This window comes from Anabrus simplex, chromosome 3 (assembly GCF_040414725.1).
Source record: "Anabrus simplex isolate iqAnaSimp1 chromosome 3, ASM4041472v1, whole genome shotgun sequence".
Lineage (NCBI taxonomy): Eukaryota > Metazoa > Arthropoda > Insecta > Orthoptera > Tettigoniidae > Anabrus > Anabrus simplex.
This window is the reverse complement of record NC_090267.1, coordinates 441996987-442069075: the sequence shown is the minus strand read 5'-3', so window position 1 is coordinate 442069075 and position 72089 is coordinate 441996987. Positions and strand designations below refer to the sequence as shown.

Here is a 72089-nt window from a genome sequence, read left to right as displayed (position 1 = left end):
TACTGGACTTCATCAATTTGGCTGAAGATGAGCCAATGTATGTGGGGTCGACACTAGTCCCAGTTATATAGGTCACTATACAAGCTAATGGTATTGAATAGGAGGACCCTTCTCTACCCTTTGATATTTATATATTTCCTGCTTAAAACCTGCTTATATAACGGTATGTCTTTATGCTCCTCAATCAATAACTGCATTAATTTCAACATTTTATAAATATTTCTTATTCGCTAGGAGCATACCAGAGCTGTTAATGCATCAGGTGAATGTTGTGCTCACTAGCTCATGGCATCATACATACAAGTAATCTAACCTTTCCAAGTAAAGTACTTAATTTATTATTATTATTATTATTATTATTATTATTATTATTATTATTATTATGGGAGGGTAGGGCACATATAGACAACAAAAAGTATTTTTTGATAATTTTTGAATTTTTAAGAACATACAACATTTTTCCACTCACAAATGTTTCTTTCACTTAAATGACAACTAACTCACGGAATTTGAATGTAACATTTTTATTAGATATAAACATAAGGTTACCACATTTCTGCATCATGAAATCGGGATGACAACACACTTTTCAATAATGAAATCAGGACATCAGTCAAGCAAAGAGAAGAGCGCGTATTGAGAGGGAAGGAAGAATATATATTATTGTATCAATAATGCCAATGCCACAGCGAATTTCCATATGTTATGCCAGTATGATAAATGTTATATACTTCAGTATGATAAATGTTATATACTTATTTCTGTGGAGCAGAGAGGGGAAAGAAGCATGAGGGGAGAAGGGTTAGACAAGGATTAACCAGAAGTTAAAGTATAGTAAACAAATCACTTTGGAATTTTTTTTCTTTAATTTTGTAATTTGGAACAATTAACAAATATCACAGATGGGAGGGTACGTTCAATTATTTACCAAAATTATTTACATAGATTAATTCCACAATTTTACAACATGTGGAGCTCGATGGCTTAAAATACAGTACCGTAATTACAACTGTATGATGAATTAAATGCAACTCGCTTTGTGTAGCAATCTTGACCCACAAATCCTACTGTATAATGTTCCAGCCAGAGGGAGGTAATCCCTTCTGGAATTTACACAGTCAAAGGAAGGTGAACCCTTAGCTTCCATAGTATTACCCGAATTACCCGAAAAGAAAAGGTTTTTTCTTTTCGGGTAATTCGTACGTTAAAATCGGTGATACTTATACTGAGGCCTCTCTAACTTTTTCAAGTTTACCACACTGAGTAGCTCTAACGAAGTACCGTCTACGGGTCCAACTCATGGCATGCTGGATCTCTAAGGCATTTGATAGGGTAGATCATGGAAGACTACTGGCAAAAATGAGTGCTATTGGACTAGAAAAAAAGAGTGACTGAATGGGTGGCTATATTTCTAGAAAATAGAACTCAGAGAATTAGAGTAGGCGAAGCTTTATCTGACCCTGTAATAATTAAGAGGGGAATTCCTCAAGGCAGTAATATTGGACCTTTATGTTTTCTTATATATATCAATGATATGTGTAAAGAAGTGGAATCAGAGATAAGACTGTTTGCAGATGATGTTTCTGTACAGAGTAATAAATAAGTTACAAGATTGTGAGCGGCAAAGGGTGACCTCCATAGTGTTGTGAGATGGACGGTAGGAAATGGTATGATGAAAAACGGGGTTAAAAGTCAGGTTGTGAGTTTTACAAATAGGAAAAGTCCTCTCAATTTTAATTACTGCGTTGATGGGGTGAAAGTTCCTTTTAGGGGTCATTGTAAGTACCTAGGTGTTAATATAAGAAAAGACCTTCATTGGGGTAATCACATAAATATGATAATAAAGGGTACAGATCTCTGCACAAGGTTACGAGGGTACTTAGGGGTTGTAGTATAGCGATGGGACATTCGATTCATTTTATTGAATCGATTCATTTGATTCCGTTCACTTTACTGAATCGATACAGTGATCCGATTCACGGCACATTAGTCACCGCTCCTACTGCATCTGTGTAGTATGTGCTGGTAAGACAGCAGCAACAGCATTCAGTGCTCGCAGCTGCCATCTGGTCTTCATACTATGAAGTCCTTTCTTAGGAAAAAATGCTAGTCACTATAATACATCGACGGTTTCCGACAACGCAGGGTGGGAAAGGTTAGGATTAGGAAGGTAGCAGCCATGGCCTGAATTAAGGTACAGTCCCAGCATTTCCTGGTGTGAAAATGGGGAAACTATGGAAAATCATCTTAACGGCTGCCGACGGTGGGATTCGAACCCACCATCCCCCGAATGCAAGCGCATAGCTACGCAATACTAACCACACGACAACTCGCTCAGTCATTTTTGAAAATATATATTTTTCTATCAGCTGAGGATTTTTTAAACCGTCATATTTTGTATAGGCTGCCCGAGATGTACAGTAACCCGCTGGTTTTCTTATTCAACATACTGTTAGTTAAGTTATTGCATCTGTCCACATATAATTGAAGTCTTGTGAATACTGAGCCGTTCTTCCCAATATAAAGCAGGTACTTTTGAGTGGTCATGAGCATGACTCATAGTCATAGGGCAGGCTAGAGTCGAGTTTAATTGTCAAATTTCAACTAAGTTATAATTCTAAGATTCATTAAACTAATAAATAGTATATCCTAATAGCCTACCTACTTACTAGCTACTTCACAATTATGTTTTGACTACCTTTTTAACATTGCAAATAAATCCATCTATTATTTAAACCTCCCTGTAAGAAGAGGACAGTGAATGCAAATAGGTATTATTTTCAAATGAGCTGAGCTCGAGAGTCCATTGTAGCATACGATTCAGTGTACCATGGCTCACTGTATGTCTCGCTACAGCGGAAGCTCGGCTCTCTGCCAGTGTCCAGTGAGCCGATAAGGAGCCGTGTGTATCTTGTGTCTCACTGAGCCGTGCTCGTTCACGATTCTTTTTGTATGCCATGGCTCACTGTATGTCTTGCTGCAGCGGAAGCTCAGCTCTCCGCCAGTGTCCAGTGAGCCGATAAGGAGCCGTGTGTATCTTGTATCTCACTGAGCCGCGCTCGTTCACAATTCTTTCGATGTGCCATGATTACTCTCTCGCTGCAGGGGACGCTCGGCTCCCCGTCAATGTCCAGTGAGTGCACCACTCAGCACTGTCCGCTGGGAGTAAGCTGAATCGTGTGCCGTGAGCTTGACGTTCCTGTGAATCGATTCACACGGACACTTGAATGAATCGATACACTGCTTCAAATCATACATTCAGTAGCCAACACTATTGTATTAAGAATGTAAAGGAGAGGGCATATAAGTCTCTGGTAAGACCCCAACTAGAGTATGGTTCCAGTGTATGGGACCCTCACCAGGATTACTTGATTCAAGAACTGGAAAAAATCCAAAGAAAAGCAACTTGATTTGTTCTGGGTGATTTCCGATAAAAGAGTAGCGTTACAAAAATTTTGCACAGGTTGGTCTGGGAAGACTTGGGAGAAAGGAGACGAGCTGCTCGATTAAGTGGTATGTTCCAAGCTGTCAGTGGAGAGATGGCGTGGGAGGACATCATTAGACGAATAAGTTTGAGGGGTGTCTTTAAAAGTAGGAAAGATCACAATATGAAGATAAAGTTGGAATTCAAGAGGACAAATTGGGGCAAATATTCGTTTATAGGAAGGGGAGTTAGGCATTGGAATCACTTACCAAGGGAGATGTTCAATAATTTTCCAATTTCTTTGCGATCATTTAAGAAAAGGCTAGGAAAACAACAGATACGGAATCTGTCACCTGAGCGACTGCCCTAAATGCAGATCAGTAGTGACTGATTGATTGATTGTATTTACAATGCGTAGGGTTTCTAACCCCGAGAGATCATTTTACATCATAATATAATTTGCTCCTTGTGGGCTATGAATTTACACCCACGACAGCGTCGGTCATCATCACAGCATTTTAATTTCGTGTGGCTATTTCGAGCCGAGTGCAGCCCTTGTAAGGCAGACCCTCTGACGAGGGTGGGTGGCATCTGCCATGTGTAGGTAACTGCATGTTATTGTGGTGTAGGATAATGCTATGTGTGGTGTGCGAGTTGCAGGGATGTTGGGGACAGCATAATAACCCAGCCCCCAAGCCACTGGAATTACCCAATGAAAGTTAAAATTCCCGACCCGGCCAGGAATCGAACCCGGGACCTCTCTGAACTGAAGGCCAGTACGCTGACCATTCAGTCAACAAGTCGGACATCATCACAGTATAAAGGAGAAGTACACAGATGTGCAAACACCACTACACAACTAATATTAATGTTACCCTCGAAAATAGAAATGATTTACAGAGGCATATGGCCCATACTACTCGGCCAAAGACAGAGAAAATAAAGTTTAAATGTACAAGGCTGAAAGTATGCAGTGAAATGGAGACAGAAATCCAAGCGCTCTGATTTAATTTTAAAAGGAGGATCCCTAAGCAGGCGTCCAGCTCAATGACACAGAGTCTAATCCCATACTACTAGGTGACTAAATATTAGAAAGTTTAAAGCTTGATAAGGAAAAGAAATTTAAGATGTTGAAAAAAAAACTTAGTCACCTTACATAAATTTAGAGGGACATTAATGAGCGTAAACACTCATTCTTCCTTACATTTCAACTAACTCCACAGGGGAAATGATAATATAAAAATCTAAAGATGAAAAATTACATTTTTTCTTGAAAGAGAAAGTCCTACATATAATTTGAGAATGGAGCTGGCAACCTAGCATTTACATACTAAAGGGGACATCGAAATCTTCCCTAGCTTCACACGCAATAGTTCACTTAATAAAATTGACTGCCATACCTTGTTTAGTATGATGTGATGATTTCAAAACCCCCCTCATGACACCTGAAGGAGACAGCCTTCGTCTGTAGAGCACTCGATAAAGCTACCGCAAGATCAGACAGACTATCCTCAAAGCTCACTTCTTATATAGGGGTCTTGGCAGAACCATCTAGACGTTTTAGTGAAAACTCTTTTGACTGGGTTAAATGAACTTCATATGAGTTATTCTGACAGGTGAATTAGCTTGATATCAAGCCTCTAGAGGGGTGGATTAAATAAATTGCAGTTTAGATAACTTCAGAGAATTAAAATAAACAATGGAAGGTCTACAGTATGTACAACATCTAAATACAAACATTCTCCCTGACTAGTAATAGGATCTGGACTCTAGATTGCGCTAATATTTTGATGTCAGAGACATCTAGGCCTCGAAGGGAAATACTACTATAATTTCAACAAGTTCACAGTTTTTTCTAGAGATGGATGCACAGTCGGAGAACACACAATTTAAAATTCACCAGGAGGCCTTACTCATGGCCCAATAAATATCATTAATTCGAAACGTGAAGCATTTCATCATTAATTCTAAGTGTAAGTGTCTAGAAGGTTCCACTAAATACATAGCGGGGATGTAATATAATATATATATATAAAAAACAATTTGATACATTATTCAAAACATTTAACATATTAAAATTATTACTTAATATTGCCAAATAATAACTTTACAAGTCTGAATATGGTATGCTGAATATTTTTCATTGTCCCATTGCAGATTATGAAGAGAGGATTCACAACTAAAGACATGTTGAATTATATATTCAATATTAGTACCATCCTGAATTTTCTCACTATTGACAGCCTCTGGGGTTAAAAGGACATCTCTTTCTTATATTTAGCACAATGATATGAAAGACAGAAAAATTCCACTAATGGCATAAAAGAGGGAAAGTGATATTGAATTCTGTTGTGAATGTGTTGCAATTCCCTCAACAATGAGACTCTACCAGCAACCGGATGAACTATGTATATGCAAACTTTGTGATAACCCATGTGACAGATATCACGTAATGACATGTAAGCGCAGAGAAATATCTCTGACAAAATTCTGTGCAAAATTAAATTAAATTAAAAAATATTGTAATTAGTGCTTTTCAATCTAGCAGTTAAACTTAAAATTGAAGTTCTATGGGGTAGAAATTTATGTCAGAGTCATGCACGGCTAAGAGATGTGATGGGCGATAGAGCTTTGCCGTATCAAACTGATGAGGTCTTCGAACATAGACACACAGCAAATGTACAACTGTTGCAGACTGGATGACCCATGTCCGCTTATACCAAGCTGCCGGAGATCATTATTGAAGAGTGCTTAACAGAAGAAAGGTGCGGACTGAGTAAGAATTATGTAAATATCCAGGTATTTCTGTGTTGACAGTGTTTCGAATTTTACAATAGGAGCTCCAGATGCATAATATTTGTGTTAATTTTTGTCCATAATAAAACAATGACTTCTATTTACTTATATTTCGATTGTCTCTTGCCATTAACTCTGCTACCTGGACCCAATTTGATGCTAGTATTGAGAAGCACATTCCAGCCCGCCTGGTGGCCATGATCATTAAGGCGTTGAAGTCTATACAGTCTAACACCGTGGTTAGCTGGTTTGAGTCCTGCTGGTCGAAAAAAGTTTCACCATCAGAATGTTGGCTGGCAGGGTAGGGGAGGTGGTGGTATACAATTTAAAATCACTAGATTGCGTGCCAAAAGCCTGGATTAAATTCCAAACCTCTCCACAGTGCTCATATGTAGTGAGGGCATACAATGCTGTTGATGGTGATTCGTCAGTCGTATGGAGACGTTAAGCCTTGAGCAAACCCCTATTCCACAAGAGTAGGCTATGTGCCAGCACCAGGTTTCACCCTCTCTCTTCCTATTATCATATATCACGGCATTCATTTCATCTCGTAAATTACTCTGATGAGGTTGACGTCAGAAAGGGTATCCAGCCATAAAAACCCGTCATGACAGATTCATTTCACCTCATACCCGACCCCGTAGAGAAACGTGACAAGGGTTGGACAAACAAACATTGAGAAGCACTTTCCAGTGGCTTTCAAATGCATAAAGTTGATTTACATTGCTGCATCCTTTATTGGAATATCTTACAAGGTAAAACTGAAGGAAGGAGAAGTAAGGGAAGAAGGAGAATATCTTGGCTATAGAATCTACAAGAATGGTATGGGCTCAGTACCCCCAATCTTTTCAGAGTTGCTGAGAACGAGAAACAGATCGCCCTGATGACAGCCGACATTCAATGAGGATATGGTACGAGAAGAAACAGAAGAAGAAGAAGATTCTTCATTGGAGGATGTAACACAGTTGCCATGACTTATGAAATGACCTTTGTCGAGACCTGGTTCCGCAGAGATGGAAATTCTTGAAACAGTATAAGGATATTTTGAAAATGAAGATATAGGCCTATGTTTTTCATTCATTCATTCATTCATTTATTCATTCCTGTGATTTCCCCAATGAAGATCTTTCCTTATATTAACACCTAGGTACTTACAATGATCCCCAAAAAGAACTTTCACCCCCTCAACGTGGTAATTAAAACTGAGAGGACTTTTCCTATTTGTGAAACTCACAACCTGAATTTTAACCCCATTTATCATCATACCATCGCCTACTGTCCATCTCACAACATTATCGAGGTCATGTTGCAGTTGCTTACAATCTTGTAATAACTTATTTATTACTCTGTACAGATTAACATCATCTGCAAAAAGCCTCATCTCTGATTCCACTTCTTTACTGATATCATTTATATATAAAAGAAAACATAAAGGTCCAATAATACTGCCTTGAGATAGTAATATAAATATGGTAATATGCAGTGAGAACTATATTGGAAATTTACTTAATTAATAAATCATCATCATCATCATCATCATCATCATCATTATCTTCCTTGCAAGTATTGGGCCATGTGTCCCGTTAGGGTCTTGTGTTTTCCCTCCATCTCTTCATCGGACGTCCTACAGATCCTTTTCCTCTGGGTTGGTATTGAAGAATCTCTTTTGGCAATCTACCAGTTCCATCCTTTGTATATGACGTTTTCAGCTTTCCTGATAACTGAAGATGTAGTCAGTTATCGGTTGTACTTTCAGTTCTTTTAGCACTCCTTTATTCCTTTTATGGTCCCATTTTGTATACCCTGCTGTACGACGCATTAACGTCATTTCTCGTGATGTTATTCGAGACACATCTTGAGATCTCAATGTCCATGCCTCATATCCATAGCAAAGTGTTGGTTTAGCGAGGGTATTATAAAGGCGCAATCGAGTATGTTTCTGAACGAGTGATGGTTTCATGATGTTGTTTATTATTCCTGTAGTTTCTGTGAATTTATTAATTTTTTGCTGGTATATCTAATTCTGTTTGGTATGATAATTTGTACCCAAGATAATTGAACACATTTACTCTTTCCAATGTTGTATTACCTGTCTAAACATATTTTACTAGGAATCAGTTTCTTCCCTTGAGGGCCATTATTTTTGTCTTTTCTGTTGAAATAATCATATTAAATCTGAGGAAATATTTCTTAGATTGAAAACTGATCTTTGTAGGTCATCTTCTGTTGTAGCCAGCAATGCAACATTATCAGTATATAATATGGCATCTAGGTGTTCGAGGCGTCTATTTATTGATATTGATCCATGGCATCCTTGTTTCCAAGTTTCCATTATTGCATTCATATATATTACAAAAAGTAGAGGGAAGAGTTCGCAGCCTTGTCTTACACCACCATTTATTGATTTCCACTCAGTCTGGTTCTTGTTCAGTTTTACAGAAATGAGATTGGATTTGTAGATATTGTTAATAATCTGTTAAGAGACACTGTCTTGTTTTAGAATTTCAAGCAATTTGTTTCTATTTACTCGGTCAAAATCCTTTTTAAAGTCCACAAATGCAATGTGTGTTTCCAAATTGAATTCTCTGCGTTTTTCTATTAATATCTTCATAGTGAAATATGCGTTGGTTCAGGAGTGCCCTTTACGGAAACATTGTTTTTTTATTTTTTAATAATTTGTTTTACGTTGCACTGACACAGATAGGTCTTATGGCGACGATGGGATAGAAAAGGGCTAGGAGTGGGAAGCGTCCATGGCCTTAATTAAGGTACAGCCCCAGCGTTTGGCTGGTGTGAAAATGGAAAACCATGAAAAACCATCTTCAGGACTGCCGACAGTGGGGCTCAAACCCACTATCTGCCGGATCCAAGTTCACAGCTGCGCGCCCCTAACTGCATAGCCAACTTGCCCGGTGGAAACCTTGTTGTTCATTCCCCAATTTATCTTCATAATGTTGCTGCAACTTATCTTAAATGATATTTGCATATATTTTATAACCTGAGTTAACAATGCTCATTCCTCTGTAATTTTCACAGTTTTTTAAGTCACCTTTTTTATGAAGAGGGATAACTATTGCTTTCTGCCAACTTTCTGGTGGATTGTCTCCATTCCAAATTTGATTTTAAAAGCGGAGGAATCTTTGTTTGAAAGTTTTACTTGAATACAGTTCAGCATGTATTGCATCCTCTCCAGGTGCTTTACCATTCCTTTTTTCTTCAAAGTTTGGTCTACCTCTTCTAATGTTATAGATTCCAATATATTATTGTTAGATATTGGCAAAGTTAACATTTCATTTTTTGAACTTGTCCAGAGTGTTTGAAAATAATTAAGCCAGTCATTTGGTGGTATTGTTTCAAGTTTTACTTCTTCCTTAACTTCCCTGTTTGATTTCTTCAAAATTTTATAAGTTTGTGGTAGTGGTCTTGTTAAGTCTGTTTCCAATGTAGATACAAAATTTTCCCAACTTTCCCTATGTTTTTGTTGAACTTCTCATGTAGCTGTTGCTGTCTTATAATTGTACTTTAGTTTATCTTCTATTTTACCAGTTGACAGAAATTTCTTGTAAGCATCTCTTTTTTTCTGATATGACCATTTTTATATCTTCATCCCAGATTCTGAAGCCCTTTTTTCTCTTCCATTTTATTTTTATTCCTAAACTTTCAAAAGCTGCCTGTTTCAAAGCTAAGCAAATATTTGACCATTCTTCCTCTACATTGGTACTCACTAGTTTTGCTTGAATTAGATTATTAAGTCTATTTTGATATAGCCATTTTATGCTTCGATCTCTTAAAAGACCAATTTTATGTTGTTTCTTTTTGTTCTATGCAGGATTTTTTTTTTTTTTCCATCCATCTTGGCTTAATGCGGACTGGTGAAAGTACTAAGAAATGATCTATTTCCATTTCAGGACCTAGATATACTCTTAACATATAAAATTAATTCTGCTAGCTTTTGGTTGCAGATGACATAATCAATGATAGGTCGCTGATTCCTATCTGACCATGTGAACCTATGACTGTCTATGTAAAAACAAGGTGTTCATTATTTTTAACTGATTGAAGAGAACAAAGTCAGTAAGTTTCCTTCCATTACTATTGCAGGTTTTCTCCTCATTTATTCCTATATTGTTCTGAATTTTGCGATTTCCTACTCTGGCGTTAAAATCTCCCAGTAAAAATATCATATCTTTCTTATTAATTTTGTTAATTACTTTCTTTAAATTGTTATAGAAACTATCATTGTCTTGTAATCATCCCTCTACTGGGGCATAAACACCAATGACCGTCAGACAGCCTCTGGATAGCTTTAGCCTTATCAAAATAATTCTTTCATTCCAGAAAGTGTAGTTATCTATTCTCGATCTTAGTCTTATACGTATCATGATCATAACTCCCGCTTGGCCTCTATCCTCTTGTTTGACCCCACTATAGAATTGTAGGTAATTTACCGTTTCTTTTGAGCCTTGTAGTTTCAGAGATTGAAGCAATTGAGATGTCTTATTTTTTGAGAGAATGTCATCTAGTTGATCGTCTTTGTGTGCTATTCCCTGTACACTCCATGTAGCACACTTAAATATATTATTTTTCTTCCACTTATTATCCTTATCATTAACCTTTTCTCCTCATCTGTGGAAACAGGTTTGTTCACCCCGGAAAGGTGAAGTTGGCATTTGGACAGGAGAAGTTATGTATTGCACATCACTGCCTCTTGAACGACTCATAAATTATCATCAATATCACTTACTGTGATTAATATTTCAGTTTAAAATTCATTTAAGGAATCAAAAGATGAATTAGGAAAATATTCTTTACCAGAAGATTCAAAATCATTACTCATTTTCGTTAACTACTCGATTGTTGTAATTACCAAGCAAGTGACTATTCGGTTCGGGTCACGTAACTATCAGCTTGCATTTGGGAGATAGTGGGTTCGAACTCCTCTGTCGGCAGGCCGGAAGATGGTTTTCTGTGGTTTCCTCATTTTTATACCAGGCAAATTTTGGGGATATACCTTAATTAAGGCCAAGGTTGCTTCCTTCCCACTCCTAGCCCTTTCCTATCCTATCATTGCCATAAGACCTATCTGTGTTGGTGCGACGTAAAGCAAATTGAAAAAATTATTGTTGTAATTATGTAATGACAACTACTATAACAAGGTGGAGGGAAATCGACTGTCTTCACTTGTTCTTTACAAAGATGTCAGCTATGGGACAGCAAATGAACTAACGACTGATTGACTATGACAGTGAATAGAATAGAGTTTCCAATAACTTTTACGCCAGCTATATCAAAGTATTAAAAAGTAGACTTGGTTTACTATGGCTGTGAACCCCTTACATAGTAGTCTACTGTGCTGTGATCATGTAACAAAACCTGAAGTCAATGTCTTATTAATATTCTTGTTTGTTAGCTAATAAAACATAATTCACAATTATTATAATCAACAGCAATGCAGTGTTGAAATCCATCAGTCGAATCATTTTCTATTACCTGACGGAACAAGTACAGCACATAAAATACATGATATAACTTTTCTTTTGCCTTATCTTTGCATTCTTTTGTGATGAAGGTCCAAAAATAATTTTGCAGTATAAGGGTTAATATGTTCATTCTTTATTTTTTTAAGGCTACTATTCATCCTTTACTATTCAGGACCATCCCAGTTTCACTGCAGTTGGAGGGAGTTGGGAGAGTTATTTGTCCCAAATTTTTATTTAGGTTATTATTTTTCATTGGTGATACAGCACTTTCATACCCGGGATGCAGGGCCTCTGCTATAATGCTTACAATAAGTTCTGCTGGATTTTGTTAAAATTGGTGCAGGAATGGAAAGATATTGAAGTATGCATTCCTATGTTTGAATTTTCTTTTTAAACCAATAGACTTCATAGTTCTTTTTTGGTGAATTCTTTCTCTCTTTTGAAGGGAACTCTTCAAGTTCTCGTGAATGAATGGGAAGAGGGAATGATAATGGAAGAAATATGGAATATCATACGAAATAGTGTCAAAAAAAGGAATCAAGTTGTACCTTGAAAGTGTTCCCTTTGTTTGTTGAATTATCATTTTCATTACTAGCATCTAATGTTGTCACTGAGAAGCTGTTTACAAACACGAATCATTCCTGGTCTTCACAAAAGAGTAACATGTCAGTGTCAACTGTTGCCACTGCAGTGAATCTCAAGTTCATTGTGAATTATTCGTGCATGGAAATGGATGATAAACTCCTTGAAAACAAGTATTTTCTCAAAACAGTCCATAGCAGTGAAAAATATTTTTGAAAGAATGATGTACTGTAGCCTAGTGTTTTAAGATAGTACAATACTGATAGTTAAAATAAGTAATAATTTGTTAAATTAATGAGAACATTTTTACACTATGGGTTAATACTAAAATGTTCTTAAATGACAGATATTTAGCCTATGATATAAACTATAAAGTATATTGGTTATGCAAGTGATTGCACACCACGTGGCATTGTGCATCCCAGTTTGCAACCTGAGAAATCTGGTAGATTTATTTATTTTTTTCTCTGATTTTAAGAACTATGTGTGTCTGGGTGCATCCTTTCTTTATTACATGGACTCTGTAAGCCAGTAACCTGTAGCCTAAATAGGATTGAAAAAAGGGTACAGATCTATGCAGATGGCTATGAGGGTATTTAGGGTTTGTAGTAAGGATTTAAAGGAGAAAGCATATAAGTCTCTCGTAAGACCCCAATTAGAGTATGGTTCCAGTGTATGCGACCCTCACCAGGATTACTTGATTCAAGAACTGGAAAAAATCCAAAGAAAAACAGCTTGATTTGTTCTGGGTAATTTCTGACAGAAGAATAGCGTAACAAAAATGTTGCAAAGTTTGGGTTGGGAAGACTTGGAAGAAAAGAGATGACCTGCTCGACTAAGTGGTATGTTACATGTTACAAATTTCATGTTTGGTCCGTATTGAAATGTACATCAGTTTAAGATATTACCAAAATTTAATAGGATCAACCTATTCAATTGAATAGGTTGATCCTAAACTAAGTGGTATGTTCCAAGTTGTCAGTGGAGAGAGGGCATGGAATGACATCAGTAGACAAATAAGTTTGAGTGGTGTCTTTAAAAGTAGGAAAGATCACAATATGAAGATAAAGCTGGAATTCAAGAGGACAAATTGGGGCAAATATTCTTTTATAGGAAGGGGAATTAGCGATTGGAATAACTTACCAAGAGAGATGTTCAATACATTTCCAATTTCTTTGCAATCATTTAAGAAAAGGCTAGGAAAACAACAGATAGAGAATCTGCTAGCTGGGCGACCGACCTAAATGCAAATCAGTAGTGATTGATTGATTGATTGACTGATTGATTGATTGATTGATTGATTGATTGATTGATTGATTGATTGATTGATTGATCAGTAGAACTTCTAAGCTTCATTTCTTCAAATATTGTTGGATGGACTTAGTCCGCTATGGTTCTGAGCCCCTCATATAGTGTACAAGTTGGTAACACCGTGACTCCAAAACAGTGTTGTTGCTGGGCAGAGTGGCTCAGACGGTAGCGTGCTGGCCTTCTAAGCCCAACTTGGCAGATTCAATCCTGGCTCTGTCCGCTAGTATTTGAAGATGCTCAAATATGTCAGCCTCGTGTTGGTCAATTTACTGCATGTAAAAGTACTCCTGCAAGAGAAAATTCCAGCACCTCAGTGTCTCCAAAAATGGTAAGTAGTTAAGAGGGGCATAAAACCAATATTATTAATATTATTCTAACTGAAGACAGAGTGCTTTTAGTTCAAGGACTAAGGAGAGCAACACAGCAAACTGTGACATTCCTACTTGTAAATGGACTTAAGTTGTACACTGCAGTGAATGGAAAAAATATTGCATTCGTCTCTACCCAAACGTCATAGCTTAAGTGTTAATGATGCAGTAAGGATGTAATTGAGTAACTTGAGTAATCAAATTCAGTGTTTAGGGTGACTGTTGCTCATTATTTTCTTCTCTAGGTGGACTTCCATCGTGATGTCGCAACTGGTGACGTCTCAGATTCCCCTTTTGAGAGAAGGCCCGAGGACATATAGTACATTTAAAGGGGCGCTCTCCTGTGTGGACCAAGAGATGCTGTTTAACTTCATGTGAAGCACAGAATCGTTTAGAACAGATTTTGCACTCATATGGGCGTTCATTTGTGTGGAAGCGACGCAAGTGGTCTCTTAGTTCAGATGGCTTCCGAAATCCTTTCTTACAAAAGTGACAGAGTCGAGGGCGCCCACCACCGTGAACAGCTTGGTGGAGTTCCATTTCCTTGCGATCAGAATATTTACGGTGACATACGGCACAAGTGAAAGGTTTTGTTCCACCGGCATGTGTTTTCTCATGGCGCTGCTTATTAGCCCATTGGTTGAAGGTAGCAGGACAGAAGGCACAAGCATACGGACGTTCACCGGTATGAATACGTTCATGCACAAGGAGACCACTCAACTGATGAAATGTCTTTGAACAAACACTGCACATATAAGGACGTTCACCTGTGTGAGAACGGACATGTTTTTCAAGATCAGATGGTCTAAAGAAACCCTTGCCACATATTTTGCAAGGATGTGTCGATGTTCCACTGTGCTTCATTTCATGATTACGTAATGCACCTAACTGACGAAAGGAACGAGAACACAAGCTACACAAGAATGGACGCTCTCCTGTATGTATTTTAATGTGATTCTTAAGAACAGCAGTTGTCTTAAATACCTTACCACATGTAGGGCAAAGATACGAGCGTTTCTCTCCCCATCTTGATCTAGAGTCAACATCCTCTGAATCCAGCTTACATTTTTCCGAGTCCAGTATTGACTCAAAATCTTCTGAATCTTCTTCTTGAGATACTGATGTATTTAAGTGATTCAAAGAGTTTGGACAAATGTTTATGTGTTTATTTAAAGCCTTTATGGATGGGAATACTTTCACACAGTCAGAACATTTGTAGCATTTGAGATGTCCCACGCCTGACACAGCAATTGATGGCATTTTAATCTTATCAGACAACGTTACCGGTACATGTTCCACACTCTTATCATTTTCCTTCTCTTTTTTAACAGGACTTCTTTCTTCTTCAAAGGACACACTCCCCGCAAAATGGTCTTTTCGTGCAAAGGGAAAATTATAATCATGATCTTCAACTATTTCTAAATCATAGTGAGGTTCTTGCTCTATTACACTTTTGTCATCGTTATCATTTAGAAACTTTTCTTCTGCTTTCAATGAAGTTCTTGCAGGTTCCAAGCAAACAGTTTCATCACCAGTCTTCTGTTTGGAATTTGAGCAGTCATTTACAGAAAACTGACCCTGCACTTCAGCTTCCTTAAGATTTACAGTTGAACTAGGGTCAAAAACCTGCTAAAAGAAAACAAAAAATTAGTTTTTGAATGAAACAGTTCAATAGTTCAATCATTTAGGATTTTAATACATTCACGATAGCATGTACGACTGGTGGTACATATGTTAGTCTCAGAAGCCACCATGTAACACTGGTGGTACATGCTAATACAAACAAACAAACAAACAAACAAACAAACAAACAAACAAACAAACAAACAAACAAACAAACAAACAAACAAACAAACCCACCCTATGGCGCAACACCCTTAAAGGACCTTGGCCTACCAAGGACCGCTGCTCAGCCTGAAGGCCTACAAAGTACAAGGTGATGTGTGGTCAGAATGGCAAATCCTCTCGGCAATTATTCTTGGCTTTCTAGACTGGGGCCAAACTATCTCACTGTCAGATACCTCCTCAATGAGGCCTCTGAGTAAGAAGGAGGCATGCTACTCCTACACTACTAGAATGGCATGTGTGTGTATCACTGGTGGTATATTCCAACTTTCTTGAGAACAGCTGTGTTACAGGGTAATTTGTGAAAAAATGGTGGAAAAGTACTGAAAATACACTGGTGGAAGGGCATACCTTTCTTATGTCTCCTACAACGATATGAAAGAAGGTAAAATTTCACTAATGGCAGGGAAGAGGAAAAGCAATATTGAATTCCTTCACAAACATGTTAAAACACCATAAAAGTATTCATAATGAGTTGATTCAAGATAAATGTAGCCTATATTTAAAATGTTCAAAATTATAGTCTGATTCACTTGGGAATTAAAGTGACATTTGGACAGAAAAGGTATAGTTAATATATGTTTTAATGGAATATTACCTAGCCAATATGATTTGGAACTGGGATTCCAGAATAACACAGCCTCTCATAATACAGTGTAACAGTGTATAGCTCGCATTACCAGCACTGGAGGAGTAATTATGACGCACTTAATATTTAGTAAAAATTTCATGAACAACTTCACTGCAGCTTTTATGGTAAACAAGTTATTGTTTTCTTTAAATCAGGTAAATTAAAGAAAGTGGAAATAATTTCTTAATTTAGTCCCAGGTTTATTACGAACTATGAATCTCATTGTTAAATCTGTACTGACAGTTGAACTTCTTACAAAATTGTAACAAAACTAGTTTAATCCTCCTAGTCAATACTATATATTTTTTATGTCTAATTACGATGAAAATTCACACATAAATAGACATGTTTCGACTCGGCATTGGGTCATCCTCAGTAAGACATGCATGATGAATTAAAAAAATAGGAAACACACAAAATGAAATGTTAGTTTTAAATCTTTTTTAAAAGTATGATGAAGGTTAAAAAACTGTGAAATGTTGATCTTTAAAACAGTCTTGAGCTGGAAGTCTTTCTGTTTCAATGTTTTTTGTTGTCCTTTGGTGTGGTTCAACTGGTATCTGTATACTGTTGGCTCAGTTGTTGTGTTCCGACATGGGCTGATATACATATGGATTACTGAAGTTGAACTGTCTGATTTTAGTGTTACATGGCCTGCTTTTTAAGCCAGCACCTTTGATATGAAGCAACAGTCTGATACTAACAATTTGTTGATGTATTATTATTTTTATATATCTCAATTTACGTTCCATACACCCTTTTTTTGGGGGGGTTAAAATTACTGTAATACTATTCATTTGGAAATCCTCTCATTTGTTCTGCATTATTCTCAAATATAAGTAATTCCCAGAAAGAAAAATTGTAACTGCTTTCGTAAGGAGGGAGCGGGGGAGGGCATGGGATTTACAGAGCTTACAATGGAAAAGTTTTGGAACTACTGTTCTATTATACTAAGGCTGTGTCCCTTAAAGCTGATGTGAAAAACTTTCATGCTTGTGTTGATGTCTTCATACCTGCATCCTGTGTTTTGTTCTACGAAACAAGTAATACTACTGAAAGACAATTCTTCATAACTACAAATGTCAATCAACTTCTTAAAAGAATCAAACTGTGTAGAACTCACCTCTGAATGCTTCTCCATAGACTTCCTGAACTGCATCATATGCATATGTGAATTCCAACATGTCTCTCTGAAGGTGAAGAAATCATTTACTAATTTAGTGCATTTAAAACATATAAACTTTGGTAAGTTGTCGGAAGGTGATATCTATGAAAGAAAAGTAATAAAATTACTCAAATATTTACTGGTCAACATTTGGTTTAATTTGATGTTTATTGCTACGGAAATTAATCAAAACAAAAGTCAAGAAACAAAGTTAATAAACCCACTTGAGCCCAGTAACAATATTATCTAACCATGATAAATGAATTGGTAGAATTTTGATTTCCAAATGAACAAAAAATTAGTAATGGCAAGAGCAGATAATGAAACAGTAACATCCAATTGATTATCATAAAAAGAGTTCAATCAGATAATTGAATCCCTATAATACCCCTGTAATTTGGATTCTAAATCAGACAATGATGGAAGAATATAAGTCTCAGTTACACCAAAACTAATCACTAGTAACATTAAACTTGTACTGTTGAAATATCATAAAATGAAAGTCATGATTATTGACGGACGGAGCAACAACCATTGGGATGTACTGCAAGTAGTAGGCTGTCACAGTATTGAAAATAACATTTATTTTTGGTTCTTTTCAATACATAGGGAGGCTGTTCAACAGAAAATAAGTGAAAAAGGGCTTTGAATAGTCCAATAGTTTCAAATGAGGAAGGCTGTCCACTGGAAATAAGGTAAAAACAGATTTGAATTTTCTGACAAAGATATGGAAGAACAATGGTGTTACAAAGTCAACACAGAAAAAGGAAAAAAAACAGGGGTTTCCTCTGTATTTATGTCATCATCATCATCATTTTCCCTTTTCCAGGTAACACCGGGTATGGGCAAATATGGTTCCTCTCCACTTCCTCATGTCTCTCCATCATTTGTCATCTTAACACTGTGTTGCAGTCCAGGTTTCATTGTCCTATTCTGTTCTTTAGAGAGTCCATCCATCGTCATCTTTGTCTTCCTCCTCCTCCTCTCTTCCCAGTCATCTGCCTTTCCAGTGCTTTGTCTTAGCAGTCTCTCATCTTTAAACTGCTTGACATGTCCAAACCATCTCAACCTGTTCTGTTCCAGTTTGTCATTTAGTTTTTGCACATTTAGCTCTTTTCATATGTCTTCATTTCTCACTCTATCCCTCCTTGTCTTCTGTACCATACTCCTCAAGAATTTCATGTCAGCTGCCTGTACTTACTTTCATCTGTCTAAGTCACTGTCCAGTTTTCTGCTCTGCATGTCATTATAGGTAAGTAATATCCTTTGTACATTATTTCTTTAGCCTTCATTGGTACATCTTTATTCCATATTAATCTCTCTACCTGGTGGTAAGACAATCCCCAGTTATATCCTACTAATTTCCATATCCAGTCTTCCATTTTCTATCCGTTTACATCTCTCCATTTTTATATACATAAAATAATTCTGGAACGAAATGGAATGGCCACTCACAATTCCACAGAAATGTTATTGAGCACTCTTCATTATTGTTGAGTTGTCTCCCCAAATTCCTGCACAGTTCATTTGTTGACCTACTACAATAGCGACCAGTTGTGTACTCAGTGGCGGCTGGTGCAGAAAATCAGTTGTGTGCTGTAACCCATCCCCACTCCAAAAAATAAAAATATTTAGAAACATACCGGTATGTGGTTTTCAAGAGGCTTTCCACTGAGTTTTCCACACTGAACAAACACGCAAACAACCCCAACACATATACACATTCCTCATAAAAAAACTATAAAACTATATAATTAAACACACAATAACACATGCAATGGCAAAATATTCACGATCTCAAACACTTGGTGTGAGCGCGCAAAAACAGAACTTCCCAATGTTACCAACATCATTGAAATAAAACCAGCAACGTCGTAATGCAAAATTATATGTTATGTTTTTATAGTGTCATTTATAAACTAGACATATTAATTAAAGAAAATCACAATATCATGTCCTTATTTTGACAACATAAAAAGTACAATTTTTATAGTTCATCGATTTACAAATGTGACTATGGAATAGGCAAGTTGGTAGTATTCTATCCTCTTTGGTATTAAAAGACCTGGCGCGAACAGCTCTATAGTATTTCGTTTCCCCGTTTGCTTTGAGCGATCCTCTCTTAAATACTACCGCTGTGTCAAGAGGGTGCGAGCTGCCACGTTCTCAAATCGTTCGTAATGCAAGTGTGCCTAGTGCAAGTGCTGCCTGTCAGTGGTTGAACGAAGAATCGCTGTGAAGTGATGTCTTGGCTGTTGTTTCCACAGCCTGTCGGAACCGATCGGAACACATTCTCTTTGTATCGGAAAAGTTCGGCATGCATCCGCTAAAGGCAGAGTTTCTGGTTTCTGTGAGCTGAGATCGCACAGCACCCGGCGTGGAGCACACCAGTAGTTACCTGGTTGTGAGGGGAGTTGAATAATGTCCTATTCTTTGGCTGACGTTTTTTTCAATGCACTGTAGAGTACAGTATTTGATTGTAGATAATATTTTAAAACTAATTTAATTTTCCCAATAGGCAATGTGCTGCAGCACTTCAGCACATAAGGTACGGCCGCCCCTTTGTGTACTATGTCAAGCTTTGGTTCAGAGGAAGGAAATCCTACTGAAAATCAACAGATTTTTGTTGAAATCATAAAGCACTGTCCCATCTTGTTTGAAAAATCTAACCTACCAGATGTTCAAAGTAAAGAAACACAATGCTATGGAAAAGAGAAATTAAAAGCACAAGTAGGAGTTTATTATGGGTGATATATGGAAGCAGATACAGAATATGAAAGCAAAGCTAAAGAAGAAGACAGATATGAAAGATACCGGTACTGGAAATAAACCAATTAAACAGAAACTCTGGGAAAAATAATTTATTAACTTCATGCAGGAAGATTCAAATCTGCCAACTTTCCAATGTGTGGAGTCACTGGCTGTATGATCTACTCCATTACCATAGCATGATGACCTAGCCACTTAAATATCAAATTTGCTTTTGCCACTTCATCTGCTCCTGTAGCCATATTGGTTACCTTCATTTTGGCTTCACAGTACGGTCCTCTTCTTTTCCATTATCGAACACATATTTTCAATCTTGTAAATGTTCCAATGCATGTTACTTTGAGCAGAATATAGATCATTTAGAAAGCATTTCTTGAATGTAAAAGAATGTAAATAGAGTGAAGATTATTCTGAGCATAGATTTTTTTTTTGCAAGTTGCTTTATGTCGCACCGACACGGGCAGGTCATATGGTGACCATGGGGCAGGAAAGGTCTAGAAGTGGGAAGGAAGCGGCCGCGGCCTTATTTAAGGTACAGCCCGAGCATTTGCCTGGTGTGAAAATGGGAAACCATGGAAAACCATCTTCAGGGCTGCCGACAGTGGGGCTCGAACCCACCATCTCCCGAATACTGGATACTATGTCAAAAACATATCAGGTGTAAGACTTTTCAGGCGTTTGCTCTATTAACCAGCGTTTCGTCTTAGGTCTGACACTAGACTCATCAGAGTGGGATGTGTCAGACCCTACCCACTGACGCTGGGGTGTATGCAGGTGAACTTATCAGAAGCCCTTATAAGAGGCACAGTCTGATAACTGCATACGGGAGATAAATCTCCACAATGGAATTATTGCCCGCCTACAATTCCGAATGGAAAACTCTAAATTCCCATGGAAGGAATTAGATATTTTTCACCAGTAGCCACACTTAAGTGACTGCACCTATCGTGCTTGGTGAGCATAGATTTAGACTGTCAAAAAATATATATTTTTTATTAGCCTATGTTAATGTGATAAATTGCTTCACGAATATTTCATTGGCATCCATTCACTTTCTGCAGGACATAGCCTATCCTGCTTTCTTTTTCACGACATCTGGTAGATATTTCAGTTACGCTTGAATTGTCTGGCATTTAAAAATATTCATATTTATTTGTATTCTTTTGTTTAAAGGAAATACTGAACAAAAATTCTTGTCTAGATCATCTTACATGACCGAGTCAGACCCTAATAAGTTTAATACACAAGGTCTTATTCCCAGGAGTTCCCATTCAAGAGATTACACATATTCCTTTCCTTACTGGTCCTAGTTTACAAAGAAATTTAATTAGTCCTCCTATTCAATACATATCTCCATCTTTAGATGGAGTAATATTAATCAAACAAGTTTCAGCTCATTTGAGCCATCTTCAGTGAAAAAGTTAATAACTACACAATTAATGTTAAAAGATTATGTTAAAACACAATGAAAAAGAGTGTGAGAACAAGTGAGACATGATGAAATTACAACAATAAGTGGTTATGGCGAGGTTGAGAACCTCTTAATCTAGAAGTGCAGTGTGTTACATTAAAAACGAGGATGAAATCACAATACTAAAATTTATGATGACAATCTGTCTTCATTGAGTCACAATCTCAAATAGTCTAGTGGGAAGAGAAAATTGAGAACATATTTAAGAGGAAAACACATGCCAAGTATAATGTGTGTGACTTGTAGTGGAAACCGTCAATGAAGTTCAAATCTGTAATGGAAAAAATGAGTATGTATGAGAAGCTTGGGCTAATAAATAAAAGATAAGCATGAGGGCAAGACCAGAATGGATAGAATTAGAAATGAAGAGATAAGGAAAAGGACAGGAATCTTGAAACTTCAAGACAGGATAGAAACAACAAAGCTAAAGTGGTATGGACATATGATGAAAGTGGGAGAGGAGAGAGTGCCAAAAAAACTTTTTCAGAGAAGTTAACAGGAAAGAGACCATGAAGAAAACCCCAAAAGAGGTGGACAGATTCAGTGTGGGAGTGCATAGAGAAGAGGGGAGGAAAACCAGAAGATGTAATTAAAAAAGAAGAAGAGTGGTGGAGAGACAGGGAGCGATGGACGTCCAGCAAACTAAACTTCAGAGAAGTTAACAGGAAAGAGACCATGAAGAAAACCCCAAAAGAGGTGGACAGATTCAGTGTGGGAGTGCATAGAGAAGAGGGGAGGAAAACCAGAAGATGTAATTAAAAAAGAAGAAGAGTGGTGAAGAGACAGGGAGCGATGGACGTCCAGGAAACTAAAAATGGGAAATGAAGATGATGATGATGATGATAATGAATAATTTAACCCCCAAATTTCTAAAATGCACTAAGAAAACTCATAGGAACACTGCAAAAAATCGTGCAACTCAACTTAAAACCGATAAAATTTGGATCAAAGATGAAATCAAATTCCTCCATAAAAAGAAATCTCTTTTGAACCACAAACTACATGAAACTAATTTAGAAGTTTCTACCCTTCTTTGCCCCCTCAAATGGACATCCTTTCAATTACATGTCACTAACAAACTTTATTATATTTTGTCAAAGGAACAAAAAAACACTTGACAAAAAATGGAATGCTCTTTCAAAAACAACCCATAGCAAACGTAATATCCCAAACAGCGTAAAACCAAAGCGGGACCGCTAAATTGAGAAGGTCAGGCCGTTCGAGTGGGCAACTATTTAATAAGTAAGTCTAAAGTTTTCTCCACACTTATCTTTTATTTATTAGCCCAAGCTTCTCATACATACTCATTTTTTCCATTACAGATTTAAACTTCATTGATGGTTTCCACTACAAGTCACACACGTTATACCTGGCATGTGTTTTCCTCTTAAATATGTTCTCAATTTTCGCTGCCCTCTAGACTATTTGAGATTGTGACTCTAAGAAGACAGATTATCATCTTAAATTTTGGTATTGTGATTTCATCCTCGTTTTTAATGTAACACACTGCACTTCTAGATTAAGAGGTTCTCAACCTCGTCATAAACCACTTATAGTTTTAATTTCATCATGTCTCACTTGTTCTCGCACTCTTTTTCATTGTTTTTTAACATATTCTTTTAACATTAATTATGTAAATTTTTTTTTCACTGAAGATGGCTCAAATGAGCCGAAACATGTTTGACTAACATTACTCCATCTAAAGACAATGACATATGTATTGAATAGGAGGACGAATTACATTTCCTTTTTAAAGTGAAAACCGTCAATACGGTATGATATAAATATCTTGTAATTACTGGTCCTAGTTTTACAATATTACAATATTATATTGCACCGACACAGGTAAATCTTATGGTGGCGATAGGATAGAAAAGGGCTCGGAGCAGGAAGAAAATGATCACGGATTTAATTAAGGTACATCCTCAGCATTTACTTGGTGTGAAAATGGGAAACCACGGAAAAGCCATCTTAGGGCTGCTGACAGTGGGGACTGAACTCACTATCCCCCGAATGCAAATTGCAATGACCTCTTAAAACTATGTATGAGTGGTGGTCGTGCAATTGAGTTCATTCTCTTTAATATTCTGTCTAATGACATAGGCAAAACCAATAATTCATCATCATCATCATCATCATCATCATCATCATCATCATCATCATTTCCCTTTATCCAGCTGTAGCCGGGTAGGGAGAATCAATGTACTTGCAAATAACGTGTTCAAAAACTTAGCGATCCACCTAAGCTTAACAACAGCTGAAGATGTTCCCAAGTGAGAAAGAAACATGTACTGTTTACAAATAAAAATTTGCTAAAAAGCAAATAAAAAGTATCAAAAAGGTGGAAGATTTTCAATTATTGTAACTCTCTGTGACATACCACTTAATCGAGCAGCTCATCTCCTTTCTCCCAAGTCTTCCCAGCCCAAACTTTGCAACATTTTTGTAACACTACTCTTTTGTCGGAAATCACCTAGAACAAATCGAGCTGCATTTCTTTGGATTTTTTCCAGTTCTTGAACCAAGTAATCCTGGTGAGGGTCCCATACACTGGAACCATACTCTAGTTGGGGTCTTACCAGAGACTTATATGCCCTCTCCTTTACATCTTTAATCATCATCATCATCATCATCATTTCCCTTTATCCAAGCTGTAGCCAGGTAGGGGCAAATATGGTTCCTCTCCACTTTCTTTGGTCTTTCCACCACTCCTCCTCCAACACTGTGTCCCAGTCCAGGTTTCTTTCTATAATGCTGCGTTGGATGGTATCCTTCCATCTCAATCGTGGTCGTCCATGGCCTCTCCTTCCTTGGATTTGCAATTCCATCACCTTTTTTGGCATTCTTTCGTCACTCATTCACTTTATGTGCCCAAACCATCTTAGTCGGTTCTTCTCTATTCTTTCATTCATTTTTTCCACTCCAATTTCTTCCCGGATTTTCTCATTCCTTATTTTGTCTCTTCTACTCTTCTGTATCATACTCCTCAAGAACTTCATTTCGGCTGCCTGTATTCGACTCTCATCCTTCTTTGTCATTGTCCAAGTTTCTGCTCTGTAAGTTGTTGTGGGTACGTAATACATCTTGTACATAGTATCCTTTGCTTCCGTTGGCACATCTTTGTCCAATAACATGTTTCTTACACTATGATAGAAACAACTTCCAGCTTGAATCCTTTTACTAATCTCAGCATCCAGTCGAGCATTCTCCATTAATTCACTCCCCAGGTATTTAAACGTTTCCACTACTTCCAGGGGCTTGTCTGCAAGTCTAATCTGACCTTTCCCTTCTTTCTCCCCTCTAGTCATAACAAGAGTTTTACTCTTTTCTACACTTATTTTCAATCCACATTCTTCAATCTTCCCATTCACCACATTCAACTGTTCTTGAACCTTCCTGTCATCTTCTCCCCAAATCACAATATCTTTTTTTTTTTTTTTTTTTTTTTTTTTGCTAGGGGCTTTACGTCGCACCGACACAGTTAGGTCTTATGGCGACGATGGGATAGGAAAGGCCTAGGAGTTGGAAGGAAGCGGCCGTGGCCTTAATTAAGGTACAGCCCCAGCATTTGCCTGGTGTGAAAATGGGAAACCACGGAAAACCATCTTCAGGGCTGCCGATAGTGGGATTCGAACCTACTATCTCCCGGATGCAAGCTCACAGCCACGCGCCTCTACGCGCACGGCCAACTCGCCCGGTGATCACAATATCATCTGCAAATAACATCATGTTCATTTCTCTTCCTCCATATGCTGCTTTTGCTGTTCTCATGATGTCATCCATTACTATTGTAAACAGGATTGGTGACAGAACACTTCCCTGTCTCAGCCCACTAGTTATTTTGAACCAACTTGTCCTGCCAACTTGTGTTTGCACGCACCTACAACATTCCTTATACAATGCCATGATCATTTTTATTAATCCCTGTCCAATTCCTTTTTGCACCAGACTGTCCCAAACTTTCGTCCTGGGGACACTGTCATATGCCTTTTCATTGTCAATGAATGTCATCACCATATCATTCCCATACTCCCAATGCTTTTCCATTAGTTGTCTCATAATGAAAATGGGCTCTATTGTTGACCTTCCACTTCTGAAACCAAACTGATTTTCCTGTATCTGATTCTCAACCCTCAACCTTATTCTACTTTCCAGTATCCTTTCCATTATCTTAGCAACATGGGATATTAGAGTAATTCCCCTGTAGTTCTTCAAAACTTTCTTATCACCTTTCTTGAAAATTGGGATGATTATTCCTTTTTGCCAATCCTCAGGGACCTCCTTATTCTTAAGATACCATACAGTAATTTCTTGCTGCCCTGCGTATCATCTCTCAATTTCTGTGTGAATAAGGCCCAGCTTTTCCTCTTTTCTTCCTCCACTACTTTCTTGGCTAAATTCTTTGCCTCCACATATTTTCTTCTACTTTCTTCAGTCTTAGATGTTTTCCATGCTTTCCATGCCATTTTCTTTTCCTTCACTTTAATCTTTACCCTATCATTCCACCAGTGTGTTTCTTTGTCTTTCACACTTCCTGATGTTCTACCACACACCTTTTCTGCACATACACAACCAGTGCTTCCTTAAATCTTTTCCATTCCTCTTCAACATTCCCCACCTCTGTCCTGGGTACCAAGGGTATTATTTCCCTTTGAAATTCTTCTTGTATGCTTTTCTCCTTCAACTTCCATACTTTAATTCTTTTCTCTCTTCTTAATTGGGGATTGTCAATCTTTCCAACTTCCAATTTTCCTATCACAACTCTATGATCTCCACCAAAGGCTTCTTCAGGCATGGCTGTTACATCTACAAGGTTCTTCCGGTGTTCTTTCTCTATGATTATATAATCAATCATAGTCTTTGTTCGTCTGTCTCCCCAACCATACCTTGTAATCTTCTGACTGTTCTTCTTCCTAAACCAGGTGTTTCCAACAATCATTTGATTCCTCATGCAAAAATCCACCAACAACTCGCCTTCTGGATTTACATTTCCATATCCAAAGGGCCCTACAACATCTTCCTTTCCTTGTCTTTCCATTCCAACTTGTGCATTTAGATCTCCCATCAATAGTACTTCCTTATCTTCTATCTGTCTCTCCACTTCCTCTAAGAAGTCCTCTAGATTTTCATCTATGCAACCAGTTTGTGGGGCATACAACTGAAATAGATCTTTCATGCCACTTTCAAACTGGAGTCTCATCATCATCATCCTATCGCTGATGTACTTTGTATATTCCACATATTCTTGGATTTCTCTTCTAAGTATGATGGCCACTCCATTTTTTGCTTCAGGTCCTCCGCTGTAATACAGCCTGTATCCTTCTCTCAGTGGGATCTCCCCTGTACCCCTCTTCTTGGTCTCGCACAGTCCAAGTATAGCTATATCTTTTTCTATCATGAAGTCAACCAGTTCTTCTGTCTTTCCCGTCAGTGTCAGTACATTTACTGTTGCAATTTTGATGTAGTTTGGTGCTGGTTGCCCATTTTTCACAGTTCCCCCAGCATCTGAAGAGCTGTGCGTCGCTTTTAGCAGGGGACGCCCTAACCTTTTCCGAGGCACCATATCTGCTTTGTCCATATAGGCTATTGTTACGATGGGCTCGCCACACCCAAAGGCATTTTATACCTACTGCCAGGTTCAAAATTAGGCCGCCCCTAACATGGAGACAGACGCCTTTCGTAGCCGCTCCTCTGGAGTACAGACGCTACGGGTATGCCCCTTCCGCCATCTTCGCCGTACCGAAGTCCACCTTCTCCGCCGTAGATGCCGTTGAGGTCTTTACTCGTAATCCTGAGCTGGGACCCATAACAGATGTTACACACCGGGTCAGTGTGCTCTGGGACTCACATAGGCAGGGGCACCACTCCCTGGGTAGGGCTGCCTCTGAAGAGGGTCCCTACCTGCTACCTACAAAACCAATAATTAATAATATTAAATGTTTTAAACTTGTGTAAGTGAAAGCAAAACTTCAATAAGAAAATGTATATTTCCTAACAATCTACATCCAAAAATTCAAGAAACATTAGCATTCCATGTAAGACTCATCACCATCCAACAATTTTATGGATCAATGGATATTTAATTTTCATGATTGCAATTGTACTCAAAGTCCCGCCTGGTGGCCATGATCGTTAAGGCGTTGAAGTCTAGGTCTGACACCATGGTTAGCTGGTTTGAGTCCTGCTGGTAGAAAAAATTCCATCATCAGAATGTAGGCCGGCAGTTTAGAGAGGTGGTGGTTGTATACGTAGAGAGGTGGTGGTTGTGTACAATTTCTAATCACTAGATTGCGTGCCAAAAACCTGGATTAAAATCCAAACTTCTCCGCACTGCTCATATGGAGTGAGGGCATATGACACTGCTGATGGTGATTCGTCCATCGGATGGGTACATTAGGTCTTGAGCAGACCCCTTGGTGCTATTCGACAAGAGTATGCTATGTGCCGGCACCAGGTTTCACCCTCTCCCTTCCTACTATCATATATCACGTCATTCATTTCATCTCATTAACTCCTCTAATGAGGTTGACATCAGGAAGGGCTCCGGTCATAAAAACTCGCTACGAAGGTTCATCTCACTTCATACCCGACCCCATAGAGAAAAGGGACAAGGGTTATACATACACACACTGTACTCAAAATAAACTTTCAACTTGTTAGGTGAACATGGACCTAATAAGTTAAAAGTTTATTTAATATTTTAAGGATTGCTCACATAAATTAAACAGAGTGATATTTTCTTAGCTAGAAATTTAAACAAATTATGGAAGAACAAAATTAAAAAATAATTTATATAAAGATATCAGAACCGGGCAAGTTGGCCGTGGGGTTAGGGGCATGCAGCTGTGAGCTCGCATCCGGGAGATAGTGGGTTCGAATCCCACCGTCGGCAGCCCTGAAGATGGTTTTCCGTGGTTTCCCATTTTCACACCACGTAAATGCTCATTCCTAGACCTTTCCTGTTCCATCGTCGCCATAAGACCTATCTGTGTTGGTGCGACGCAAAGCAGAAAAAAAAAGATATCAGAGCTGTTGAATGCCAAGCCCATATCTATATAAAATAAGAGTATTGTCTGTACATTGCTCAGAATTTGAAAAGAATTGTACTTCTGTATCGGTCATGTCCACAGTAACAAGGAAATGTACTTTTTACTTTTCCGTAATTTTTGTCTGTCTGTGGATCATGGATCATGGATCATGGAAGACTACTGGCAAAAATGAGTGCAATTGGACTAGACAAAAGAGTGACTGAATGGGTTGCTATATTTCTAGAAAATAGATCTCAGAGAGTTAGAGTAGGTAAAGCTTTGTCTGACCCTGTAATAGTTGAGAGGGGAGTTCCTCAGGGCAGTGTTATCGGACCTTTATGTTTTCTTATATATATAAATGATATGAGTAAAGGAGTGGAATCGGAGGTAAGGCTTTTTGCGGATGATGTTATTCTCTATAGAGTGATAAATAAGTTACAAGATTGTCAGCAACTGCAACGTGACCTCGAAAATATTGTGAGATGGACAGCAGGCAATGGTATGTTGATAAACGGGGCTAAAAGTCAGGTTGTGAGTTTCACAAATAGGAAAAGTCCTCTCACTTTTAATTACTGCGTTGATGGGGTGAAAGTTCCTTTTGGGGATCATTGTAAGTATCTAGGTGTTAATATAAGGAAAGATCTTCACTGGGGTAATCACATAAATGAGATTGTAAATAAAGGGTACCGATCTCTGCACATGGTTATGAAGGTGTTTAGGGGTTGTAGTAAGGATGTAAAGGAGAGTGCATATAAGTCTCTGGTAAGACCCCAACTAGAGTATGGTTCCAGTGTATGGGACCCTCACCAGGATTACCTGATTCAAGAACTGGAAAAAATCCAAAGAAAAGCAGCTCGATTTGTTCTGGGTGATTTCCGACAAAAGAGTAGCGTTACAAAAATGTTGCAATGTTTGGGTTGGGAAGAATTGAGAGAAAGAAGAAGAGCTGCTAGACTAAGTGGTATGTTCCGAGCTGTCAGCGGAGAGATGGCGTGGAATGACATTAGTAGACGAATAGGTTTGAATGGCGTCTATAAAAGTAGGAAAGATCACAATATGAAGATAAAGTTGGAATTCAAGAGGACAAACTGGGGCAAATATTCATTTATAGGAAGGGGAGTTAGGGATTGGAATAACTTACCAAGGGAGATGTTCAATAAATTTCCAATTTCTTTGAAATCATTTCGGATAAGGCTAGGAAAGCAACAGATAGGGAATCTGCCACCTGGGCGACTGCCCTAAATGCAGATCAGTATTGATTGATTGATTGATTGATTGATTGTCTGTCTGTCTGTCTGTCTGTCTGTCTGTACACGCATCACAAGAAAATGGCTAAAGAGAATTTAATGAAAATCGGTATGTATAAAGTTGGGGGATGAGCCACTACAATCTAGGCTATAAATCATTTTATTCACGCTGATTGAAATGGTAGTTTAGGGGAAGGCCTAAAATTTAATTCTCAAATATTTATATTATTAGTGGTCCTGTCGATAAATACTATATAACTAAAGTTATATAGAAGTAAATTTCCGATCATTTATGTCTTATACATTTTTACTGTACCAGCTATGATAACACAGATATTAATGAATTTGTATTTTTGTTGCTAAGTCCATATCAACGCTAAGCCACGAGAAAATGGGTTAACAGAATTTAATTAAAATCGGTATATAGAGTCGGGGAATAAGAAACTGCAGTCTAAGCTATAAACTTGTATTCACTCTGGATGAAATCGTAGTTTATAGGAAGGCACCTAAAATTTATTTTTTAAATACCAGTACCTATGTTACTTGTCCTATTGAAAAGTACTACATAACAAAAGTTATAGAAAATACAATTTATGGTCATTTATGTTTTATTCAGTTTTATCGTACCGACTATGATAAGAGTGGTATTTCAGAGTCGGAAGAAAAATAAATGTGAAGGCCTACAATATCGAAAACGCATAACACTGATCAACAATAACATTACACTGACCATTGTTTGTTGTGATGTTGTTTGTCTCTTATGCTGCCACTCAACTGCGATAGATGGGATTACTACTGCGTACTGAGTACAATAGCCTGACTGAATATTGGCCAGAAATAGCTGGGGAATTAGAAAACTTTCTTCTTTGGCATGCCACTCCTCTGGTTCATACATTTTTCGATACTGCTGGTACGTAACACACTGGTTCATCATACTATTTCAGCTATTCGATCCCTATTCAGACGCGTTTTTTTTTGAATGAGCAGTGTGCACACTTACGTCAGAGGCTCACGTAGTAGTAGTATTAGTAGTAGTAGTAGTAGTAGTAGTAGTAGTAGTAGTAGTAGTAGTAGTAGTAGTAGTAGTAGGAGTAGTAGGAGTATGACCTGGTCTAGAATTACAATTTAAGCCTATTCCAAATTATAGCATCACAATTCACTAAATAACTCAAAATTCAAAATTCAAAGTGCCTCCAAGTCAGATAGATTTTTCCGTCGCCAGTGTAGTGAATTGAGATTTTCCAACTCATTGAGTACTTTTAAATTTAAGAATTTCATTTTTAAGTCAGTATTGAACCGAGGATAATAGATAAGTAAAATTAAAAATCCACCAATTCAATACTAATAAACTAAAAGTTATAACATTTACTTGGGTTCGAACCCCACTGTCGGCAGCTCTGAAGATGGTTTTCCATGGTTTCACATTTTCACAGCGGGAAAATGCTGGGGCTGAACCTTAATTAAGGCCACGGCCGCTTCCTTCCCATTCCTAGGCCTTTCCTGTCCCATCGTCACCACAAGACCTATCTGTGTCGGTGCGACGTAAACAAAATGGCAAAAAAAAAAAAAAAACCCATTTACTTGGAACTAGTTTCGACGTTGGTGAGCAGCATCTTCAGCCAAATATGAGAACAGGCAATCGTAAATATACATAGAAACCCTCGTGTTTATATGTGCATTGATTTAATGATGATATGTATAAACACATATAAACCCATATATACACTCTTGTGTTTATAAATGCATTGATTTAATGATGATATGTATATTTACGATTGCCTGTTCTCATATTTGGTTGAAGATGGCGCTCACCAGCATCGAAACTAGTTCCAAGTAAATGTTGTAACTTATTTAGTTTAATATTAGTATTGAAAAGGTGGATTTTTAATATTACTTATATATTATCATCGGGTACTCCTAGGAAACAGATTAGTAAAAGGGCATAGTTTTTGCCCTGGGACTCTCCACTATTTGATTCCCCCCACCCCCCTTGGAAGAAAGACGAAGAGTGTTCATGGATCACAGCTGCCTACGGCTTGGTCATGCCAGCTCTGGAACTTTGGACTGTTAGATCGGCAGCGTAGTACTGTTCGTTAAAAGTGATAAAATGTGTGGTTTTTCATTTGGTCGAGTATTTCATATGAAAGCATTGCTTTAAATCGCGCCATTCCTACTGACACCACTAAGACAGTCTTTCTGAGGATGCGAAAAGGATGGTGGAAAGTGAGTGTCTGCCATTATAATGAAAACTCCCCAACTTGATTGTGACTGATGATAGGCAAGTGGGCCTACCATTACAATGAAAATTCCATAACCCAGTCTTCACATAAGAAAAGACGTTTGGTGACTTCCCCGTCGCGTTTCTAGGGTAACGTTAAGACTTGTTCTGCCATTTAATACAATCTTGCCCACAACGTGTACATTAACTAACCTAGAGTTCTGTATAAAATGTAGAATTCTGTAGCAAAGCACAGGTACATCAGCTAGTCTTGCATAAGTTAATAACATGCAGCATGATGACGATGATGATGATACACTCCAAGGGAGTTTTTCCTACTTGTTTAACGTCGCACTAACACACTGAAGGTTTTTCTATGACGGAAGGATGGGAAAGGGTTAGTATTGGAAGGTAACAGCCATGGTCTTACTTAAGGAACAGCCCTAGCACTCCTGGGTTTAGTCTTTAAACTTTTCAGTTATCTTCACATCTAGGCCCTACACAATTTGTGCATGCAGGAAGAACCAGCAAATCCACTTCCAGGAGCTGGTTGGGTCAGGCCCAGATGACATCCCTCACGACATCCACAAACTGAGGCCTGACCTAGCCATCGTCAGCAACAACAGCAAGACCGTAGCCACTGTGGATGTAACCGTACCCTTTGAGGACGGGTATCAGTCACTACAGACAGCTCATAACCTCAAAATCATCAAATACGAGCCAATCGCAAACATTGTACATTTGTTGAAATCAACTGTCACGAGATTTCATGCTACAGAGAGACTAAATGGGTAAGTTTATTTCTAAGAGTAGAAGGAATAATAAAGCCTATTTCCACCACTTGTAAAATTAAAAGCAGCAAGCTTGTAGTTTTACATCTGACTGTTGATATCCTGATCACCCTGTGAATTCCAGCTTTACAGAGGGTTCGAACCATAGGGTCATGACTTTTCATTAAAAAGTTTCTTGTACATTGGTCTAGAACTGAAAGGCAACTACCATGGTGAAAAGCTAGTGACAATGCCATTCAACTCTCATGCTACCCTTGGATAATTAACTTTCTAAACTTTACCAATCATTTCTTCATTCCATTAATGAACGTTTCTCAGAAGTTAAAAATGAAAGAACTCTGTTGTCGAAATCAATAATTTGTTAATCTCAACATTAAATTCTCTGTAAAATAGATTGGAGAATTAACTGAAGCCTATGAAATTAAAATAAACGTTTTGAGGTTTCTCACAAAATGTAAAATACCTATTGCGAAGATAACTAAATTTTTCCAGAAAAGATGGTGAGTTTTTATAAAGTGTGCATTGAATATCTACAAAACTGAATTAATAATTTCAGAGAATTGGTGGATTCCCAGTACATCAAACTTCACATAAACACTTTTTTAAACATTTTTTTTTTTTTGCTAGTGGCTTTACGTCGCACTGACACAGATAGGTCTTTTGGTGACAATGGGATGCGAGAGGGCTAGGAGTGGGAAGGAAGCGGCCGTGGCCTTAATTAAGATACAGCCCCAGCATTTGCCCGGTGTGAAAATGGGAAACCACGGAAAACCATCTTCAGGGCTGCCAACAGTGAGATTTGAACCCACTATCTCCCGGATGCAAGCTCACAGCTGCGCGCCTCTAACCGCATGGCCAATTCACCCGGTATATACACACAATAAACCTCATAATGATTCCGTATTGACATACAAATAGGCCTAGCCTACTTTTAAGAGAATAATTATATTGTTCCACCTTTCAATACATTTTTAAAAACAACTTTGCATTATTGATACAAATCGATATTTTACATATCATTTTTCTAGTAATTTTTTAGAATGTCTTTTGTCAATTTAACTATCAGCAAATACAGTAGAGACAATACGCGACACTGAGCGAGATATCGAGGGACAGCTATTGGAGCTCACTCTAGCGGATAGACCTGAACAGTACTGATTCTCTCATAAGAGCACGTGTATTTTTGTGTGAAGTTTTTGGTGTTATTTATGCGTTTTCAGTGAGCTGACATAATTAAATAGTAGTGTGTGTCATTCCTTGATATCTCCTCTCAACATGAGGGGAAAGGTATGTGCTGTGTTTGGCTGCAGTAATTACGAAGTAGAGAAAAATGCACGGTCGTTCTTCAGGTTCCCTCGTGACAAGAACATGTAAGTAATATTGTGTTTGCATATATATTCTTCCAGTGACAGAGATTTTTATAGTACTTCATAATCTTCTGACCTGCTCGACCCATATTTTAACCGGCATAAAATGTAATACGCATATTTTATTGTATAGTGCAGCAGTTAACCTTCAATACCGATGTGTTGTTGTATGTGTGATCTGTGGATTTTGAAATGGCACATAAGTGATTTGGATAAGGTGTACAAGAAAGAAGGGACGTTACGCTTATATAAGAATTATAAGATCTGTTCAGATCATTTCCAGGCCAGCGACTTTAAAAATCCTCGACTATACAGCCAAGGGTATGTTACATTTTTACTCTAATTGTACGTAAATATTACTCAAAGCATCACTATCGACATTATTTTCATACTTTTCTTTCTTTAATCCATCTTTTCAGATTAAAGCCGGAATTTTATTGTTTTTCTTTCTGTTACTAGGCTTCATGTTAAGAGGAAAATTGTCCAGTTTTTAAATGTTAATTCATTGCATCATGTGTGTAAGGAATGTGCCGATATTTTTATTGACAAGTGTTTTAATGTGATGATACAATGTTTTTAAATGAAAAAAAAAAAAGACAAATCCAACCGTAAGAGTTCAGGCAGGAATGCTAAAGCTAAAGAAGTAATGCATAAATGAAAGATCAAGCCATTTCACTTCTTGTTTATATGTCTAATTTCAGTCTTTGAACAACCTTTTAAACAATTCTTCATTCATTTATCCAGAATTGCTTTAGCAACTTCGAAGTTAATATCTCAATACCACTTTCTTTCTAGACGTAATTTATTTATCCACTTCCGTATATACATTTCCATTGATATTTGAATTTAGCGCGATTTGTTCAGGTCAAGTCACTAGGAGCGCCACCGTCGAATTGTCTCCCATTTTAGCAAGACGAAATCCATAAGTGTCACGTATTGTCTCTACTGTATTTGCTATCAGCCAGCTGATCATGGTTCCACAGAACCAAAATATGTTCTGCTGAAAATGTCTTTCCATGATGTATCAATAATGTAAAGTTGTTTTTAAAAGTACATTGAAAGGTGGAACAATATAATTTTTCAAACCTCAAATAAATAAAAAATACAAAGTATGAAACTATTAAACTGACCCTTAGTATCTGCAATCAAAAAGAGATAAATATACATGACTAATCACTTTGATCAATTTTGCAATGTTCAAAAGTACTTTGGTATTTAAGGGGCTGGGTCAAAATTATAACTCTTGATAGCAAGTAGAGTGGATTTTCAAGAGTTACACACAGCAACACAAACATTTACTGAATTTCCTAAAACTTGTCAGTTTTATTTTTTCAATTTACCAAAGCCAGGCTGAGTGACAGGCGCTGGCCTTCTGACCCAAACTTCCCAGGTTCGATCCTGGCTCAGTCCAGTGGTATTTGTAGGTGCTCAAATATGTCAGCCTTGTATCGGTAGATTTACTGGCCGGAACATTAAAGAACTCATGCGGGACTAAATTCCGGCATCTTGACATCTCCAAAAACCATAAAAGTAGTTAGTGCGACATAAAGTAAATAACATTATTCTTATCAATTTACCAAACGTGTGCTATAAGGATAGTATGCTTGCCTTTTATCGAGAGGCCCCAAGTTCCGTTCCCAACTCATCCAAGGATTTGAATAATGGGTTTAGGGCTGGAATGCATTTATTCAGCCTCTTGAGTTCAAGTGAGGAGCTGCCTTACATTGATCTGCATTTAGGGCAGTCACCCAGGTGGCAGATTCCCTATCTGTTCTTCTTCTTATTTTTTTTGCTAGTTGCTTTACGTCGCACCGAAACAGATAGGTCTTATGGTGATGATGGGACAGGAAAGGCCTAGGAATGGGAAGGAAGTGGCCGTGGCCTTAATTAAGGTACAGCCCCAGCATTTGCCTGGTGTGGAAATGGGAAATCATGGAAAACCATCTTCAGGGCTGCCGACTGTGGGGTTTGAACCCACTATCTCCCGGATGCGAGCTCACAGCTGCAAGCTCCTAACCGCGTGGCCAACTCACCCGGTTATCTGTTCTTAAATGATTGGAAAACATTTTGAAATTTATTGGATATCTCCCTTGGTAAATTATTCCAATCCCTAAATCCCCTTCCTATAAACAAATATTTGCCCCAATTTCTTCTCTTGAATTCCAACTTTATCTTCATATTGTGATCCTTCCTACTTTTAAAACATCACTCAAACTTATTTGTCTACTAATGTCATTCCACGCCATCTCTCCACTGACAGATCGGAACATACCACTTATATAAGAAATATATTTTTACTGTTTCACCTATTCAGTTCAACCCACTGTTCTGTGGCTACATTTATAACCAGCTATATAGATAAATGGTACATGTTGTGCCCTATCTAGAGGGCATTTTCAGCCTTTAGTCAAACTTAAAATGCTAGACTTAGGCCTAAATATTAAATAAAAATGAGAAACAACAATGTAACACTGTAAAGTTAAAACTAAAATACAAAGTCATATGGACAACACTAAATTAAAACATGTTATGATAAAATAGATCAAAATAGATTAAAAATCGTCAGTCTAAAACTATGCTTCTGAAGCTAAAACTCGATCTTCTTCTTTCTATGACGTGTGGTACTTGTATATTTTCAAGCATGTAATTCCAATATCTGCCTGCTGTCATTTCTTGATGAATGCAGTACTTTTGCATCCATCTCTTGGCACAGGCCAGAGCAAAGTGTAGCTTCCACTTTTTTTTTTTTTTTTTTTGCAACTTGCTTTACGTCGCACCGACACAGACAGGTCTTATGGCGACGATGGGACAGGAAGGAGCTAGGAGTGGGAAGGAAGCGGCCGTGGCCTTAATTAGGTACAGCCCCAGCATTTGCCTGGTAGCTTCCACTGAAGTCCCAGTCTCACCCATGGCTGTGACAATATGGATGATGCTGGGGTGTGGGTTGTGCTGAGTAATGGCATTCAGACCACAACCAGTGCATCTTGAGTGTTATGAAAGGTGTTGATCATAGGGTCAGTCGTGCTACAATAGCACTGCCTGGCCCAGTGAGGAAAGCAATGGCAAACTACCTCACTCCTCGTCTTGCCTAGTACACCTCATTGAGGTACTGCCATTGGTTTTTGTGGTTTTCCTATAACTGCATAGCCTTTGGTGGTGCTATCTGAGGATCCAACCAGCCTCTGGGCTGATGACCTAACAGACAGACAATTCCAATATAGTCACCAAAGATCTTGCCCATAGTTAAAATTTGTGTCCAAACTGAATAAAATGAGCATCTGTACAAAATATAATTTTGTGTGAGTCGTGAACTCTGTAGGTATTTGGTGCGTCGTAAATAATAATGGTGAAAATGCAGAGTTTGTCATTACATAAGACATTAGCTGAAATTGCTGCTAAAAATATCTAAAAGGTGAAATCTAGATGATGATGTAGTTAGATTGGAGGTAAGGCCCTTCGTAGAGAATATTTAATAGTTGAATGGAACGTCGTTTCTCTTGAATGAAACGTAATGGGAAGAAATTTTAATCTCCTGGAAAAGTTTAAAGGTCCTCCATTTTACTGGACTAGAACTGTTACTTACATGTATGCCTAGAATGTTGTACATGTCCTCCTGTTATAGCAACGTTAGTTTGTCTATTGGTCCTGCATTCTCACCCATTATTATATACGACACACCAAATACAGATGCTCATTTTTTTCAGTTTAGACACAAATTTTAACTATGGGCAAGATCTTTGGTGACTATATTGGAATTACATGCTTGAAAATATACAAGTACCACACGTCATAGAAAGATGAAGATCGAGTTTTAGCTTCAGAAGCAAAATTTTAGACACGTTGATTTTTAAACTATTTTAGTTTATTTTATCATCACATCTTTTAATTTAGTGTTGTCCATATGACTTTGTATTCTAGTTTTAACTTTACAATATTGATTGTCTACTTTCTTGTTTCTCATTTTTATTTAATATTTAGATAGGGCAAAACATGTACTATTAATCTATATAACTGTTTATAAATGTAACCACAGGACAGTGGGTTGCACTGAATAGGTGGAACAGTAAAAATACCTCTGTTATTTCTTATATGAATAACTTTCAATATGGAAAAAAATCATGAGGATAATAACTTGTAACATACCACTTAGTCGAGCAGCTCGTCTCCTTTCTCCCAAGTCTTCCCAGCCCAAACTTTGCAACATTTATGTAACGCTACTCTTTTATCGGAAATCTCCCAAACAAATCGAGCTGCTTTCCTTCGGAATCAAGTAATCCTGGTGAGGGTCCCATACACTGGAACCACACTCTAGTTGGGGTATTACCAGAGACTTATATACCCTCTCCTTTACATCCTTATAATCCCTAAATACCCTCAGAACCATGTGCAGAGATCTATACCTACCCTTTATTTACAATCCCATTTAGGACATAGTCACATAGACCATGTAACAGTCTGGCTATCTGGTCACCTGTCCTTTAGGAAGGCCAGAGGAACAGCTTTAATCACCTACTCAATCACAAGGCAACCTGGTTTGAAATTGTTTTATATCCTAAATAATTAACCTTTTCTTTTCCTTCTTGCCCTGCATTTTTGAAGACTTGGAAATTCTGACAGGGTGAATGAAGTTTTTCTGTCCTTGTCAGCTGATAGGAAACTGCAGACTTATTAGAACGTTGTTTTAGGTCTCAGTTGATGAGAATTTGGTAAAGGAACACGATTTTGAACGTATGAAAAGGAAATACAAGCGCATTTTAAATCACATACTTACAGGCAAGGATACGCAAACCATTATTTTTGCTACAAAGGGAATTTCCTTAGATGGCTCATAGTCAAAAATAGAACCTTCACCATTAGACAGACATAGACGGCAGCATTTATGTATATCAGAGACTTCATTCAATAGGCTGGAACTCATGTCTTGAGTAGTAATTAGCTGTCTTCCACATATGGAATGGCACATCGACTATCCTAAACAAACCTCACACGTTAGGTATGTTGTCAATTTTAGCAATTTATTTTTTGATATAGCAGTACACACATATTTGTACTGAAAATGTCACGTAGAGGTTAGGTACAGACTACAGATTGTTTTTGTTTATACGATATTAAACAGAGAATTCTTTTCTTTTTCTTCTTTCTTGAGGCTTATGGGATCTTTTTTACCCAGTCCGTTGCCCGTAAAACGCTATGGAAATGGTCACACTGAAGTTCAATGCCGGGCCGCTAGAATCGCTTTCTTGCCCCCTGCATACAAGGTTCACGCTTTTAAACGTGTTTATTAACTGAGTTGGTTGTGAATGTATTATATATTCATCCGATGTTAAGCCTTCGCAGTTCCAGTCATGGTTTATTCACGAGAAATTAAAGGTAATGGAATTTCGTTTCACAAGTTTCCAGTGAATGTTCAATGTTCGAAACATTACACAGAGGAAGTATCACGCATGAGATACGACATCAAGCTGATCAAAGTAGGCCTCTGTTCCTTAGTTTTGATCGAGTTACGTCATAAGAATCGGGCGATCCCAAAATTTGTCACTGGACTTTTTTTGTAAACAATGCTACCGTGACCGTGGATCATTAGTGAGAGGCATCTTCAAACTCAGAAATCTTAAATTACAAAACCAACCAGGAAAATAATTTGCCCAACAAATTTGGAGAAAATGATATTGTATTTTCCCCCGAAACAATCTCTAGTTTGAAAAGTATGGAGGTGGTTTGTCCTGAGAGCATTAAATAAAGTTTAAAATAAACCATTTGTTTTACGGAGCATTTTATGAAATTGTTCGATGCGCATGGCGTCTGCAACACCTCACATGGGACATATTCCAGGAATGAGAACAAAGGAGCATCTTTCAACCGGGCGAGTTGGTCGTACTGTTAGGGGCGCGCGGCTGTGAGCTTGCATCCGAGAGATAGTGCGTTCGAATCCCACTGTCGGCAGCTCTGAATATGGTTTTCCGTGGTTTCCCATTTTGACACCAGGCAAATGCTGGGGCTGTACCTTAATTAAGGCCACGGCCGCTTCCTTCCAACTACTAGGCCTTTCCTATCGCATTGTCGTCATAATACCTACCGGTATCTGTGTCGGTGCGACGTAAATCCACTAGGAAAAAAAAGGATCTTTTAGTATTGAACATGTACGCCTCAGTTGGTCAATTAATGATTTCCTGTCATATATTAAGAAAATTCAAATGCATTCAGAGAAAGTAAAAAAGATTCATGAGAGAAATATATCAGGCATAGATCTTGACTACCCAATCCACCGTAGACTGCGTAAAATACCTCATAAGTATACATTTGCATTATGCATTGACCAGGAACCTAACAAGCGATGACATCGAGCTCTTTTTCAGCTACCTAAGACGCCAAGCGGAATACAATGACATTATTGTTCGTGTGGCAAAAGAACAAACAGACTGTAAAGGCTGTTTAGAACATATCTCTTCTCCAGCTACTCAAAGTCCAACATTGTGTCTTATTCGTTTTCAAGATCGAGGAGCCTTCAGATACCGAAAATCATCGTCTGTGGCACTTCTGCAGTGAACGACGGAATTTTTCACCTCCGCTACGCAGTACTTGCCCCGAAGAGAGATACTAAAAGGTATACGTTTTTTTCGAAAGACATGTTCAAAAGTGAAATTAAGTGTAGAAAGTGTAAAGACGATAAACCACCTATTTTTCTACTATGAAAATTTCTGAGACCTCTCTTAGACAACATTGCTTCGAGCCACTCAAGTAGAAGAGAGAACGTTTTGAAACTTGATGAGAAGCCCCTCAAAAGGAAAGTTTTGAAACTTCAATGACATATCCAAGCCAAAGCAGTACCGCTCTGTAAATAAAGTACTGTCAATACTCGCAAAAACATTCAGTTCTTTTTATTTAGGATATAATTTACTTATTGACATATACGGCCATGCGAGTACAAGGGGTAAAGAACGCGATCCTAGCGGCTGAATGGTGAACTAGGATGCCACCCGTTTCCACGAATGCATTTCAAGGCCTTGTATTATAGCGTAGGCAACGCCCAGTCACTACACTTGTTAATAAAAAGAATCACACGCAAAAATAAGAGGTATTTAAGCTCATACACAGATCAAATCTTTCACATATTGAATAACATATAGCCTATAGAACTGGTGGAAACTGTCAAGATGGCCAAGTTATGCATAGTTTACTCACGGAAAGAATCGTGCACACGGTTCAGATGGAATCAGGAGCGTACTATCTGATGCTAGTCAAATGAAGTATGAAGGTTACAAAATCAATTGAGCTTCATCAAGAAACTGATTAATAACATGGATGTTGGCGGGAGAGAGGTCGAATAACAAACAGGTAATACTAGTAGGGAAAGGAATTTTCATCCGTGTAAGACTAGTGAGGAATTTACGACGAGAGAAAAGATATGCAGGGCATTGGAAAAATAAATGATTAAGATCTCCCTCAGAATCACCACACACACCATAAGGCAGATTAACTAAACGAAAGCGGAATTTATATTGCAGGGTAAGAGCATGATTGAACCTTAATCGTATAATGCTAGTAATATGTCTACGGAAATATATACCCTTGGAAAACCAAGGTTTCATGGGAATGGATGGTTGAAGCTGATAATAATAAGTACCTGCCAAGATCGGTAGGTAGTTTCTTTAAGACGAGGATAGAAATCAAGGGGCGGTATGGCTACTGTAAGAGGAGGGGCGTGGAGACGGCTGGCTTCTTTGGCCAGCAAAATCAGCTTGATCATTACCGGCAATGTTAGAATGCCCAGGTATCCAGACAAGCGTTATATATACTCCCCGGCTAGAAAGCCAAGAATGACGACCGAGAGAATTCGTCGTGCTGACCACATGACACCTCGTCATCTGCAGGCCTTCGGGATGAGCAGCGGTCGCTTGGTAGGCCAAGGCCCTTTAAGGGGCTGTAGTGTCATGGGGTTTGGTTTAGTTATATATATATACTCCATCACGTTCAAGCTGGTAGAGTAAAAATTTGATATTATATAAATACCAATTTAAAGAGGGGGGTATATAACATTAATGCCCGTAAAAAGGTTTGAGCGTCTGTATAGATAGTAACTTTTGGGAAAGAATGTTGTTGTGTATATTAAAGCTTGTTGGATGGCAAACAACTCAGCAGAAAAAATTGAAAAAGTAGCCGGGAGATGGAATCGTTCAGTCGTGCGGGAATTGCAAATAAAGAAAGCAGCACCAACTCCTTGGGAATGTTTTGAGCCGTCAGTATAGATATTAGCTCCACGAGCAGAAGGGTTTATGCGTAGTTTTTTCGACGGGGGAAAAGGAAGACCGTAACTAGGCATCGTTCTAGAGAATAAGGATTTATTAGAAATTATAATATTGGGGGTACAGTGTAGGCTAGAAAAGGGAAAGGAATACATAGGAAGTGAAGGAGTCCTGAGAAGCGAAGTTCGAAAACCGTTTAGGGTAATATAGGCAGTGTATATAGCTGGGACTCGTCCTGAACGAGGAGGGCATTGTTGATTAGGGGCGGTTTCTCCGTAAGGTTGCAGGTTTGCGCTACCCCCATTAATTTTTTATGTTTATTTTAGGTAAAGTTTTATAATTTAGATTACTCAACAACGGTATTTTCATTCAACAAAACAAACCTTTCAATCGCTTGAAAGAGCAAATATTGACTACAGGAGACTACAAGCCGGTACTCTTAGATGTTCACTGCAGGAGCCGGAAAGTTTGCAGCAGAGAGTCAACCTGGGGTAGGATGAAACCTTGACTGCCAGAGGGGTGAACGGGGTGATCGAGGGGTGCTTTTAGACTATAGAGGGGTGCGCGGAGAGAGGAAAAGATAGGCGTGGCTTCTTATACATTGCTTAAATGGAGGTTTATCAACCTGGCTCCTCCTACCACGGCCAACTTGATGCGTCGCTCCAGCTAGCTCCTTGCAGCGCAGAGAGGGATCCAGTCGGCCGTGCTCCTACGCAAAAGGTCGCTAGAGACCGTTGGCGCTCAATGTGAGAGTCTGTTATAGAACAGGGATGTCACCTAGCGACATTGGATGGAAGTTTATCTGTTGGATATTGTAACTAGCGGCTTTAAATTTGAAAATGAAAACCGCCATTCCTTTCAGTATAGTTGTGAGCTTTGTTATGTGCGTACAAGCTAAGTAGTTTATTGATTTCACTCTGTAAACATTCGTGTCAGCGTGTGTGTTTTTATTATTGTGCGTTTTTATCAATTAGTGGCATTTTTCCAGATCATGAATTCGGTGCAGTTGTTAATGTCTGGGCCGCAGTAGCGTAGCCAGGATTTCAGTTTGGGGGGGGGGGCATTTATTTTGATAGGTGACCAAACTTCCAGAGTTTAGGTGGTATAGAATACCAAAAAAGGAAATTAGTGTCCTTGGATCCAAGCAGTGGCGGCTCGTGAAAAAATCGTCCTACGTGCTACAAAAAACAAGCTAAATACGCTGTTTTAAATCTGCATATTGCCATGATGAACAACGCATACTTCAAACTTGGTAATAATAATAATAATAATAATAATAATAATAATAACAATACAACTTTTCTCACAATTTATAACTCAGAACAAACAAAAACAACATTAATTTGGAAGCAGATGAATTCTTCGACAACTGTCTACGAGATAAATAATTCATTCGAGAAATATTGCTTTTACTAACCTAATGGCGCAACTTACATCAGTGCAAATAGAATCGTGGGAATATAGATCCCCACTAAGAACACTAATTTAATTTCACTTTATATACACTGCAGTGGATAAATAATTTGATAAATCTCCGTATAAACTTGAGCACTAACACAATGACAGAAAAAACACGCACCAGTAATATAACCGCGAGATTAAAAACTGCACAAAGCAACTGAAAGAGCTGCCAACTGATTCATTGAGACCTCCCCTATTACCAGAGTAAATGTCCGGCTCCATGGCTAAATGGTTAGCGCGCTGGCCTTTGGTCACAGGGATCCCGGGTTCAATTCCCAGCTGGGTCTGGAATTTTAACCATCATTGGGTGTATGTGTTGTCTTCATCATCATTTCATCCTCATCACGACTCGCAGGTCGCCTACGGGAGTCAAATCAAAAGACCTGCATCTGGCGAGTCGAACATGTCCTCGGATACTTCCGGCACTAAAAGCCATACGCTATTTCATTTCACCAGAGTAAATTACATTGTAATGCGGGATCACATTTAGGGTCACTCAAAGATTCTTTGACTCACCTACGAATTCCTTATTTTTGACACAAAAGGAAGATGGATATTTTAATAAGCATGTGTGAGATAGATTGCCTCCGCTTACGCTTTACTTTCGAGCCCAGACGATGCTACTCTCTAGTGGCAGACTCGCTTACCACGTTCAACATCACACGGCCGACTTGATGCGTCGCTCTAGCTAGCTAAGGAGCGCAGCGAGGGATCCAGTCGGCCGTGAACATCAAGGTAAGGTAAGGCCCACGAGAGTTGAAGTCTGACAGGTGAGCGGCGAAAGCTGTAACTACGAAGTACGCTGCGTTGTCATAGTTACCTCAATTCGCGGTCTACCACCTTTCAGACAGGCTGAGTGTTTAATAAAACATGTAGGCCTAGGCCTAATGCAATTCATTTACCCTTGACCGGTTCCTAAGCTCGTGTTAATAATTCCAGCATTTAAGACAGAACACATTATCGATATATATAAGAAATTTCATAATCACTAACAAAAACATCAGTTTCTGACAATAACCTCAACAAATGCACATGTTAATTACAGTATATAACAACACTACCCACATTGATAGTTTTTATTATTTAACGCCGATTGTTAACGGTACCTGTACAATTCGGGAATAAACTACGGTATAATAAACACAATAGGAAGACGGTACTTCATCGAGAAAAGAAATCAGTCAGAATATGAATGACAAAGATGGAATTAAGGAGACATTCGGACTTTCCCCCGTAATTGCTCAGAAAATAGCAATAAAATGTACAGACATGCAATGTACACAAAGCACTGAACCGAGATATTTGTAAAAATAAAAAGTACTCACTGCTCTGCCGACAGCAGTCAGTCATCTAGAAGGAGCTCTATCCCATCCATATCATCTCCTGTACTATCCTGCTCGTTGTCACTGTCACTGACACAATCATTTCTCTTCCCTGGCTTCGAACAGTCACACCTCGGCCAGTTGTATTTTTTGACGTTTCTTTTGACTTGGAAGTCATCGTTAAACACTCAAAAGAACCGATCAAATAAAACTACACGGATTCTTAACGAATAATGGAGTACTTCACACTAACACTATAGTCACACTACAAGATCGCTAACATCTACAGACGAACAAAACTAGGAACAACTAGCCACCGATAAACTTAAAGAAATAAACTAACACCTAACATAATATTCTGAAAACATACACATTAAGCAGCAACGACTAGCACAGCTAACACAGTACCATTCGGAATACTATCACAAAAGCGACTGAGAGCAAGCCAACCCACGTGGTGATAGCGTCCTAAAATGTTGCAACTCTGTTATCGTTGCCATAGCAACAGGCCATTTTCGAACAGCGTTAGTCAACTTTTTCTCGCCGGTGGCGCTAAACGTCAGACTTCAACTCTCGTGGGCCCTACTGTAGCAGGAGACATCGAGTACTTCTACCCCCTTGCGGGAGAGGAAGTAACTATAGACGGGATCAGTGAAAGTTGATCCCGGTTTATGGTATACTCCGCCGGCTAGGGGGAGTGTTGCAAGCTTGGCTGCGCCTGCGTATTGCTTCCTCCAGGCTACAGGCAAGGGCTCACTTCACATGAGCACGAGCCTTGTTCCCCGGGAGAACGGCGCTAGGTGTTCGACAGATCTCGTCCTGATTTTCACAAAACACAAATTCATATCGTACTCAAAACGAAAAGGCACCAGGATAATTTTACTGTACATAAATAATATTCCTTACAGTTTCAAGCTACGTGCTGGAGCCCGGTAGCACGTACTGACCGGCCGCCACTGGATCCAAGTAAGAGTGGTGGATTCCGGAAGCTAATAGTAATCATCATCATCATCATCATCATCATCATCATCATCATCATCATCATATTCTTATTCTTCTTCCGTTTTTCCTACATCTGTGGGGTCACGGGTGCGAACTGTGTCGCACATGTGAATTTGGCTCTGTTTTACGGCCGGATGCTCTTCCCGACGCAACCCTATATGGAGGAATGTAATCACTGTTGGTGTTTCGTTGGTGTCTGGTAGTGTAGTATGTTGTCTGAATATGAAGAGGAAAATGTTGGGACAAATACCAAGTCCCCAAGCCAGAATATAAATACGGTAATTTTATTATAATAATGGTCATGTGATAAGCTATAAAGAAGTGACATTTTATACGATTAATGCGGCAAAGAAACACATACATACACGTCGAATAAAGGTTTCTCGCCCTTCTCCATGGCTAGATGTTGAAACCAAGAGAATGATGGCCCATCGTGAGTCGTTATTTCCACATTATAAACAAACCTTAGATGACACAGACTTCGAATCTTACCGCATCTTAAGAAATCACACAAAGCAGTTAATCAGAAATAAAAAATGTGCATATTTCCGGAATTTAGCTAACAACTTTAATTACAATCGCGCATGGGACCGATTTAGAGCTCTGGGAATAGGAAAACATCAACAGAGCCAGACAACTCCTGACATTCTACTTGACGAACTGAACGATTACTCTAGTAGAATAAATATTCAACCTACCCCAATTAACTGCACCGAATCACCGCCCTCCCCTCCAGCCAATCCACCATTCACATTTCACAGTGTCACAGAAAATTAGGTTAAAAAGGCTTTGTACTCGATTAAATTAAAGGCCACGCGTGTAGATGATAATCCTATTACTTTTATACATAATATTATTGGTGCTGTCCTGCCTATACTGTCGCACATACAGAACTACTGTTTACTAAACAGAATTTTCCCTACTGTCTGGAAAACAGACAATATTGAATATTATACTGGTACCTAAGAGTTTAGACCACCGAGCTCGATAGCTGTAGTCGCTTAAGTGCGGCCAGTATCCAGTAATCGTGAGATAGTGGGTTCGAGCCCCACTGTCGGCAGCCCTGAAAATGGTTTTCCGTGATTTCCCATTTTCACACCAGGCAAATGCCGGGGCTATACCTTAATTAAGGCCACGGCCGCTTCCCTCCAATTCCTAGGCTTTTCCTATTCCATCTTCGCCGTAAGACATATCTGTGTCGGTGCGACGTAAAGCAAAAAAAAAAAAAAAAAAAAAAAAAAAAAGAGAGTTTAGACCCACAATCTCTCTGACATTCGTCCTGTGTTCATACTCCCTGCTCTTTCTAAAGCCTTTGAACGTTTAGTATATGAGCAAATTCTGGAATACCTAAATAAAAATGCTCCTTTGGACCCTTTGCAATCTGGATTTAAGAAGGGTCATAGTACCGCGACAGCACTTTTGAAGGTAAGAAGAAACGCTATAGACAAACGACTGCTCACTAAACTTATCATTCTTGACTTCAGTAGCACCTTTGACATTATAGAAATTCCGACTATGATAAAGTAAATGGAACTGCTAAATTTCGACCTGGCTGCGCTTAAGTTTCTTTGTTATTATTTGAGTAACCATCAACAGCGTGTAACAGTAAACGACAAGGCCTCTAAATGGAAAATGAAACTTAGTGGTGCCCCGCAGGGCAGTATTCCAGGGCCCTTACTTTTCTGTATTTTTGCCTGCTGCCATTTCTTGATGGATACAGTACTTTTGTATCCATCCCTTGGCACAGGCCAGAGTAAAGTGTAGCTTTCACCGAAGTCCCAGTCTCATCCATGGCTGTGACAATATGGAAGCTGCTGGGGTATGGGTGGTGCGGAGTACTGACATTCAGAGCACGACTAGTGCATCTGAGTGTTATAAAAGGTGTTGCTCATAGGGTCAGTCGTGCTGCAATAGCACTTTCTGACCCAGTGAGGAAAGCAATGGCAAACTACCTCACTCCTCGTCTTGTCTAGTACGCCTCATTTTGATGCTGCCATTGGTTTTTGCGGTTTCCTTATAACCGCATAACCTTTGGTGGTGCTATTTGAGGATCCAACCAGCCTCTGGGCTGATGACCTAACAGACAGACAGACAGACATATCAATGACATACCATCCGTGACAGGAAATAACATATCGACACTGCAAGACAAAATATTAACAATGACCTCTGATGACTCAGTATATATGCACAACGAAATTCTCTTATACTAAACTCCACAAAATCTCAGGCAATCATAATTGGACCACGAAAATTACTGAGGTGCTCAAACAATGTCGCAATCCCGCATATCCTACTGAATGGGAACGTTATTCCCCACAGTAAACCGGTTAAAAATTTTGGCTTAATTATGAATGAAACACTTGATTGTTCTGGCCACACGAAAGAAATACTTAAAAAAAAGACTTTTGGAGTGCTTCACCCCTCTTAAACGGCAGAAGGATATATTTCCATTTGAGCTAAAGGCAAAACTAATACAGACACTCATTCCCCCTATTCTTGATTACTGTTACGTTGTATTAGTTGATATGACAAGAGAAGAAACACTTAAACTTCAACGAGCACTGAATTCCTGCCTGAGATTTATTTACAACATCGGGTACGATGTTCATACCACCCCATACTATCAGGCTGTCTCATGGCTGAAGCCTGATAAACGTCGGCAGCTACACACTTTAACGATGGTGTTTAGGAGTGGTAGCTGAAAGTCGGCTACTGTATATTTCTTCTAAATTCACCTTTTTATCATTTCACAGCTTAAATACACGTTCCAGATCCTCTCTTTCTATTCCACTGCACCGCACAAATACAATTGTGGTGATCGGCGTCACATTATGGAATTCCCTGTCAGCTCAGGTCAGAGAAACTAGCTCTTTATTAAGATTTAAGATCACCTGCCGAGACGTCCGACTCGTTGGCTGAATGGTCAGCGTACTGGCCTTCGGTTCAGAGGGTCCCGGGTTCGATTCCCGGCCGGGTCGGAGATTTTAACCTTCATTGGTTAATTCCAATGGCCCGGGGGCTGGGTGTTTGTGCTGTCCCCAACATCCTTGCAACTCACACATAACACTATCCTCCACCATAATAACACGCAGTTACCTACACATGGCAGATGCCGCCCACCCTCATCGGAGGGTCTGCCTTACAAGGGCTGCACTCTGCTAAAAATAGCCACACGAAATTAAATTAAACCTGCCGAGACTACCTGCTGAGGACAGCTGACTGAATGGTTGAAGTGTGAATGTGTGCGTGCCTGAGGATGTCATTTTTAAGAGTTTTTAATATTGAAATGAAATGGCGTATGGCTTTTAGTGCCAGGAGTGTCCGAGGACATGTTAGGCTCGCCAGGTGCAGGTATTTTTATTTGACACCTGTAGGCGACCTACGCGTCAGGATGAGAATGTAATGATGATGAAGACGACACATACACCCCGCCCCCGTGTTAGCGAAATTAACCAATGATGGTTAAAATTCCCGACCCTGCTGGAAATCGAATCCAGGACCCCTGTGACCAAAGGCCAACTCGCTAACCATTTAGCCATGCAGCCGAACTTTTCAGTATTAATTAGTTTTAATATTAATTTACTTAGTAATGTATTTCAATTTATTTTTAAAACTATTAACTTTTGTAGTTTTAACTGTTTTACGTATCTCAGTATTTTATTTAAGATTTTTATTAGTATGTGGTTAAGTATACGAGAGGGCCTCGAGCCCTAACTTCGCCACTGTAAAAAAGGCACTAATAAATAAATAAATAAATAAATATAGAATGTAAGGGGTATGGGTATAGATATTTTGTTAGTTGGTAAAGAAAAATATATGTCACAACATATGCTAGGGAGTGTTTACCTTGTCCTATTAGTTTCCCTAGCGGTTAGGGCAGCGCAGTTGTGAGCTTGCATCCGGGAGCCAGTGGATTCGAATCCTTCTGTCGGCAGCCCTGAAAATGGTTTCCCGGGTTTCCCCATTTTCACACCAGGCAAATGCTGGGGTTGTACCTTAATTAAGGTAACGGCCGCTTCCATCCCACTCCTACGCCTTTCCTATACCTCCGTCACCATAAGGCCTATCAGTGTCGTTGCGACGTAAAGCAAATTGTTAATTCGTTTCCCTCGCAAGCCTGGGGTGCAGAATATAGTTACAGTTTTATGACGCTAATATTCGTATGTATAATTTTTATTAACGTGCCAGAAACCAACGTCATGGAGCTGTTGCCATTTCAACACCGTTTTGAGGGCCACCGACCAAAGTCGGGATTTGAACCTGCGAACTCGGACTCAGAAGGACAGCGACTCAACCAACTGAACCACATGAAAAGGAGGCGTTTGTGATTATTGTTATAAATAGATTCAGTTAGTATGTTTACACAGGTTTTATGAAGAGCATTTATTAAGGCGTACGTTTTCCAACTGTCCTAAATGCACGAGACCGGACGGAAGAACTAGATGGAAGCTAAAGAGCCTTGCAGGGGTGCCGCTTCCTTCTCTGTACACTTTTCCAAACCAAACTCCATGGCGTAACAGCCCCGAAGAGCCATCGCCTACCAAGCGACCGCTGTTCAGCCCGAAGTCCTGCAAATTATGAGGTGTCCTGTGGTCAGCACGACGAATGCTCTCCGCCGTTATTCTAGGCTTTCTACACCGGGGCCGTTATCTCACCGTCAGATAGCTCCTCAATTATAAGCTCGTGGGCTGAGTGTACCTCGAACCAGTCCTCAGATCCAGGTAAAAATAAAAACCCTGGCCTGGCCGGGAATCGAACCCGGGGCCTCCGGTAAGAGGCAGGCAAGCTACCCCTACACCGCGGGGTCGGCTTGTTACTTTCAGGTCACCTTATTTTAGAATCAGACTTAAGGCATCCTGCATTCGATGCCCGCCACTGGCAAAGTTAAGAAAGGCATGGGATCGGGAATATACAGCCTTGTTTGTGGGTGCAATAGAGTTGGCCATGAGTCTCCCGTGATCGAAATATCTACGACCTGGCAGGTAGTCACCTTCACGGGGCGTCGTACCAAAGTGTTTTTTTTTTTTAGAAAAAAAATAAATGAAGATTCTTCTTCCTCACAAACGAAGAACGATATCAATTTTACGAACAGTTTCAATAATGCAGCCGGTTTAGAGTACAGACGCTATGATTTCGATTGTTTGATATAATTACATGGCAACAATCAAAACCATCAATATCTACAGAAGATCCGTTACCGCACTCGGTAGGACCGGCTTTCTTTTCATATCCACCGGGTGAGTTGGCCGTGCGGTTAAGGGCGCACAGCTGTGTGCTTGCATCCACTTCGAACCCCACTGTCGGCAGCTCTAAAGATGGTTTTCCGTGGTTTCCCATTTTCACACCTTAATGACAGCTGATGGCGGAGCTGTTGAGGATCCAACCAGCCTTAGGGCTGAAGACTGAACATACAACATACAGTTAAGTACTACGGCCGCTTCCTTCCGACTCCTAACCCTTTACTTTCCCATCGTTGCCATAAGACCTACGGTGCGATGTAAAGCAAATTCTAAATACAAAATAAAACATCTTTTCACAACCCCTTCCATGGAAAAGTTGTATCCACGCTACTGGCCTAGACTTGGCCACTGAAATTATTTCGTGGGTACGCCACTGCATCCACTCACCATTTAAGGTACAAGGTAAGCCCGAAGAATGGTTGATACTCAAAATACACCATCATAAATGATGCGGTTATGACTCAAAAGTACTAAAGAAAGGTAAGGCACGCGACCTAGTGTTTTAAGTAGAATCTGTATCAATAGAACGTGACTTCCCATTTTAAAAATGTTTCATGCACTGCCTGCTCGATCTGCATCCGATGGCTGCTTATACTGCCTGCTCATTACAACATTTTAACACGGCACTGAATGAAACACTCCGTTTTCAAATACCCACAGCAGGCAGCAGCACCAACCGGCTCCAGACTTGTCAGAATGAAATAGCGGGAAGTAGGGTAGTACTGTACTAGTTTCCAGTGGAAATGATGTACTGCTGCGTGCCTTTCTGCAAATCAAAGAAAGGGAAACCAGAAGGCAGTGGTATTTCTTTCCAGGACACGGGCCTTTTCAGGAGATCCAGTTGAACCCATGTTTAGTTATATAAGAATGGGAGGAGGGTACAATGACATGACTGACTCCAGGGCTGCTCAGAATTCCATAAAGAGAATTCTGAAATCCGGTATTTTAATGTTCACCGATGGTGCTAACCTTATCCACAAAAATATTCAATTTTTTCTGCCTCAGTATCCTCTCCCTGACTTGGCGAAACAGAACCAGTGATGCCGCTGAATATGTACTTGATTTACTGGAAGATGTTCGTGAGTCCCCCTAAGTCAGTATGGTTTTTTTTTTTTTTTTTTTTTTTGCTATCTGCTTTACGTCGCACCGACACAGGTATGTCTTAGGGCGACGGTGTGATAGGAAAGGCCTAGGAATTGGAAGGAAGCGGCCGTGGTCTTAATTAAGGTACAGCCCCGGCATTTGCTTGGTGTGAAAATGGGAAACCAGGAAAAACATCTTCAGGGCTGCCGACAGTGGGGCTCGAACCAACTATCTCCCGATTACTGGATGCTGGCCGCACTTCAGCGACTGCAGCTATTAAGCTCGATGTGTGTCACTTTAGAAACTGCTTCCCAGGCATTAGTGTGTGGTTATTTAGTGCGTGTAATCGAAGAAAAAACAGAATGCAGCACGCGTTTGAATAACATTTCCACCTCAGTTCATGCATCCTCATTGATGAACTGCGCTATCCCCAGCAACGATTTTTTGGCCTAATTATGGGGCTACAGAAATTTGTTGAGGCGGCTCTGCCGTCCTGCAAGAAATCTACAAGTCTGCTCCAGCCTATAAAAAACTATGTTCTACCCTCTTTGTGCCAGTGTAAGATTTTAAAGCGTTTTGGTAACAATAAGCACCAGGAACTTGTGTCAGAAACTGTGGTGGCCAGATTCGTGAAACCTCTACTTAGTAATGTAGGGAAGTATCATACAAACAAAGTTTCCAGGTTTTCTTGTTCGTCGAAACATCTTTCTCGAAAAGTCCTGAAGCAACCACTCTGTAGAGCATCACTTTATGCGTACAATTCTTTAATTTTTCTGTTACTTTCAGATTTAAAATTTTGCTTGTATGCTTATCTAGCTGTATTCACGCGATAAGTGGGTACGTCTGGTGCTGCCATCTAACGGCAGATTGTTTGTAAGTCGTGTTACACGTTTGAATATGGAATGAGCAGGCAGTATAAGCAGCCATCGGATGCAGATCGAGCAGGCAGTGGTTTCATGCATCGACTGCGACTCAAGCCTCGGCCGTCTTGATGAGAAGATAGAACCATTGGAACTGAGTTATCACGTCCGCTAATTACAAAATAGTTACATGCACTTTTGATGGTGCCATTTGAAGTTCCAATCAGTCCCCGGGCATTTGACAAAATATATAGACCTACCTATAGAACTAAGGTACGCATCTGCGATCTGTCTTGCTATTAGAATTTTTTAAAAATCATAACTTACCGAGGATGCACATTATTTTGCCCTTAGTGATAAATAAAGTTATTATATGGCACAAAATGAGAAACTAACGTGCAGCTCACAATCCTGTCACAGTCTTCCGAACGCTGCAACTTAAACACAGCACATCTTTCAACCACGGTACAACCCCAGTTTCCTGGAACTGATATGCAAAAGCTGACACGATGTTGTTCAACTGTTTCTGGCTGTGGACCCCGTTATCTCGGTGGTCACGTTCCGGCCCCCTACTGAGTAATCCCTGGCTAATTGCCCCTTTCCTCATCTTTTGGCATTTGTCAACACTACTGAGGCCTCTACAGGAAATATCCCCGCGCATCACAATCCTAAGTGTCTTCCTATCATTCAAGCAGTACAAATATGGAGAATTATGAATGGCCGTATTGAGCCCTGCTAGTAGATTCTTTGTCGCTATGTTAATTCGTAATTTCGGCGTAAGTTTTAAGTTGTTCGTATCGTACGTAAAACAACGGCTGATCCTCGCTCTAGTTTCAGGAAACATTTTTTGGGGGGGGGCCCGGGCCCGGCCCCACTGGGCCCCCCCCTTGGCTACGCCAGTGCGTTTCCACAACGGACTACCGAAGAAAAATCAGAGGTGAAACGAATGGGTAGACCCACGCGACGTTTAATTTTGAAACCAGATACAAACCGGAATTAGGCTACCTCAAAGTGTTTCATTTCAATGTGGTAAAAGAGTTTTTTAAATGAAAAAAATACTGGGCTGTAGTAATATTCCTGAAAATAGAAATATAAAATGTTTGTTTTATTTTTAATAATAAAAAGTATTGTTGATGTATCTGGATTTGAAAATTAGCCTGTAATCATATTATATCAATGGTAAAAAAATTGTGCACCACTGAACTTTTAAACCACCAGCCGCCACTGTTGTTGATAATATTCCTGTAAAAGCTGCAACTTTGGTAGTAAGGGGGACGACGAAAAGGAAGACGTTTAAGCAAGTATTTCTGTGCAAGCATGTGCCTTCTAATTACAAGCTGGTCTCGGACTCGATTTAATAGATCTTTTCTTGTAGCAGTCAATGACTCCGTAACCAATAGTTTGGTGCCTTTGAAGAGTTTCTTGGCGCGCCAGACACGATCGCGAACATGAAACTGGACGAATTTAACTATAATCGGCCTGTTTCCCGAGGTCACGACTTGCGCACCTGATCTGCGTAGAGGTCCCAATCTATGACAGCGATCGATGTCATCCATCGATAAGTCCACTTGCAGGTTAGATTTTACTGTCTCTATCACTTTGGCATAGACATTCTCAGCCGGTTCTTCTTTCATCCCGTGTATGAGTAGACAGTTCCGCCTACTGTATTGTTCGACTTCGTGCTGGTCAAGACGCTGTTTCACAACTAATAACTCCTCCTTTACACAAGAAATTTCCGCCGAGATGTACTGGCGGAAATCTTTGAACTCAGAACAGAGGGAAGTCATATTTTCATTGGCGCGGTCGTTAGTGTTGGCAGCCCTGCTGGCGCTGGCTGATGTCAACTATTCCAAGCGAGTTTGGAACTCATCCATCCGTTTAGCAACCATCGTTTCAAAGTCCGACACACGCTTATTTACGCTGTTTACGGACATGTTTTTGCTAGAGCTAGATGTTAGCTGTCTGGTGTACTTATTGACACACACTCACCGGACCTGTCTGCTAATTATCTTGCTAATTTGGGCTGGTAACACGGAGCTCTCCTACACAACACACATAGCACGCGCCATCTTGATATGAATGTGATTTTTATGTTGTCTTAAAACGTCGGTAGATGCAGAGTGGGTTGTTGTCCCATAAGCTCTGTACTCTGACCGGCCTACCGAGCAGAGGAAAGGTGGCCACGGCTCTACCGAGGCTCTACGCCTCTGCATTCGGGAGACGGGCCTGGGGCACAGTGCTGCACTTCTCGCCTGGCCCCACCCGTCGGCTGTCCTGAGAATGGTTTTCCGTTCCATTCTCCTGCACTAAGGCGAATGCCGGGACAGTTCGTAGTGTAGGCCACGGCCGCCCACCCCCTCACCTTCTCCGCACATCTACTTCACCGTAACAAATCTCCCGGCCTGGGAGACGGCGTAACCTTCTAAGAGGCCCGCCTCCCCCTTCAGGGGAGGAATGAAAACGTTTAGTAGTAGTAGTGTCTTAAAACACTTTCCGGTCTAGAAAGCCAAGAATAACGGCCGAGAGGATCCGTCGTGCTGACCACACGACACCTTTTAATCTGCAGGCCTTCGGGCTGAGCAGCTTTTCGCTTGGTAGGCCATAGCCCTTCAGGGCTGTTGCGCCATAGCTTTTATTAACTTTTCAACGGCGATTTAGAATTAGAGCCTTTTTATATAATTTAATAAGATCAGTAAAATTAATCATTCTTTCATTTACAAGTGAACACAAATACTGCTTCAGTAATAAGTTTCTAAGTTGATAGGTAGAAATATATAATAAAGCCTGTTCATAATAAATAAATAAATAAATAAATAAATAAATAAATAAATAAATAAATAATATTTTCCAGCAATTGGCATTATATTTTAAAACAATGTTTTAAATTTTTACAATTTGCTTTATGTCGCACCGACACAGATAGATCTTATGGCGACATAGGGTTTGGTTTGGTTTTGTAGTATAATGTGGACCGATCTCAGATAACGTCTTCTTCATTAGGCTGTATAGAATAAGCAAATAAGGCTTGGTTAGAATCGGATTGTGAAGAGAGCGTTTCACCTCCTTGTCATGCTGTCCTCTCCCATGCATATTCATCTGTAGGCGGGCCGTGCTCTATGTCTGGGAAGAGAGTGATCGAGTCGTGTAGCAGGTCCGGTAACTTCCGGTTACGCAGCTGAGGTTATGACCCTGCACAGCAGAAGTGAGCGGAGAAAGTGGTAGTGCCAATTGTCCTCACAAGTTGATTGTATACTTGTAAATAACGACGCGTACCGCCTGACATAGCTAACAAGTTCTGGTAGCGTATAGGGAAAACATACGTTCATTTCACATAGGAAGTAGATATTAATGAGATACTCGTACTTATTTTTCTTACACTGTGCTTTACGTCGCACCGGCACAGATAGGTCTTATGGCGACGGTGGGATAGGAAAGGCCTACGAGTGGGAAGGAAACAGCCATGGCCTTAATTAAGGTACAGCCCCAGCATTTGCCTGGTGTGAAAATGAGAAACCACGGAAAACCATCTTCAGGACTGCCGACAGTGGGGTTGTAGCCCGTTATCTCCCAGATGCCAGCTCAGCTACGCGCTCCTAACCGCACGGCCAACTCGCCCGGTAATGAGATACTAAAAAGAATATGCAGCTACGCAATAAATAAATAAATAAATAAATAAATAAATAAATAAATAAATAAATAAATAAATAAATAAATAAATAAATAAAATCATCTTCCCTACTCTGGTGGAGTCAGAGGTGCGATCTGTCCCGCAAATGTGGGCCTGGCCCAGTTTTACGGTCAGATGTCCTTCCTTGTTTCTGTAAGTTAATAGTTAGTAGTGTGGTATATTGTGTGTTAATGAAAATACGTGTTGTGTCCATAGACTGGTTTGATGCAGCTCTCCATGCCACCCCATCCTGTGCTAACCTTTTCATTTCTACGTAACTACTACATCCTACATGTAGGTACGGTACTCTAATATTTTTGTCATATTCATACCTTGGTCTACATGTACCGTTTTTACCGCCTACACTTCCCTCACAAACTGTCCTGGGTGTCTTAAGATTTGTCCGAATGCTGGGGCTACTCAATTCTAATCACGTAGGCTGAGTGGATTTCGAACCAGCCCTCAGATCCAGGTAAAAATCCCTGACCTGGCCGGGAATCGAACCCGGGGCCTCCGGGTAAGAGGCAGGCAAATGAAATGAAATGGCGTTTGGCTTTTAGCGCCGGGAGTGTCCAAGGACATGCTCGGCTCGCCAGGTGCAGGTCTTTTGATTTGACTCCCACAGGCGACCTGCGCGTCGTAATGAGGATGAAATGATGATGAAGACGACACATACACCCTGCCCCTGTGCCAACGGAATTAACCAATGATGGTTAAAATTCCCGACGCTGCTAGGAATCGAACCCGGGACCCCTTTGACCAAAGGCCAGCACGCTAACCTTTCAGCCATGGAGCCGGACAAGAGGCAAGCACGCTACCTCTACATCACGGCCCATATTACCGAATGTATTAAAGACAAAAACCACCACCCAGCACCCGAGCTAGTGAAATTAGCCAGACGCCACAAAAATCCCCGGCCCGTTCGGGTATCATAATCGGCGCCTTCTGAACCGAAGGCTTCTACGCAGACGCAGACCATTCAACCAAGGAACTGGACAACAACAACAACAACAACAACACCAATAATAATAATAATAATAATAATAATAATAATAATAATAATAATAATAATAATAATAATAATGTCAGTCGTGAAGAAACCCAAGAGGACTGGTCGGGTAAGGAGTATAGAACACTGGAACCGTACTGTACTTAGGATGTGTATTCTCCCAAGACGGCGTGTCGTCGCCCATTGAATCCCCAGCGGGCAGCCTTTGAGTCGTAGCGGAACACTTGCTTCTGTCCCTTTATAAATTTGAAAACTATTAAAACGGCGTGTACCTGGGCTTCTGGTTGCAAGTTGTTACCAAGCTGATTCTCGATTACTCACTTCCAAATAAAGACATCTGTTTATATACACATTTAAAAAAAAAATCGGACTTCCGCAATAATTTAAGACACTATTACGTGAAATCTTAAAATCTCTCAAGAGAGCCAAAACATGCGTGTAATGTATGGTGACCATGTCCTGCTTTTCATAAGACACATTGTTTTTAGCCACCTATCCTGCGGTTCGCGTAAAATATTGAATATATTTAAAATGGCCTGCTTTTTAATATTATCCTGCTAAAAGTTCTGCGAAATGTAATTTGAAGTTCTGTCCTGAATTCTACGTCTTCCTTCTTGGACAACGATAGTTATTGTTGATAACAACACATTCTAATCCGAAATAGGAATAATCGATTCACTGATTGTCGAATAATAATGATGCTGTATATTGTGTTCCCGAGCGAAAGTTATGAACATGAAGAATAATGTATGAATTTATTATTACTAACAGAATATCGCACAAAAATTAATCTCAGGGACACAGTTCAACCAGAGATATTGCTTTGTTTTTTCGACACATATTTCAGCATTATATCGCTTCCACTTCTCACACAGCTCGCATACAAAACTTGCGTCTGGTTCGTGGAAAGTCTTTCTGTTACACAGCTTATAGAGAAATATATGGACCACAATCGTGCCATGGTACTGTACATCGCAGTTCATAGTCTAGGTTCATCCATTCTAGATTAATCATGGCATTGCTTCGGTTCGATCTGTCCAGATATTCGCGTTTTTCTCCGGTTAGCGCCTGACGCAATGCTGGGCACTGAGGTGTGCAAGGGAGTAACATTCCCAGACGTACTTCATGTATGTAGAATGGCTGTCGTGTGAGTTCAAAGGTTAAGCGCCATAGGGCTTTCTTTGCAAAACGTAGCGCTTTCTTGAGGTACGCCTACCTCGCCTTCACGCTTTCTATCAAAGCTAGATCACTTCGAGAGGTGCTGCCAAATAGAGGAGAGTCGTATAATATGGAATACCATTTACTTTTGGCAGTATAACTTCTTACCGAAATCAGTTATGAAATATAAATAAATATGGTTTGAAAATTCAAATAATTAGCCAAGATTCTCTATATTTTTAAATTGTAAATTGTTAATGTCTTCACGTCAAAATTATTTCTTTCAAAAAGTTGCACTTAGTGGGTAATACGGAATAGTCGGCTAATATGGAATAGTAGGGTAAATAATATGTAAATTAAAATACAGCTTCAATAAATTCTTTCAGTTATATTTAAGGAACGTTCTTACAGGTGGACGTACAGAAATTTTAAAATATCGAAAGAATAAAATTGGTAATTAACTTAAATAATAATCTGTATACACTTAGGCCTATATTCAGAGTTTTCTTTTTACAGTCACTTGTTCATTCAGTGACAAAAGTTACAGATGCAGAAATATACCAGGATTAATGCAATTAACTTTAATTAATTTTAAACGTCATTTTACTTTGAAACTAAAACAGTATTCCATATATCCCGACACACCATGTTTGAATTAAAGGATTCGTCATGCCATAAACTTTGCACAACAAGGAAGTTGCACTGGTGTAGCAATGTAAGCAACTCTTGTACAATATGTAACATTGGATTTCCCAGGACTAAACTCAGTTTTGGTAATTAATAAAAGCTTTAAAAGAATTACCTGCAAAAGCTTTTCAAATATGAAAAACAAATATTCTTGCTCCACGCACTAACCTCACTCACGAGCATGTCGAAACTGAATACAAAGCATCATGAGAACATTTACCGTAATTCGACGAGTTTCCACCTGAGAGGAGTACCTTACAGGCAAGATATTGTGGTATTCCATATTGGCCGACTATTCCATATTACCCGATTCCCCTCTATGCATACGGCATTTGTCATGATGTCATGTCTTGTTGTGGAAGAGGGCTACTGCCGCCTTTATAGACAGCTCATGAAGCCTTTTGATTTCGTTCATTGCTGTAGTCGCTGCCGCTGCTCTTTCTCTTATGTGTATGGTGAAAACTTTCCCGTCTGTTTGTGAGGTCACGCCGAGGTCTTATAAGAGCTGACTCTAACAAGTTCTGTATTCTTGTACCTAATGTATGCTGCAGCTGGAGGGTTTTCCTCCTCTTCTAAATATCATCTGAGCTTTTTTTTTTTTTTTTTTTCGTGTATCTAGTCTCAGGCTATTCATATCTACCCAGGTGGCGAGTTTATCGAACGCTTCTTGTACAGGTTGACGTGATTGCGATGCTACTATACTGTATATACAGTAAAGAGTTTCGTCTGTACATTGCTCAGAATTAAGAAAAAAAAAAGTATTTCTGCATTGTCCACAGTAAGAAGGGAAGGAATAACAAGCAATTCTCGAATATTTATATTATTAGTGGTCCTGTCGATAAACACTACATAATAAAAGCTGTAGAAAATATAATTTTCGAACATTCATGTCTAATACAGTTTTACCGTACCGGCTACGATATATATATATATATTTGCTAGTGGCTTTACGTCGCACCGACACAGTTAGGTCTTATGGCGACGATGGGAGAGGAAAGGCCTAGGAGTTGGAAGGAAGCAGCCGTGGCCTTAATTAAGGTACAGCCCCAGCATTTGCCTGGTGTGAAAATGGGAAATCATGGAAAACCATCTTCAGGGCTGCCCACAGTGGGGTTCGAACCCACTATCTCCCGGATGCAAGCTTACAGCTGCGCGACCCTAACCGCACGGCCAACTCGCCCGGTAGGCTATGATAATAGAGATGTTAATGAATTTAGACTTTTGCTGTTAGTCTATATCAAAGCCAAGCCACGAGAAAATGGCCGAACAAAACTGAATGAAAATCGATATATAAAGTCGTAGAATAACGCAATATGGTATAGGTCACTCTAGGCTATACATAATTTTATTCACGCTGAGTGAAGTGATAGTTTAGGGGAAGGCCTAAAATCTTTATTCTCTAATATGTATGTTATTAGTAGGTTTCGGAAGTTTATGACCCAAAAAAGTACAAAATATGCCCTAAAACTAGCTAAATATTACCGTACCTGAAATCTAGCTAAATATGGCCTTAAATTAAGACTAGCTAAATATGGCCTAAACTAGCTAAATATGCACTAAACCTAACTAAATATCACCTAAAACTAACTGAATGACCTAAAACTAGCTAATTATTACCTAAAACCAGCTAAATATGACTAAACTAGCTACATAGCCTTAAAATAGGCTAAATATGACCTCAAATGAGCTAAATATGACCTAAAACTAGCTAAATATATCATAAAACTGGCTAAATATGGTCTTTAAACTAGCTAAATATATCCCCAAACTGGCTAAACAGTCCGTCTCTGTGATTAGCTGCCACCCCCAGAGGCCCGGGTTCGATTCCCGGCTCTGCCACGAAATTTGAAAAGTGGTACGAGGGCTGAAACGGGGTCCACTCAGCCTCGGGAGGTCAACTGGGTAGAGGGAGGGGGGGGGTTCGATTCCATCCTCAGCCATCCTGGAAGTGGTTTTCCGTGGTTTCCCACTTCTCCTCCAGGCAAATGCCGGGATGGCACCTAACTTAAGGCCACGGCCGCTTCCTTCCCTCTTCCTTGTCTATCCCTTCCCAACTTCCCATCCCACACAAGGCCCCTGTTCAGCATAACAGGTGAGGCCGCCTAGGCGAGGTACTGGTCATCCTTCCCAGTTGTATCCCCCGACCCAGAGTCTGAAACTCCAGGACATTGCCCTTGAGGTGGTAGAAGTGGGATCCCTCGCTGAGTCCGAGGGAAAAAGCGACCCTGGTGAGTAAACAGATTACAAACGAACGAACTAGCTAAACATCACCTAAAACTAGCTAAATATTACCTAAAAAGGTAAAGTTAACTTAAGCATTTTAGAGACAAGCGATAATACAGCAGACACAGAGCTACAGAAGGTAAATTAAAACTGTATACATTCATTCAGTATCATAGCCCTGAGGCGGAGTTCTCATTCGCGTTAAAAAAATGTAAAAAAAGAAGTATAAGCATGATTTTTGGTATCTTGTCGCCGTACGTTCGTACATCATCTCTTTCTCGGAATCATGTCTTCTAAACTTGTTACCTATTTCTTTCGAGAAAAGAAAGAAAAATACATCTACTACAGTTTTTGAAATCTTGTTTGAAAATCGACGCAGATAACATGTACCTTGTTAAAAATAAATGAAAATGCTCAAAATATAACTAAATATAGTGTGATCAGCTGCCACCCTCGGAGGCCCGGGTTCGATTGTCGGCTCTGCCACATAATTTGAAAAGTGGCACGAGGGCTGGAGCGGCGTTCACTCAGCCTCGGGAGGTCAATTGAGTAGAAGGGGGTTCGACTCCCTCCTCAGCCATTCTCGAAGTGGTTTCCCGTGGTTTCCCTCCAGGTAAATGCTGGGATGGTACCTAAGTTAAGGCCACGGCCGCTTCCTTCCCTCTTCCTTGTCTATCGTTTCCAAACCTCCCGTCCCCCTACAAGGCCCCTGTTCAGCATAGCACGCGAGACAGCCTAGGCGAGGTACTGGTCCTCCTCCCCAGCTTTATCCCCCCGACCCAAAGTCTCAAGCTCCAGGACACTGCCCTTGAGGTGGTAGAGGTGGGATCCCTCACTCAGTCCGAGGGAAAACCAACCCTGGTGGGTAAACAGATTAAGAAAGAAGGAAAGGTACAAATAAATGTGACCTTATACTGTATAACTGCCGGCCCCGTGGTGTAGGGGTAGCGTGCCTGCCTCTTACCCGGAGACCCCGGCTTCGATTTCCGGCTAGGTCAGGGAGTTTTACCTGGACCTGAGGGCTGGTTCGAGGTCCACTCAGCCTACGTGATTAGAATTGAGGAGCTATCTGACGATGAGATAGCGGCCCCGGTCTAGAAAGCCAAGAATAACGGCCGAGAGGGTTCGTCGTGCTGACCACACGACACCTCGTAATCTGCAGGCCTTCGGGCTGAGCAGCGGTCGCTTGGTAGGCCAAGGCCCTTCAAGGGCTGTAGTGCCATGGGGTTTGGTTATACTATATAACTAAAATCAGCAAAATATGATGAAAACAATAAAAATGGCCGGAATATACATTCATATGCAAAATAAAATTACTTTAAACAGGGTTGAGAATACATTCACAGTTATTTTTCAGGCTTCGGGTAAAATGAATCAAATATGACCTTTCCTTCACATTCGAACTTCATATATTTGTGGTCCTATCGATACGCACTACATAACAACATTTATAGATAATACAATTTCCGATTATTTATGTTTTATATGGTATTACTACATAACAAAAGTTATAGATAATACAATTTCCGATTATTTATGTCTTATCTGGTATTACTACATAACAAAAGTTATAGATAATACAATTTCCGATTATTTATGTATTATGTGGTATTACTACATAACAAAAGTTATAGATAATACAATTTCTGATTATTTATGTCTTATATGGTTTTACTACATAACAAAAGTTATAGATAATACAATTTCTGATTATTTATGTCTTATCTGGTATTACTACATAACAAAAGTTATAGATAATACAATTTCTGATTATTTATGTATTATGTGGTATTACTACATAACAAAAGTTATCTATAATACAATTTCCGATTATTTATGTCTTATATGGTTTTACTACATAACAAAAGTTATAGATAATACAATTTCTGATTATTTATGTCTTATATGGTATTACTACATAACAAAAGTTAAGGTAATACAATTTCTGATTATTTATGTATTATGTGGTATTACTACATAACAAAAGTTATCTATAATACAATTTCTGATTATTTATGTATTATGTGGTTTTACTACATAACAAAAGTTATAGATAATACAATTTCTGATTATTTATGTCTTATATGGTATTACTACATAACAAAAGTTATAGATATTACAATTTCTGATTATTTATGTCTTATATGGTTTTACTACATAACAAAAGTTATAGATAATACAATTTTCCGATTATTTATGTCTTATATGGTTTTACCGTACCGGCAGTCCGGTAAAGCCAATTGTAAAAATAGTTTTGCATGAGGTGAAAATCAATCATGTCAACAATAGTTTGACACACTCCCCCCCACCCCCGTATAGAAGATCGCATACTAAGATGTGAACGTATGATTATTCTTTTCGTAACGCTAACTTCATGCATTCGGGAAACGGGACAGGGCTGGACCTCACGGCTGGCCCCAACCGTCGGTTGTCCTGGGAATGGTTTTCCGTGGTTTTCCATCCTCCTGCACTAAGGCGAATGCCGGGGCAGTTCCTAGTATAGGCGACGGCCGCCAACACCCTCGCCTTCTCCGATCATCTCCTTCACCGTAACAAATCTCCCGGCCTGAGAAACGGCGTCACCGTCTAAAAGGCCCGCCTCCCCCTTCAGTAGTGGCGTGTTGTCGATGGGTAGCGTGCATCTGACAGGCATCCAGTTGGGAGTGTTGTTGCTGTGTTGCTTTGAAGTGAAGGGTGTCGATTTCACCGCTCTAAAGCATGTTTTCAAAAGGTGATCAGCGTTTGTGGATTAAAATTGAGGTTATCCGTGGCAAAAATGCATCAGTATGTTATCGAGGATTACGTGAAGCCTGTGGCGAGAATGCATTACCATATAGGACGGTTACATGATGGGTCAAGGCATTTCGTGCGGGTCGGAATGAGACTGCGAATTTGCACCGCACAGGTCAGCCGTCCATTTCTTAAGATCAGATTGACGTCGTGAGTGGTCTCGTTTCCGTACACCATCGATGGACTGTCCGGGAATTATCAGTAGAGGTTGGTCTCTGTCATCAAATGGTGTGGCACAACTTCTTGTTAAGACGTCGTCTCCAAACGGAGGTAGAGATCCACATGGCCAGCTCTGATCTTGACGTTGCAGCCATGCCATGCGAATTTATTGGAATACCTCTCAAGATCTTTAATGCAGTGGCTTCCCGTTGTCTTCTGCATCCTAATGTCGTTGACCAAAGTGGTTCCTCCGCCTTTGGGAACAAGTTTTTGTCCCCAGGACAATAGAGTGCCCTTACCCATACCGGCTCATCCACTCTTCCAGCCACGCAGATGCAACCACCGCAGCACAGCCAGCCTCACAAGGAAACGCAGCCGCCGCAACACCAGCACCTCAGCAGCATCCATCTCTGAGCTGTGTCATTCGAGGCGTAGACCCTGCCATCACAGAAAAGGACATACTCCGAGAACTCCAAACAGCAGGCGTCCGTGCCCACCACGCGTACCGCATCTATAACGCCAACGGCCCAACGTTCATGGTGCGGCTACAACTCCCGTCTGAAGACGAAGTATATATCACCTGATTACCACCGGCGTCAAAATCTACAGTCAGCACCACCGAGTTGAGCACTCTCGCTCCCCACCCCATACCGGGCGCTCCCCTCCTAACAACTCTCATCGCTGCCCCCGGCCAGCCTCTCCACTAACCCCACCCCCGCAAGCCGTCTACCTACCTGCTCCCCAATCCCACCTCTTCCCACCACCCCTCCCGATACTAGATCTACTCCGCCTCCTAGCCACCTCCATCGCCAATACTACAGCAACCCACCACTTCCTTACATCGCAACACTACCCTGGCAGTCCCTAGTAAACCCTCACACCGAACCTGCAAACTGTACCAGCGCTATATGTATCTGTAACAACTCTATGTATGTACAACTCCATGTATGTATAACTCTATGTACGTATGTAATTCTCAATAAAAAGCAAAAGACCAGGACTACACCTCTTAGCCAAGAGGCCACATTTCCACAACACCCAAATAAAATCCCCTCCTTTACCCATATCCTAAATCCAGCAAACCTCCAAACCGCGCCAAATCTCCTGGCCAGAGAGAAGGCTTTACCTTCTAGATGGCCCGTCCCTTCCCTTCGGGAAGGGGAATGAAAACATCCCCTCTCCCCCGCTCTCAAAGAGACTGTTGGCACTTTGTATAGGGGATCTCCTTATACCGGGAGATAATCGGTCCCTTCATTCGTTAGTCGCCTGCATATAAAATATTATTTGTATATGCAGCCATTGCCCCTCTCTACCACGGGGAGGTGAATGTCAGGATTTCACCATCATTGAAACAAGGACCAAATGGCATTTCCTTGTTTCTCTGGTTCTTTAGAGAGGGTGGCACAACTGACGAAATGTTTTGTCTTAACTTTACCCTAAGATTTACACGGAAGGGCAGTAGTTTTAGGGACCACACCTCACATGGGGTCTGGTCATCCGCCGGGGTGAGGTGTCATTTAATGCTCAGTATATATATTTCTTTTATTTATTATATTGATTTTGTATTTATTAAAAATATTGTTGTTTGTAAGAAAGGGAGGGGGAGGGAACGTTATAAGAGGGAGGGATAGGGCAGTCCTATCCCTAGTGTGGTTGACAAATGTTAATAGATAGAGGTTGAGAAAGGAGAGAAAGAGAGGCAGGATACTGTGACCTGCCGCCAAACGGAATGGTGAGGATCTCTGTCAACTGCATGGGGGGTCGGACGTGTTGTTCCAGGGAGGGTGGTTTCCTTTTTTCCTCACCAGGGTGGAACAGCACACCCGGTAAGATATTTAGAGTTATAGGGGTGGAGCTCACATTAGGCTCGGTTTTCCGTCCTTGTGAGGGTCCACATAGTATAGGGGTGGCACTTACATGTGGCTCGGTCTCCCGGCCATGTGAGTGCCCACATTGTAGATTTAGAATTTTATTTTATTTTATTTTAATTTATTATTTGGTTTGAAAGCCTGTTATGTTCAGCAATAAATTGCAAATTACAGACGAAATGTCTTAACATGAGGAAAATTTCGTCGCGTTGGGTTGCACATCAACTCACGGATGCGACGTACAGAAATGGCACCGGTGGAATCTACCTGGACAGATATAGCAACGAAGGAGACGCATTTCTGCAGCGTATTTTTGCCATTGATGAGACGTAAGCACAAGCCTACGGGCCTGAATTAAGGCGTCAATCGAATGAATGGCGTCACCCAGGTTCGCCCCATCAACAGAAATGTTGACAGGAGCCCAGTCGGGTGAAGCTTATGCTGATTGTGGCATACGAATATGAGGGTGTTATTACGCATGCTGTGCCTGAGAGACAAACCATCAACAGTGACTACTATTGCCGATTTCTGGCGCGACATCTGCGTCCGGCTACGCGGCGCAAACGTCCACGTTTATTGCGAGTAGGGTTGGGCACTATGTTCCTGTTACGGAACACTGTACCGGTGCACAGTTATGTTCCGCTATTCCGGAACACCGAGTGTCAGTTGTTCCGAAACATTCTCAAGCGAGACGGAGATCCTGACTCGCTGTCTCGTCAGAAGCGCCACTATGCACTGCCCTTCGCCTACTAGCTGACTATGCAGTAGGCGCACGGGACGCGGGACTGTAGCTGCGCAGTAGAGAGTACTTGGAGAGGTAACATTACATGCTCCGCACCAGCTGAAATATGCCTGTACCGAACGTGATGTGTGGTTGGGTTGGTGTGTGCCTGTGTGTAGTTATGGCCAAGTCCAGCATAAAGCCGCACGGAACGTGAACGAACAGTCGGAACACTGAAATTCGCGCCCAATAATCACGTATAAAGGCTGCTTTTAGGTTTAAGATTTTTCCGGTCAATATGAAATATACATAACACGATTACAATGGCAGTACAGGTGTTTAAAAGTAACTAATTCAATCATATGTGCGCCAGTTGAATGTATCGGCCTGTATTATGAGTAATTAGGGCCAGGATAAAACTGTGTGTAGTTATGGCTAAGTCCAGCATAAAGCCGCACGGAACGTGAACGAACAGTCGGAACACTGAAATTCGCGCCCAATAATCACGTATAAAGGCTACTTTTAGGTTAAGATTTTTCTGGTCAATATGAAATATTACAATGGCAGTACAGGTGTTTAAAAGTAACTTATTCAATCATATTTTCACCAGTTGAATGTATCGGCCTGTATTGTGAGTAATTAGGGCCAGGATAAAACTTCACGGCACATGAGAAAGCAGTCGGAACTCTGAATGAAATACGCACCCAAAAAATCATGTCTAAATTTTCTTTTTAGGATAAGAATGTTTTCATTAATTTCGAAGTCCGCCTCCGTAGCGTAACGGTTAGTGTTATTATCTGCCGTCCTCGGGGGCCCGGGTTCGATTCGCGGTGCTGTCAGAAATTTAAGACTGACAGGAGGGCTGGCATGTGGTTGAAATGGTACATGCAGCTCACCTCCATTGGGGGTGTGCCTTAAAAGAGCTGCACCACCTCGGGAAGAGGGCACGAGTTTTACTTTTATTAATTCTGAAATACACCTGTCACAATTACACTGGCAGTACATGTGTATACGAGCCTGTTGATTTTCTCGATCGCACATCTGACAATCCTGCCTGTAAGAGCGTCTTTTCAGTAAACGCAAAGATGTACTTTCCTCTTTAAGACGTCGAGGATTAGCAATGAGAATTTTGTGAACCAATTAATTTTGCAAAAATAATTCCAAACGGTAAAAGTCATTAACTTTAAAAAAGATGAGAAAATATAATTTCGAAAATTCCAAGGTATCATGTTTAGTGTCACGTAGTGATGATAGCCACTTAATGTCTCTATACTAAAAAAACCCACACAAAATGAAGTAATATATTCCTTTTCCTTGAAACCTTTTGTATTATTCCTACCCCAAGCAGAAAAAAAGTATCAGTGATTTCTTTAAGATCGTGTTGTTGGGTCATCAGTCCATAGAATGGTTTGGTGCAGCTGTCCATGCCACCCTATCCTGTGCCAACCTTTTCATTTCTGCGTAACTATTACATCCTACATCTGCTCTAATTTGCTTGTCATGTCCATACCTTGGTCTACTACTACCGTTCTTACCTCCTACACTTCCCTCAAAAACCAACTGAACGAGTCCTGGTTGTCTTAAGATGTGTCCTATCATTCTGTGTCTTCTTATCGTCAAATTTAGCCAAATCGATCTCCTCTCACCAATTCTATTCATTATCCCTTCATTCGTGATTCTACTACCCACCTCACCTTGAGCATTCTTCTGTAATACCACATTTCAAAAGCTTCTATTATCTTTCTTTCTGAGCTAGTTACGGTCCACATTTCACTTCCATACAGTGCCACGCTCCAGACGAAAGTCTTCAAAGTTATTAAGATTAAAATTCTATAAAGTAATTGTAATTTTACTGATTACTTTTTGTAAAAGTAATTTTTAATTGTGAAATATTTCTCAAGTAACTGTAATCGAGCCCAATTGCATTTTTTTGTATTCCTCCCATCACTGACCATAATATAAGCGCAGTTACATGATAACCGTAGCCAACCCTCACCAGAGGGTCTGCTTTACGGACACGTTCGAGTTTGGCCCACGGTCAAACCATCCCCTGCGGATTACCGTGGATCCTCGAAGGGTCGAGGTCTAGTTGCTCCCCTGTTCAGTGGGGTAGGTTTCTCCATCTGTTAATGTTCGGCCTTTCGTTTTTATTTGAATGCCCTTCTTAATACAACCTGTGACAATAAAGTTCGGTGAATGAAGTCAGAACGGTCGATCCGGCAACACTGGCGACACGCAACGCTGCACCTGCGTAGCAGCAGATTTTGACCACCTGCTCCCAACGTTGTTCAGTTGGGCATCGATTGTGTGCCGTGTAAGACTTGTTTGACACAGTGCGTGTTTAGTGCGTTGGTTATGAACTGCGAACGGGGAACATGAACGACCAAAAGATCAATGCACAGTTTTGTTTTAAGCTTGACAAGACACCGAAAGAAACGCATGCGATGCTGGTACGTGTTTATGAAGATCAAGCACTGTCCTTGAAGTGTGTGTACGAGTTGTTCACCCGTTTTCGAGGAGGCCGGGAAAGTGTTTCTGACAACCCCCGTAGCGGAAGACCGGCGACCGCCGTCAGTGACGAAAACATTGAGAAGGTGAGGACATTAATCACGAACGATCGGCGATTAACTGGGTGCATGATAGCGGATGAACTGCAGATTAACCGCGAATCCGTGCGACAAATCGTTACCCAGAAGTTAGATAAGAGGAAAACGTGTTCTCGTCTTGTGCCACTTTACTTGGCTGACGATCAGAAGCAGGCACGTTTAGAGGCTTAACAGGATTTTGTCGAAACGGCGGATGCGATACCAAATTTCTTGAACTGTATCGTCACTGAGGATAAAACCTGGTGTCTCAGTTCATGGCCAAAAAAAAATAAAAAAATAAAAAAAAAAAAATAGGGGTGGTGGTGCAACTTGAACATCCCCATACTCGCCAGATCTCAATCCTCCAGACTTCTTACTATTCCCACGACTCAAACTCGCTTTGAAAGGAAAGATATTTGACGATATTCCTGACATCCAACGAAACGTGACGAGGCTTTTGAACACCATCCCAAAGGAAGCCTACTTGCAATGTTTCCAGGACATGTATCGCCGATCTCAGCTGTGCATAGTTATGGGAGGAGACTATTTCGAAGGACAGTAAGGTCACTGTCGTACATTGTTCATCTATGTTGATAGTACAGGACTGTTTACCGAACCTTATTGTCACAGGCTGTATTAACAAGTATCAAAATTACATTTTAATATAAATGAAAAATGGCGTAATTATGGCTTCTAGTACCGGGATTGACCGAGGACAACTTCGGCTCGCCAGAAGCAGGCCTTTTGATTTGACACACGGAGGCGACCTGCGCGTCATGATGACAATGAAATGATGATGAATACGACACCCAGCCCCCGTGCCAGCGGGATTAACCAATGATGGTTAAAATTCCCAACCCCGTCGGGAATCGAACTCGGGACCCCTGTAACCAAAGGCCAGTGCACTAACCATTCAGCCATGGAGCCGGACTTTAATATCAATTAAAGACAGTTATTGAAATTTCTAATCACTACATTGCGTGCCAAAAGCCTGGATTAAATCCCAGGCCTCTCCGCAGTGCTCATATGGAGTGAGGGCATATGACGTTGTTGATGGTGATTGGTCCGTCGGATGGGGACGTTAAGCCTTGAGCAGACCCCCTTGGCGCTATTCGACAGGAGTAGGCTATGTGCCGGCACCGGTTTTCACCCTCTCCCTATTATCATATACACTGACTGACAGAGCAAATGCAACGCCAAGAAGGAGTGGTTCGAAAGGGATGAAAGTTGGGGAAAACACAGAGACGGCACGGACGAATAATTGATGTTTATTTCAAACCGATATGCAGGTTACACAATGCGCACGGCATCGACTCAGTAGGATGTAGGACCACCGCGAGCGGCGATGCACGCAGAAACACGTCGAGGTACAGAGTCAATAAGAGTGCGGATCGTGTCCTGAGGGATGGTTCTCCATTCTCTGTCAACCATTTGCCACAGTTGGTCGTCCGTACGAGGCTGGGGCAGAGTTTGCAAACGGCGTCCAATGAGATCCCACACGTGTTCGATTGGTGA

General features: G+C 40.1%; 1 protein-coding gene across 4 annotated transcripts; it reads right to left on the bottom strand.

Moving 5' to 3' along the window:
* Nucleotides 1-13694: 13694 nt before the first annotated feature.
* LOC136867417 (zinc finger protein 260) lies at nucleotides 13695-39557 on the bottom strand. 4 transcript variants are annotated; one of them, XM_067144615.2, is made up of 3 exons: nucleotides 39265-39557; nucleotides 17561-17704; nucleotides 13695-15590 (listed from the first exon to the last, which is right to left on the bottom strand). In XM_067144615.2, the coding sequence occupies exons 1-3, from the start codon at nucleotides 39454-39456 to the stop codon at nucleotides 14172-14174; spliced, it is 1755 nt and encodes a 584-aa protein (XP_067000716.2). In that variant the 5' UTR covers nucleotides 39457-39557; the 3' UTR covers nucleotides 13695-14171. The 4 variants fall into 4 exon arrangements, with proteins under 4 accessions (XP_067000716.2, XP_067000717.2, XP_067000719.2 ...); XM_067144616.2 differs by having other exon boundaries at nucleotides 13695-15587; XM_067144618.2 differs by having other exon boundaries at nucleotides 17561-17627.
* Nucleotides 39558-72089: the final 32532 nt, after the last annotated feature.

Coding starts and splice junctions, on each gene's coding strand:
- LOC136867417 (XM_067144615.2), bottom strand. CDS start 39,456: ATGTGCCATTCCATATGTGGAAGACAGCTAATTACTACTCAAGACATG. Junction 17,705..39,264: donor TGGTTTGCGTATCCTTGCCT/GTAAGTATGTGA, acceptor TTTCTTTCATAG/ATATCACCTTCCGACAACTT. Junction 15,591..17,560: donor CTATGGAGAAGCATTCAGAG/GTGAGTTCTACA, acceptor GTTTTCTTTTAG/CAGGTTTTTGACCCTAGTTC.